At 37.1% G+C, this 60,948-nt stretch overlaps 6 protein-coding genes across 11 annotated transcripts in view; 1 reads left to right on the top strand and 5 right to left on the bottom strand.

Annotated features, from left to right (window-relative positions):
* Positions 1–3,498: 3,498 nt before the first annotated feature.
* Positions 3,499–12,205, bottom strand: LOC103697589 (S-adenosyl-L-methionine-dependent methyltransferases superfamily protein). Of its 4 annotated transcripts, none has more exons than XM_039124950.2 (8): positions 11,659–12,191; positions 9,836–9,985; positions 8,013–8,283; positions 7,791–7,901; positions 6,604–6,775; positions 6,250–6,510; positions 4,267–4,461; positions 3,499–4,179 (listed from the first exon to the last, which is right to left on the bottom strand). In XM_039124950.2, the coding sequence occupies exons 1-8, from the start codon at positions 12,148–12,150 to the stop codon at positions 3,975–3,977; spliced, it is 1,857 nt and encodes a 618-aa protein (XP_038980878.1). In that variant the 5' UTR covers positions 12,151–12,191; the 3' UTR covers positions 3,499–3,974. The 4 variants fall into 4 exon arrangements, with proteins under 4 accessions (XP_038980878.1, XP_008777700.1, XP_088559604.1 ...); XM_008779478.5 differs by having other exon boundaries at positions 11,642–12,176; XM_088703478.2 differs by lacking the exon at positions 3,499–4,179 and having other exon boundaries at positions 4,263–4,461; positions 11,659–12,199.
* A 2,163-nt stretch (positions 12,206–14,368) lies between these two features.
* On the bottom strand, positions 14,369–18,896 carry LOC103697591 (gamma-interferon-responsive lysosomal thiol protein). Its single transcript, XM_008779480.3, has 6 exons — positions 18,797–18,896; positions 18,514–18,678; positions 17,991–18,056; positions 17,183–17,323; positions 16,007–16,099; positions 14,369–14,943 (listed from the first exon to the last, which is right to left on the bottom strand). Exons 2-6 carry the CDS (start codon positions 18,649–18,651, stop codon positions 14,746–14,748), a joined length of 636 nt encoding a protein of 211 aa, XP_008777702.3. The 5' UTR covers positions 18,652–18,678; positions 18,797–18,896; the 3' UTR covers positions 14,369–14,745.
* A 4,306-nt stretch (positions 18,897–23,202) lies between these two features.
* LOC103697588 (histone-lysine N-methyltransferase ATXR3-like protein) lies at positions 23,203–31,617 on the top strand. Its single transcript, XM_008779476.6, has 5 exons — positions 23,203–24,017; positions 27,312–27,518; positions 27,783–28,065; positions 30,166–30,328; positions 31,031–31,617. Exons 1-5 carry the CDS (start codon positions 23,342–23,344, stop codon positions 31,235–31,237), a joined length of 1,536 nt encoding a protein of 511 aa, XP_008777698.4. The 5' UTR covers positions 23,203–23,341; the 3' UTR covers positions 31,238–31,617.
* Positions 31,618–33,544: 1,927 nt separating this feature from the next.
* Positions 33,545–38,905, bottom strand: LOC103722393 (phenylacetaldehyde reductase). Of its 2 annotated transcripts, none has more exons than XM_039124949.3 (6): positions 38,593–38,905; positions 38,240–38,415; positions 37,949–38,134; positions 37,709–37,871; positions 34,139–34,325; positions 33,545–33,983 (listed from the first exon to the last, which is right to left on the bottom strand). In XM_039124949.3, exons 1-6 carry the CDS (start codon positions 38,705–38,707, stop codon positions 33,839–33,841), a joined length of 972 nt encoding a protein of 323 aa, XP_038980877.2. In that variant the 5' UTR covers positions 38,708–38,905; the 3' UTR covers positions 33,545–33,838. The 2 variants fall into 2 exon arrangements, with proteins under 2 accessions (XP_038980877.2, XP_038980875.2); XM_039124947.3 differs by having other exon boundaries at positions 38,240–38,484; positions 38,593–38,886.
* A 3,815-nt stretch (positions 38,906–42,720) lies between these two features.
* LOC103722395 (ferritin-3, chloroplastic-like) lies at positions 42,721–46,140 on the bottom strand. The gene is made up of 8 exons (XM_008812937.6): positions 45,745–46,140; positions 44,927–45,010; positions 44,784–44,844; positions 44,588–44,675; positions 43,786–43,847; positions 43,616–43,681; positions 43,079–43,142; positions 42,721–42,968 (listed from the first exon to the last, which is right to left on the bottom strand). Exons 1-8 carry the CDS (start codon positions 46,050–46,052, stop codon positions 42,916–42,918), a joined length of 786 nt encoding a protein of 261 aa, XP_008811159.1. The 5' UTR covers positions 46,053–46,140; the 3' UTR covers positions 42,721–42,915.
* A 7,013-nt stretch (positions 46,141–53,153) lies between these two features.
* Positions 53,154–60,948, bottom strand: part of POP4 (ribonuclease P family protein) — a 9,905-nt gene continuing 2,110 nt past the window's right edge. The window contains exons 5-9 of one of the 2 annotated variants that reach the window (XM_008812938.6): positions 58,069–58,137; positions 57,831–57,889; positions 57,590–57,691; positions 53,789–53,932; positions 53,154–53,684 (exon numbers count right to left, since the gene is read on the bottom strand). In XM_008812938.6, coding sequence (XP_008811160.3) covers positions 53,805–53,932; positions 57,590–57,691; positions 57,831–57,889; positions 58,069–58,137 — 358 coding nt within the window. In that variant the 3' untranslated portion in view covers positions 53,154–53,684; positions 53,789–53,804. The remainder of the gene's footprint in view (positions 53,685–53,788; positions 53,933–57,589; positions 57,692–57,830; positions 57,890–58,068; positions 58,138–60,948) is intronic. The other variant, XM_088703477.2, reaches the window with a different exon arrangement.

Here is a 60,948-nt window from a genome sequence, read left to right as displayed (position 1 = left end):
ATAGTAGGTGGTCGGTTGGAGAGGTCCCCGAAGGCCGGCCGGTCCGTACAGAAATAGGCGGCATCCTGCCTAACCGGCGGTTCACCGTGGCCCCTCGCACTTGGTTCGATGACAGCAACGTGCCGAGAGCCGACGTCCTTAGCGCGGCAGGAAGCGTAGATTTGGGAAAATCTAGGGGACCCTTTCAGCCATATGATCGTACGGCTGGCAGGGATCAACAGTGAAAAGGTTGGGGGAAATCGTAGGGTTGGGCGAGGAGTACGAGGGTGAGGTCAGGCGGGGCCCGATTCCCCTGACTCGGTGTCGACTCGGTCACCGACAAAGAGATCTATTTTGACATCTTCTCCCCCTTTGGAACGCGGACGCCCGCTTGTACTCGCCAGCAACGCGGAGCACCAACTTCCCCCACCAACAAAAGTGCCCTCCCTGGGCCGTGGAGGGCTATGCCCTGAAGGTAATGCCTTGTTTCTCAAAAAGGAAGTTTGGAACCCAACGGTTGCCAAAAAAAAAAAAAATTTTTTGTTGATAAATTAAATTTGTTAAATTAGTTTGAAATAAATATATTTATAAAAATCAGAAAATAAAATAATTAACAACTTAAAAAAACCATCTATACTGTAAGTCAACTATGATTGACTATATACGTCTCCAAGCTATAAAAAAAAAAGCCTATAAAGTTGTCCTCATTTTTGTAAAATTTTTAAAAATATAAAATAAATAATAAAAACCATCACGACATACTTAGTAGATATGAGTGCTCCACAATTAGAGCATCTAAATGTAATGATTTGTACCATTGTTGGATCTTATCAAAAAGAAATTGCAAAAAGAAAAAGAAATACTCGATTCCCCATTCAAATGTCGTCGGCATTTGGTGATTGGTTGATGCACACTTGCTCTCATCTACTATATCGAAATTTAGCTGCTGCGTGCCATCCAATAATTAGAAATGCGACTCATTTGCCTTTGTATATTGTAGCAATCCAAATTGTCATATAAAACATTAAATCGAGCAGAAATCTAACGTTACCTACTTATATCAGCACAAAAATTTCAGATAGCCATCTAAATGGCAAAATAGAATTGATACTTGTCTTACCCAAAAAAATTGATTCCCTTTATAATACAAACACAATTCTACCATAGCTCCTTGACATGCGGAGAAAAGAGAGCTGGTACTTTACCCCATATCATATATTGCAATTATAAGTCATAGTGCAACTTAAATTGCACCAACCCTTTTAGGGTTCCGATTGTATCTCTCGCACTAAAGCACTCACACTGATCTCAAAGCACTCCGAACTTCGTCTTCTATTAGATTGCATGGATCTTGAAGCGATAATTGTGTAATCCAAGAAAAGGAAGGTGAATCCTTCTTTCACATGAAAAGTACAAGCCCAGCCTACCTTTTTGGACTATGACAGTTGTGACGATGAAATACTTGACACCAACGTTGGCCCTCTAAAGTTATCCTACAACAAATATTCCATACTTGAGATGACACACACATATAGAGAAAGAGTGATAAGTTCTTTTTTTAAATGTGTTTGATACGATCGGAAGGATTTTGCAAAAAGGATATATTTACTTTGTTAATTATTGATTCAACATCGTTTCTCTATTTTTACATGTTCGGTACAACTTTTTGAGTCTGGGCAAAATCGTGCCTGCCAAATTTCATGCTAATTCACCAACCCACAAAGTCAGTCTAGGATATACGGTTCTAAATGAAATAAGCACAAAAGTAGGAATAATTAATTAAAAAAAGTCAGTATAATAGGACACTCGCATCGATTATGTGCCTGTCTGTTATCTTTATACTCTCCTCGTTTATTGTGCTCGAACAAATAGTACGCATAAAAATAAAAAGAAAGGGTGCATTTTGCTACTAGATTAAGAGTTTTGCATTACTGATAATCCTCTTTTTTTGGAGCAACTCTCTCAGTGGCACCAAGATGAGGAAAAAATAAAAATAAAAAAATCTAAATCTAGCGCAAAAGAAAATTGCTTAAATATTTTTGACAATAAAAAACTTTAAAAAAAAAATCCTACATTTCACTTGGAATGCAAACACCAGGACGATTTGTTAATTATAGGTATTCCCCACTTGATTTATTGGTAGCAGTTCCACACTTAAGAGCCTGTACTTCTAGATAAATGGATGATTCAAAGAGGACCATAAATGCAACGCATTCTACGCTAACATGTACAAATGTTGAAACTCTAGAGTCGTTGTACAAGCCTACCTTGATAGCGTAGGTACAAGCCCACCACCCACCCATAAAAAGCCACGGCATCAACTGCTCTTCTTGCCAGAATTGCCAAACATAGGATTAGTCCTTACGCCTTGTCATCTGCACGTGATTGGTACGTTACGCTGATTTCTTGCGTCGCCATAATCATAATTAATGATCCTCGGCACCAGGAATCCGATGCCGTTGTCTTTTGGATCACCCGTACATAGAGCTATGATGTCGAACTCAGGACTCCAAGACACACGGGATCCTTGATGGCCTTTTTTTTGTAAATTTCGTTTTAAAATTAACAAAACGATTTAAAAGAAGACATGGTATCCAAGATACACAGAAGCCATGACGGCTTTTTTATTATTATTATTATTATTAAATTTCATCAACCAAATAGTGGCTGGCTAGCCAACTCAACAGCATTAGGCCTCCCTTTATTTATTAATTTTTATTTTTAAAATAAAATAAAAATATACTTAATGATATTATTATTATTATTATAAAAACTATTATCTGTAATTTAGATAATAATAATAATAATACTACATTATTTTATTTTAATATTTTAAAAATAACTTTTTTTATTCACCACCAGCAACTATCTTTTCCACCATCGCCAAAATTATTGCCAGTAGCATTGCTAGACTACCTCACACTATTGGTGCTCTACCATCACCACCATCGTCATGCCACTGTCTCCCATACTCTTATTACTGTTGTCGCCATCTCTACCATACCACCGCCAATACTATTGTTGCCTCTACTGCTTTTGCTGCTACTATCATTTTCTCCATCGCAATCGATACGTCTATTTTCAAAAATAATAAATCATACCAAAAATATTTATTCTTGAAGTCCAAAAAATAGAAACATTTTTTTTTCTTTCTAAAAAATAGAAAAAAATGAAGGTAATACCACACAGCACCTTAGTTAATCAAATCAGATCAGCTGGCAAACACATTGGTAACATAGCTCATCCAATATAGGGTAGACTTTTAATAGCATATAATATAGACAACCACCATACGTCAACTCAAATGGCAAACACATGGTAACATAGCTCATCCAATATAGGGTAGCCTTTTAATAGCATATAGTATAGACAACCACCACAGGTCAACTCAAATGATTTAGATGGATAAGCTAAATTCTTAATTTCAAATATAACCTTCCCTTGGCAGAACAATCTTAGAACTAAAATTCAAAGCACAAAGAAAAATACCATCCAAAAAAAATAAATGCACCAAGACAATAAGAGAATAAAATACTGAAACTCGTGTCTAACCTTGAAATTTGCAGATACAAGAGCCAACTATCAGTGGCATTGCATCCGAGCAAATACTTCACATTCAAAAAATAAGAAAAAAAAAATTAAGAACTCACTAGCCTATCTTTACAAAAAAAAATGGCTGATCAATCTTTGATAAATTGTTGTTGGCACACAAGAACAGCCATGGAGAATAAGAGTGACCAGAACTTCTGTTCCCATAAGACTCTGAAATTAACCATTCCGTAACCGACAAGCTTTCACATTTATTTCGAACCAGCGGACTTCATAGATGCAGCCTACTCGCAATGATATATGGCATCGGAGCCACTGCCTTTTCTATGATGAATTTCAACACCTCCTCCTCAGGAATGGTGGGTAAACTAGCGATAGAACAATAATCTTGTGAAATATGTCTTGCTTTGACCAAAACTTGATTAAGTGTAAGGCAACGCCTAAGATCATAACGTGGATTCTTTATTATCAGGACGCCAAAAATCCTTTTTACCAACAAGAAACTGCTGCTTGTAGAGGGTGGTCTCATAATGGAGTGATTGTAAAATGGGATGCATCTTCCTTATCATTTCTGTGGTGTCTTGGATCACAACCCATTTACCTGGTCTCAGTATTCGGTCCATTTCTGCCACCACTTCTATGATGTTACACCTGGAGGGAAGGGGGAGAAACATCTCACAGTGCAGAACTTCTAAGAATGAGCACAAAGTAGAAGATTCAGAATAAAAGCAATTTTACCTTTGTGTAAGATTCCCGAAAAGAAAACTGGAATGGAGTAGATCATACGTTCGAGGATATGTATTAAAAGCTTCACACCAGTCATGATATATGCCAATGAGCCCTCTATTAAAGATAATGGGTAAAGTATCAGGTCCATGGACAGGTACTACATTCATAACCCAGAGAGGCTGATTGATAAGTGCTGCTGCAAACCTGGTTAGATGATTAAAACCAATATCAAAATTCCAACAGTAATGAAGTGGTTGGTTGATGAGAATCAAACTCAAATACAGCTCAATCTGCATATCATGTTCTGTAACCAAAGTGACTGATCACACACACGAGTGTTCATAATCCTAAATTTTTAAGTTAATAAACAAACTTAATGAAATAATATCAACTTAAACATCAAAAATCACAATAAAAAATTTGGAGCTAGTAATGGGGGGAACATGTGCTTAAAAAGTGAACACGATACAAGTTATTCTAGGCAACTGACGTGAAAGCAATAGTATTATAAGCAGACTATATTTATTAGAATATGTATTCTCCCGCGTTTTCTTCCAAGGTAGTATCTCAATAAAATCGGATTCCCAACAATCAGAAAATATGCAAAAAGGTTTGACATAGATGCATAATGCATGTACTTGAAAATGATTGGTGATGTTTTCTCATTGCATTGTGTTTCCTTTGGTTAAATAATGCAAAGTTTCACATCATTCCCATTCCCATATTATGAAAATTAGTTGAGACCAATGCATTCTTAGGTTTCACAGATCAATTCCTCCAGTCATTTGAGCAACTGGCAACATGCAATCTAGACAACCTTTATGCTTGGTTAACACAGATACGAGTACATTAAGTTATCAGGAATTTGGTCTCTGCCATTTCCATTTAAACTCGAGGTTGATCTTCTACCTAGAGTTTCAAACAGGCGCTAAAATCATGAAACAGGTAAGACTTCATAAAACAAATACACAAGCTGCTTAACAAAAAAAATGTTGGGAAGTGATGAGAGATTCAAAAGGGTAATGATGGCTGATAAAGAGCTATTAATTTAATGGGTTCCGTAACTTCTTTCATTGAATAATTAGAGTTCTCTCCAAGTCAGTAAATGTAATGGTGGCAGATGAAATGGCACCAGTCTCCATAAGTTTCATTCACTAACAAAATGAATAATGACATGATCATGACATGTATTAGGCAAGATACAATTGTTTAGACAACTTGTCTATGAACTACCAGTACTAAATGAAATCCTAGAGTGCAAAATCATCATCACAATGTTCTTCATAAAGTTCTGTTGGATTCTCAAATGAACTAGAATTGAAGGCAGGAGTAATTAATTGAAGGTGAATTTCAGTACAATAACTATACTAGAGAGAAGGCAAACCCTTGAATTAAAAAAAATAGAACTGGTGCTTTAAAAAGTACAGGATCCATGGTCAAAAAGTCTCCATGGAGTTGGTGTTAAAAGCTGCAGAATAGAAGATCCTGAACCAGGTATAAGGACCCAGTTTGATTTTGTAGAGGGCATGATAACGATCGAAAGGATGTTGAAGACCTGTGTAGGCTTGCATACTGATCTCCTGAAAGGTCCTGTTGAACAACACTCTGTAATCATCAATTGGGGGCAGTCATAAACAATTAATTGTTTCACCATAGTCAAGGCCATGATCTAAAGTGCACAGCAACTATGCAAACCTTGTAACATTCAATGAAGCCATAAGGCTCACCTAGACTTTAACTATGGACAAGTGCATCTTTTCCATATTATTAGAGGGAAAAAAAGTAGGGGAAAGAAAATTTTAACAAGGAATTTGACATCAGTAGTGCTAAAGATCTATTATCATGAAAATATACTCTTGGAAAAAATTTATAAGATATATTATTACACTCAAACAATAAAAGTGACCCTGAATTTAGACACAAGTCTTTCTATTATAGAAGTCCACAACATGAACTTAAAATAGATATATTGTCTAAACAAAAGTGCCTTACCCTCCAAAACCAGCATTCATATCCATTACGTTACGAATACTAGACCAGCTGATCCCAAGATCATGCGAGTATGCTTCTGATACAAGTGTTTCCCAGTGCTTCATGTCATCATCATATTTTTCTTCAGCATATATCCTATTCAGTTCCTGAGGCACACTTGATATTCCAGTTCTAAGTCTCTCAGGCCAGGCAATAGGCCACTTGTATTCTTTGCCAGACCTATTTGGGAGTGGCGGAAGACAACTGTCAAGGGGAGCATACCTGCAACAGAAACAATTTGAATAATATGCCTATGAGAAATAACTAATTTTGGAATATTTGTAATGATATGAAATTAGAACTGATGGTTAATACCATGAAATGTTAGGTCCATCCTTCTGAACACACAAAGGTGGATTGTTTACTTTTCTCTGCTCATAGCAGAAATTTGAAACAGGCTTCTGATATATTACAACTCCAATTCCAGTAGCATCTATAGATTTCACCACCATCTTCCAGCAAATGGAGTCTGTCAAAAGTACCATAGCTGCAGAAAGAATCAAAATACAAAAAATCCAGTGAGATGGAAATGACTGTCAAGATACCGCTTTTAGTCAAATTCCTACTATTCATTCAAAGTGAATGCAGCACAAGAGAAGATATTTCAGTTCATAAGTAATAAAAATGTCATACACCTAAACTTATGCTGATAAATATATAAAATATATAGAAGGAAGCATGAAAAATGGAAAATATTTAGTGCTTTCTGTTTTTTGTTTTTGTACACGAAAAATGACATACATAAATCAATAGGAAATACATTTTATCTAAAATCCAAATAATTAGTACAACTATTTATGAAGATTAAAGGGAGATAATGAAATGAAAAGTATATTACCATGCAGAATTTTTTAAAGAAAAAGAAAAAAAAAACTATTCCCTTTGATGGAAAGGCCAAGCTAGCAATGTTTGACACAAGATCATCACCACAGAAGTGCAAAGTCTGCAGATAAATGTCTAAAGTACCACTTCATTAAACAACCAGAAGAAAGGATAACATGTTCAGATATGCCAAAGAATACACATATATGCATGCTTCACGGACACAAAACTCGCATGCACATGGGCGCATGCACGCATAGAGAGAGAGAGAGAGAGAGAGATGCTATGTTCACCCCAAAATGCACCCCAAAAGGGCACAAAGCCAGCTTTTGGTACAAATATACACGGGGTTAGGGTGTTAGTTCGAAGCCAAAGCACCAATGTTGCCATGGTGGTTCCCTGAAAAAAAAGCCATTTTGAAAGCCTTTGCCAACAAAATGAGCCATCCATGGACTTCTAATTTAATAGGCAGACCATAAGTAAAGGCAAGTTAACTATTTTGCCCTAAACATGGTAAGATTTATGGCCCGATATTAGCTGCCAATGACGACCACCTTTTCCACCATTCCTATCAGATTTCTACTCTAAAAACATCTAGCAGCTTCAGACATAACAAGATAGTTAGGCTGAAATTATCAACGAGATGTTCATATTATGAATTTCGACAAACTTAACCTCACCATTCCAGACGGTTTGATCTCTTGTATTATCCCGATAAACTGGTGTTGCAGACCATACAAAAAACCCTCCAGGTCTGAGAATCCTATTAAGCTCCAACAAAGGCTTTCCACCTACAATTGATGAAGGGAACATAAAGAACAATAATTGTGCTACAGTTGGCTAGATAAAGAGGAATGCATGAAAAGTAACCAAAAAAATCACAATTTGGCAATCTAACATACCATTTGCATCCCAGTGGACCCTGCACCTTGCACAGTGAATTAAATCAAATACATTATCAGGAAAAGTAAGCCTTTGGGTTCCAATTACAGAAAGGAAAGCTGGAATTCCACGCTCCAAGGCAAACTGTATTTGAGCTTCATGCTCATCCTTCGGGGCAAACGACATGGTAATGACATTTTTGTCCAGCAAGTATCCACCAAAGCTAGCAACACCACAACCAACATCCAGGATAACTCTTGTGCGCCTCCCCCATTCAATAATTGGCAGAATCTGGTTCCAAAACAGAAACAGGCCTAGTTGAGATAGACACTAATGCTGAATATGAAACTGACAGTATTGAATGATCCAGTTATTTAAACCACCAAAGACATACCAAAAGTTCCAGAAAGTTCCATATCCTTCTAAAGAATCCTCGTATACTTGCTATTAATAAACATTAATTGACACTCTCTTGGCAGGTACTTTGACGCAATAACAACAAGAAGGAAAGAAAAATACGATGAGAAGGATTTACTTTTTTTCATTAGGGCCTGTTTGGATGCTGGTAGATCTTATCAGACTGATGAGATCCTCCCAGCAGGGTATTTAGTATTAAAACTACAGCGTTAGGATGGATGTGGCAGTGGGTCAAAGAGACTGTGGAAGGCGTGGCAATAACTAATCCTTAATCTACATTGATAAGATAAAATCACCTCAATTAAGAGATTAATTATCTCTAAAAATTTAGCTTAGCAGTCCCTGATGCTATTAGATCTCTTTGAAACACCCCACTGTCACCGTACTTCTAAACTAAAGTCTCGGGCCAAAAGATCTTATCAGAGAGAGACAATCTTCAAGGTGTCCAAACAGGCCCTAAGAAACTTCTATCTAGCAATATAATTGATTTAAACCTATCTTACATTGGCTTGAGTGTAGGTATCAAATATCATGGTGTATCTAGGAGATTACAGTCGTCTGGTTCTCAAATCTTGAAATAAAAGGATTTGGCTAGAAAGTTATTAATGTTAGAGTATATATGTATGCATGTGCTGTTTGATATCCTTCTGGTGGTTTTCTCACCATGGTGGGGACAACATCCTCTTTTGCGTATGAGAGCTCTTCTCTTCTATGAAATCTATCATCGTATTAAAGCAAAGTTGCAAGAGTCATAGGTTTATAACCCTCTTCAAGTCAATTATTCATCTAGCTGACACATTTGTCATCTTAAAGTTGTTTCTTGTCTTGATCCATTCCCAGTTGTCACCTAGAGCCATTTTGTCTTGACATATTCCAGATTATCATCTTAGGTTGTTCCTTTCTTAGCTCCTTTATTCCTTCATGTGGTTAGCTCAGGTGAGACAAGACACAGGATGATAAGGATTAATAAGCATTATTGGCCCATTTCCTACTCATTTCTTAATTTGACTTATTTTCTGTAACATATTGTGAAACTAAATAAACAGATAAGGCTTGTCCATTGGTAATTAACATGGATACAAATTCACATAACTTCATGAATCAAGAAAAAACTAGGTGAAGATTAAATAAAGTAAAACAGCAGAAGCTAGCTAGGCACTGTCCATATATAGGTACCGTCGATATGCAAACAAAAGCAGTAGCTAAACCAGGAGACATGTATGCCAGAGTTTTCTTAAGTTAAGGATGTTCGTATCAAGAAAAAAAAAATAGATTACATGTCAACTAACAAGCCTAAGGATTTAATCAGGCAACCAAGCAGTAAGTGGTAAGAGACTGAGGATATCCAGAGATTATGTGCTTGATATGGAATGCTTTCCCTTTGATATTAAAAATATAACATTGATAATATAGAGTTTAGACATACCTGCTCGATGAAGTGAATGTAGCTTGTTACTCCCTGTTTAAATTGAGTTCCGCCTCCAGGGAAAACAAGATAGTCACCAGATCTTTGCACCCAATGTTGGTCCTTCTTATACTCAACCAATTTAGGGTGAGGGACATTGTTATACCAGATCTGTAAATGAAACAAGAAATCAGCTCAACCTAATTTTCTTGATCCATGTTGATCATCTATTTTTAAATTCATAAATCCAACTATGATTGGAAAAGTTTCGAACTAATACTTTTGACCATATAAATAAAGAACGAACATGTTTTACAAGGAATAAAAATTCTACCATCTGATTCAAAGCTAACAGGCATGGACTTTAGTTACCGGTATCAAAGATAGCTCTCTTAAAATTGAGCATTTTCAGAAACTTGAGAAACAAGAAAATATGCACTTCAATTGAGCATAATCAGCTACCAAGTTTTGCTTACAGCTCACTGACACCCTTTGATAAAATTTTTGGACTATATGATGTTGCTAGATGGAATTAGAAAAGAGTGCATATTAGCATGCAATGGAAGTCTAGATGATGAAGATTTACAAAGTTATCAAACCAAAACCAAGAACATCTAGTGCGATTTTTATGGGATTGAAACATGAATGTAGCAATAAGAATTTTTTTATAGAAAAAAGAAAACATTGTCCAAATTGGAATGTTACATGTGAATCTTTTGGATGTCTGGCTCGGCAAACTTGGATGAGATTCCAAGAGTAGTATATACTTGCACCCACCTAATTTCAGTCTCTTTTGAGTTCCGACCAAAACATATAAGAATTTTCACTAAAATGTACTTGTATAAATGTTTTGATTGCGAGTGGATAGCCCCACTTAGATTCTTTCCAAAATATCATATCATTTAGTATTATGCAGATTTTCTTGTTCGAAGAATAGGTATGCCTTTTTTTACATCATTATTACTCAAGGAAACACTGACCACCTTAAATTACAGTATTAATGTAACTATACCATCAAACACATGGCACACTTTATACTAAAATTGACAAAAAAATAATAATATTGTTTTATTAACTTTTCATATATGTCATGTTACTAATGGTTAGAATTATTTTTCTCTCATCTTATTCACTGAAAATGCTCATTAATTTGAAGATGGTAAAGAAATTTTGGGGGGGGGGGGGAATCAGCACATGGCTGGGAGCACGAGAAATCTGAAACAAAAATCATAGGCCATTTTTCGAAATTGCAGATAATACAGTCCTAGTTCCTTTGTGGTATATTACCCTCTAATTGAAGTATAACGAGAGTAGTAACTACCACTGGACAGAATGATTCTAAGCCCGTCCCTGTAGTCCAAATTTTTAGCAGTGAAGACAAATCATGGGTATAAGATCATAATAGCAGAGATTGGTATATGAAGGTAGGTACAATGCAAATTAACCTACAGTTTCAACATCATCACAGAGTCAGAGTTAAAAGTGGAAAAAATTAGAAACAAATCAGAATCAAAATTCAAAAATTATTTACAGAGCATAGATCACATTTATTGAAAAAAGTATAGTAAATTCAAGAACTTCTTAACGGACCAAAATACATTTTGACAGAGGAAAGAAAGCAAATCACAAGAAAAAAAAAAGGAGAATAAAGAAACCTAATCAGACAAGGAAATCGCAAAACAAAACAAGATCTTTAGCAAGAGACCATCATTGGCATCATGTTTCAATAATTCTTAAACTTCTAACTCAGGTCATATCAAACACATCAAGAATAAAGAATCCAGAAGACAAAGAATCTCAGGGACGAAACAAAAAAGGCAGGCTTACCAAAGTAACAATCTCACCATATCTCTGCTCTTGGGCCACGGCAACGGCACCTTGTAACCCGGGGGCAGGGGGACGAGGCATCTTGGGCTCGGCTTGGGGCAATGCCGCTCCCGGTGCTCCATGTGCCGCCTTGACTTGAGCTCCTTGATCGCCCTGATGTTATCAAGGCAAGGCATGAAATCCACCACATTGAACCCCTTCCCTCCTCGACAGATCTCCCATCGGAACTCAAACACCTCGTCGCTTCCATTGTCCTCGACGGATTCGATAGGATTAGGATTTGGATCGGGGAGGGGATCGGGGCTTGGGATGGGAGAGAAGTGGGGAGGAGGAGGTGGGAGGGGGCGAGAGGAGGCTTGGAGATCTTTAAGGGAGGGGAAGTAGGAGGAGAAGAGGCGGCTGGTGGGGTTGGAGAAGAGGAAGAGGAGAAGGATGGAGAGGAGAAAGACGGCGAGGGTCAGGAGGAAAGGGTATTTCCTCTCGGTCAGTAGGTTTCGCATCGACGGCATTTTCTGTTCTTTCTGTTGGAGAAGATGGCGATGGAGGTGGCTTGAGGGCAACTTAAGTGATACACGTGTCGAGAGTTTTTTTTTTTTTTTTTGCTAGAAAAAGGGAGCAGGGGGGAGGAAGGGACAAGCCCAACCCCGCGTAGCAACCCCCACTGGGCCCCCTACCCCGCCAGGAGAATGTTCAATGCGGCAAACCGGGTCGTGTGTTGGGCACGCCGACCTATTTTATTTATACCCTCCCCACCAGTGAGCCGGCACGGTTACCCGATCCGACCCTCCGTGTGAGTACGTCACACCTGGCACCACCCAGGCTATCAGCCGACCAGTAGCACTTCCAGACCCCGTATCCAGGCGTGGAGCATTCGGTCCCCAAATTTAATCGACGCCCGCGCGTTTCGAACCTGGAACCACTTAGTTAGAAGTAAACGCCCCGTTCCAACTGAGCTACCACCTTGGTGGTTCGTGTCGAGAGTTTAACGGTTAAAAAGATGAGGGGATCGGGGATACGATGGAGGAAATACTATCGTAGGGGGGCTTGCACGAATCGCGAGGCGTGCACACGGTTGGCGTGGGGGAGCGCACGGTATGCTAGAAATCTATCCAAGTCCAACACGATCTCAAGGTGCGCTGATGCGGTGCTTTTGTGATTGATCCCCTCTCTTTTTTATTTTTATTTTTTTTACATAAATACCTTTATAAAAATTTAAATTTACATACATTCCTTTTTTAAATTTCATATTTATTTATGTATCCTCATAAAATACTATTTTTTTTACTAATATAAGGCTCTTCTAACACCATTAATAAAAACTATATATATTTTAATTAAAAATAAATAACTTTTTAAAATAACTTTTTTTTTTGTTCTCCATCGTCATCGTCTAATAAATGTTTCTTTTTAGACGTCCACCCATTAAGAATATTTTAGTCATTTTAATTTGAAACAATTAATTTTTTTAAGGCGTTAGATGGCGTGGGTATATATATAAAAACAAGAATTAAAAAAATAAAATAGCAAAATAAGTATTTTACGAGGGTATACATGCAAATATCAATTTTAAAAAGATATTCATGCAAAATTTGATATTTAGGAGGATATTTATGGAAAAAAATTCTTTTGTTATTGTTGTTGGTGCGCATGCCACATGGTCTTTCAAGAATTAGACCAATCCTTTCTCGCCACGTTAGATGATTAATTGATTGTTATTGGAGTATAATCCTATTGGCTGCAGTTGGTTCAGGTATAAAGCGGGCAAGAGACCTGAAATAATTTTTCTATCAAAAAGCACTTCAAAAGACGGCGTAACTAAGAACTATAGTCAAAATTGCCTACGATAGTCATAACTATTCCAAAAAAGTTGTCCTAAACTATTTCTTAGCATTAAAGCATCTTTTATACTTACTTTCTACTTTGATGGTAAAACTTATTAATCAAGAATTATTCAAAGAATAAGATTGAACAAAAAATTTCAAACTCATGATATAATGATTCACATAAGCATCATCATTATTATTTTCATTTATCTTAATCTTGAACCAAGCGTAGTCTTTGAGCACTACCATACAAGTGCGTGGTCATTTAAATGTAGGGTTTAAAGTGCTGATGTGGTTATATACAACCACAAGAGAAGAGAACCAAATTTTTTGCTTGAATGCAGTGCAAAAAGGTAATGCCTCATAACTACAGGCACATACACCAAATGTAGAGTTTCTTGATCTTTATGGGAACTATTAATACAAGATTAACCTTACAAAACCAACTATGTCAAGCAGATTAATTTCCAGCAGTCGGTAGCCTTATATCATTGTCCTCTAGAAATTTGTCCTAGAAGGTCTTGCATATGAAAAGAGTATTTGCTCTCTTAGAAACATGAAACAAGCTCAGGCAGCAAACTTTAATCATTGAAGAGATCGAAATATAGACAAATCGAACTAAGGAAAAATTAAGAATATGAAAATATGCGCAGAGAATGCATCCAACACCCCCCCCCCCCCCCCCCCCTCCTAAATCAACACACACACACACACACAAAGAAAAACAAAGAATGCATATAATGATGTAAGAGTAAAAACAAAATGGTTAAAAATGTAAAATGATAACCCTAGAAGGCAAACACATAACAGCATTTTTAAGAAGTAAACAAGGTTTTCAAACCAATAGCATAATCTAACAAAAGAAAAAGAAACCAATGCACATGCTCTTTGGAATTCTGCTGCATGAAGGTGGAAAGCCCTTTGTTTTATTTTTGAATGAACATGACACCAAGGTGCCCTAATAGCATTCGCTAGAAGGACACAAAGGTGGAAAGTAGTCGTTACATTTTTTTTCTCCCTCCTTTTAAATAAACATTTTGTAGTTGGTGGTTTAACCATACAGAACTGATACTTCCTATACAGAGAACATCTTTTATAAGAAAGAAGGAAAAAATAGTAATGATGTTTTTACCAATGACATGATTGTCGTGTCTGCAAGATGCTTGACTAGATACCTTGGCATGGCTTGCCAGTCCCTAGAAGACAAATAGCTCTTATTTATTAGATTCGTTTCTGCCACCAGAAGAAGACATGGTAGTGGAAGAACATGTCAATCAAATTCTAGATTAACAATTTTTTTTTCTTCATTTCATGCTTCTTTCTAGTTGCAGATGAGCCGGTCATATCATCAACATGGCACACCTGATCACCGTGGTTGGAGTTTGTCTCCTGGGAAATTGTAAGGGCTTGTCCTTCGCAAGCCTTTGGAGGCTGACCATCATAAGCTTGGCAGATGTATTTTTCAAAGTTCCCATAATTCTGAAATGCAAAGAGTGGAAATTCTTTGTTAGTCCGATAGAATGACTGACAATTCATGGCATACATAATCATCCTAAGCAACAGGAGAATCATTTCAAATAAAACTGACACCAGATACCTAATCCTCTTCACAAAAAAGGTATGCTTTCTCTCAGAATCAAATAGATATTTGAGAGTTTCTTTTAAAAAAATTATATATATATATATATATATATATATATATATATATATACACTTAAAAATACTATGCTATATAGGAGTCAGTTGACTGACATACGCTGAGCAATAAGAAGGTTCTTATGGTATTGCAGCCAACCTAAAATTTAATTATTTCTTTAAAAAATACTCTGCTATTTAATTAAGCCCATCATTATTGGAGTGAGAAAATAAGAATCATTTTCTCAAGCAAAAGAGGAAAAGAAAAAAGAGATCAGAATCATTAAGAGTTCATCTTCCTGGATTTCGATCAAAGTAATGTAAGTTATGATGAAACTATATTAGTCATGTGCGTAGATTTATTCTGATAGGTTTGGTATAGATATACCAAAACCAGAAATGCTCTAGAAGATAATGAGAAACTGAGTGGGAGGAACGAGAATAAATCACAACTTGGGGATTGGAACACAAGGGTTTCAAATTACGAGGGTTCTGCTGCATATGTTATGGGAAAATCATTCAATATCAAGACCTTTAAGTTAAAACTACAATAGCATTAGCTGATTTCCATCTAAGAAACTCGTATGCAATCGAAGAATCTGTCATGCTTAAAGCAATGAACCAGTATGCCCAGCATTCTGAATTAGACTTGGAAAGAAAATATTTACTTGTAAATTATAATTGAAGCAGTGCTTTTGTACAAACTTCTAGTGGAAGACAAACTACTTTCGCTCTCCAGAGAGTTGAGGCATGGAAAGTTCTATGTGAACGTTCAACCAATCGAACGACAAGTACTGAAATCTCTAGAGGGAAATGACAACATAAACACAGCTCAAAGGCACTGAAAGGGGGGAAAACATATAGGTATTAAAATGTTAAGAGTATCAAGTTCTTCCAGAGAACTGACATCATAAAGTGGCTTCCCATCAACTACCACCCAAGGGACATATGTATGAGGGGGCTGAAGAGAATCTGTTTGTGCTGCATACTGTAGTTCAAGCTGCAAAAACATTCCACACAAACAATTAAGCATATAATTCATCATCTTCTAAAACAATTAAGAAGCATACCATTCATCATTTTCTAAAACAATTTAAGATAACAAAAATGTGAACTTCAGATATATTAGGTGTGCTGTAGAAACAAGTCGTCATGTTGGTCAATGTGTATATTTGTGAGACATACATTTGACTCAATCCACTTCATGTTTTAGAATGTAAAATAGAGATATAAGCACAGCATGTTGGGCAGTTAATGGAATTAAAGTGAAAATTTACAATTGTTATGATAGCCACAATTTTGTCAAAATATGGAGAAGTGAGATGAAACAGAAGAATAATATGGATGTAGCCAATAAAATGAAACGTAGATATGAGGAAATAGAGGAACTTGATATGCCAATCTAAATCCACATCACCTTAGATGGGTAGATTTAATCTATGAGGAGCCTTATTCCAGCCTTTTGCAGTCAGTACATTATAAGAACCAAAATGGATAAAATACAAGAAAATTGCAGGTTAGCTGCAAATAAGATAAGTTCATCACCTGGTAGAAACAGGCTTTTGGCATATTTTGGATACAAGAGCCCCTCATTCTCCCTCCCTTTTTCCTTTTTCTCCCTTCTCTTTTTTAAAGTTAAAAAGAACATAATGGGAGTGCCTATCAATCTTCATTCATTGAGAAATTGAAGAAGGGGAAGACAAGGGTTGTTAGACCATTTTTTATTCTATTTTGTTTAAGCCGAAACTCATATATTCTGTCAATTGAACTATATGGTCCAACAGAGGAATTCTGATAAGAGTTTCTTACGTGATTATCACCTCATGTTCAAAAGAGCTCCGGGAATGGCCGTTATATTGAAAAATCCTTCCCACAATTTAATAAATAAGAAAATGTCATGTTTCTTTATCAATTTTTATAGTTGTTTAACACTAAGTATGTAAATCAAAGTCATTTTTGATAGTTTGTTGACTGATATAAGATATACCTAGTCCGTATTGAATGATAAACTATCACAATTTTTACAACTCGTTAGTATGGAAAAATAAATGATCTAGTTAACTGTATGAAGTATGTAACCAACCTCTTCCCCATATCCACTATTGTAGCAGTCCAAGACAGATGTTGAATCCAAACCAGTTTGTTGGAAACAAGATTTCCACTCGTCGTATCTATGCTCCATGACAAGGTGCTCAATACAGTGAATGAAATCGAAATGTTCTTGCTGCATTATATACAGGAGAAATTCATACAAAATATTGATGTAACTAAAAGACAAATTTTCATTTTTTGCTAGCCAAATAACAAGCTTATAGATATATGAACCATATGTTAATAATATTCATGTTTGTCATAATTCACCACTGCAAAAGAAGATATTTTCGCAGCAGATCAAGATATATTACATGTTCAACAATTAGCACTCTAGAAAACATAGTTTCTGTAAAGTTATAATTAGAATATGACTAACAGATAAACTGCTACTCTGTTAGTTAAGTGACTAATGACACCTGAATAGTTGATGAAAGCACAGATTTGCAGCATGAATTGTTTAAATTCAATGGCTGCTCCATTGAAATGATTATGTTTGCTCAACATAGAAATGACTCTCTTCATGCATTGCCATCTTGGAAATATCCACAAATAATCATTCCTTTTCAAATATTGTGGATTATAGACAGAATGAATGAAAAAATAGCATCTGTGATAAAAAATAAAAGTAATCTGAAGTCAACATAGCAGATATAACATTTAGAGTTTACGTGGTCACATTCTGCACAATTTATATGCTTCTACTTTTATACAACACAAGAACACAATTAAATTTTTGGGATATATTCACAAATCCAAATCTAGAAGGCATCAAAGTGAAGACAGGTATATTTGCCTACCACATCAGGCCATGCACTGATAGCACATGCTTCAACAGTATTCAGTTGGCATTCGCTCGGGCCATGCTGCAAAGTTAAACAAGAAGGGCTAAGTATATACGAAAAGAACAAAAAATGCACGAAACAACATCATTCTCTTGATCAGTGGCAATCATTTAGATTTTCAGCCATCATCAACTAAAGGTAGGCTATATACAAATTGTTGGCAAGCAATCCTGTTTGAAGACATCCAAGCATTGGGTAGTCATTTCGGTTGCAACCATTTTCACACTGGATGGAGATATAAATGCCCTTATGACAATAATTATCTACACACTGTTAAATTTGTATATACTCCCCTATCTTTTGATAGTAGTCAGTGTTCATATGGGAGATGGACAGCATTCACAAGAAGACTTGTCAGGTAATTTAACAACAACGATCTGTAGTCCATTATATCAATAACATCTCAAAACGCATTATATTTTAAGGATTTATATATCTTAAGCCAATGAGCGAAAAAGAAGAGGAAAATGGAGGCAACCTGGCACGTAATGGAGTTGTTGGATCCAACCCCGGCATTGCCGTAGGGGACGAGATCGAGATCGACGATGGATATCAGCCCGTTGTCGAAGATCTTCGAGAGGTTGTTGGTGATGAAATCGGAGCAGTAAGGGCACATTGTCTCGTAATAGAGTGCCAGCGAGACCTTTCGAGACGAAACAGGGGAGAAAAAGAAGCAGAGAAAGGAGAGAAGGAAGAAGAAGACAACCACAACACGACCTGAAGCCATGGAAACAAGAGAGAGAGAGAGAGAGAGAGAGTACCTTTGATATTTTTAGGGGTTTCTGGTTCCAATATTGCCTCCTCTTCACGCCATTGGTGCTCTCGCCACAGTTGGAGTGCAAGATGGGGAGAGAAGGCGGAGTCCTGCTCCTCGAGACTGGGAAAAGTATCTTTCTTTGGTACGTTAAGCCACGGAACAGAATATCAAACGGCCGCGTTTCACAAATCGGATCTAGACCGTTGAAAGAAAATATGGAAGAGGTTGAAGGACGGGCCAGATTCATTTTATGCTACCTTGGTGGGCGGCTACTGTCAGATTAAAAAGTAGCTGCGGAGAAGCGTATGGCTTTGTGTTGCTTTTTTTTTTTCTCTTTCTTACCCCTTCCCTTCCCCGCTTCTTTCCACTTTTTCTAGGCATTTCACTTTGGGTTCAAAGGGCAGCAGCGGCTTTGCCGTTGTCTCTTAGGGCTCGTTTGGTTCGCGGAAAGTATTTTTTCTCATAGGAATATAATTCCTGGAAATCAGATTCCTAAGAAGAGGATACCTAGGAAAGTATTTTTGGTATGTTTGGTTAACCATGGAAAAGTGACAAATTTCCAAAGTGCTTATGTTTGGTTGACCATCCACTTTCCTAGGAAAATTATGTATAATTCCTATTATGCCCTTAATAAAAATTAGTTCTTTAATGCATCTTTAATGCTTTTTTAATGTTGAAGGGTCTTTTTGGGAAAAAATAAAAAAGGAGTGATTCCCACCTCATTAACTTTCCCATGTTTCTCATGGGAAAGACTTTTCCATGAAATGTGGGAATCATATTCCCATGGGAATACAACTTTTCCATCTCTCTCCTTTGAAAACTCCAACCAAACAAGAGGCATTTCATTACTTTCCCGTTGACCACACTTTCCCCCCTCCTTTTCCTGCGAACCAAACGAGCCCTTAAGGTGAAAACGGTGGTGGGGCTGGACCTCCTTTTCTGGCCTAAAAAGACTTACGTGTGATTTTACTTTTTTTAAAATAACCATCTAGAATCATGTCTTCAGCTATACATCTGCATGGATTCTTTATGACCTTCAGTATAGCTAATGATCAAATCATTGATCAGACCGTAATTAAGATCGTCCTTACCTATTGCACAATGTCAACCAATGATATGGCATGGTCAAGATGAATTAGTTAGTTAATCTTAGCATATTAATTTAGTTCACTTTGTTGATGATTGAGATCGTTTGGTCTATGGCTTACCCTCGCCGGACACTTAGGGAGCGAGCTCACGGAGATAATGGATGGTGATGAGTTCTTGCTAAAACATATTTACGTTAGGTTTTTATGCAACAAGAAAGAATATAAGAAATTTAACATTGTAGATAAAATTTAGTTTGCAAATGCTACATGGGACAAGCATTTGATGTGAATGTCAAAATGTATTATATTGGCAACATTATATTGGTAATGCTAACTCACAAATTATCCAATTGAAATCTAATGTCTTCTTGCATCTTGTATGCTAAAACTAATGTTGTCTTTTTTATGCTTGTCTAAATGCATGACCTTAATGGCATATGACATATTTGAAATCATCTTATGATTATGGAGTTGCTTGTTCATTGTGTGGTTTATTGTTCCCAAAAAGAATTCATGGTTGCCATGCTCCTGACATGACCAGCATTATAGAAGCACATAGTTTCTAAATAAAGGTATTGGTTGGTAACTATGTTAGAGTTTGTGGTCGGTCGAGGTAAAAACCCTTAACACAATTATCTACATGGTTATAAGTGATTTTGTACATGCATATATTATATACTAATAATTAAGATAAATAATTTGATCTCTGTGTAATATCATCTATATGACCATGGATATTTTATATATATTGACATATGTATCATGTGCCGATAATTTGATGTTGCTTGAATTGTGATGTTACTTATTCCAGTTGGAATATATCAATTTATTCTTAATTTTAGTAATCATAGAAAGTTAATTCAAAGATAATGAACTATACTTAATCATAGTTGTGGCATAATTACATTGGATTTTGTATAACTATAAGAGTGGAAAAAATGAGGGCATCTGGATTGGTCGGCCATGTATGAAATGTGGTATATGTGGTGTGTCAACCATAGACTGAGATATGATATTGTTGGTATTGTTTTTATTTTTTTTTTGCTATATATATACACACATACATTAGATCCATTTAATAGTTATTCAATCAATTACCAAATTGTTGATATACAAGCTTATTATTTTTCCAGCATTATAATGTGTGTGCATGGAGAATTTTTACTAGGTTGCAAAGCTTACACCGCTCCTTCACTTTTTTTTTCTCAAAGTTATAGGATGCTTAGTGCTTGGCTACAGTTTGGGATCCTGGTTAGAGGATGAATAGAAGAAGTCAAATAACTGAAATACATAACTAGAGAACTCTTATTACTTATAAATGATGGATTATTTTATCTTCTTATGAAATGAGGTTGATGTTGTCTACTAATAGCAAGGTTATGATAAATTTATAGACCTTGCATATTCTTTTGGATCTCGCTTTAGAAGACGTGTGGCTATATTATATGGCCGATCCAAATGCTGGGTTCAGAGCGTAACATGCTATTTGTTACACAAACATGTAGCTTTCGTTCCTAATTAGGATTATCTAGGTATTAAGATAGTTCCATGTGACTCATCAAATTTTATATGGTTACATCATCAAAACTCTAAGTTAATTGTCAAGATTTGTCCAGAACACTCACTTTGGGAACATGCAAAGTCACTGTTATTTTTGTCAACCTTTCAAATTCTTTTATATATTTTTTCAATGAAAATATATAGAGATTAGATTGGTGTATCCTTGATGAAGAAAAGGGCAACTATATATAATATCTTTATTTAGTTATTTATTTATTTTGGATCCTCTGATTTTATGGTGCCTCACACTCGACAATTATTATAATTTACAATAATTGTAAATTAAACAACCCAACATATGAATATCAAATTATAAGAAAGAATGACATTAAAATGTTATAGCATGAATTCTAATAGAAGGAATTTTAATTGAAAAGGCACCGGAAATTCATGCAATGACAGAAAGTGGTATCCTTTATGCATGTTCTTAAAAGTTTTTTAACATGAATTTGATGTTTTAACCTATCATATTTAAAGAATAAAATCAAACAAATATTGTTATATGAAAATCTAATGCATGCAAGAGCAGGTGTTTAGGAATTAGGAAGTATAAAAGAGCCAAAAATAAATAAAAATTCAAAAGAAATGGAATTAAATGGCACTTCAAATTTAAAGATAGTATCAAAATAGGTGACATGTATATATTTTTATTTCTTATTTTTTGGTGGAGGGTGGGCTTGTTATTTATTGTGAGCATATATGCAAAAGATGTAACTATTCGAGAAAAATGCTCAACACCATTGAACCAGCATTGACAATATTATAAAAACATCCTCATTTATTTGTGTACATTTCAGGATGTGTAACAAATATTATGCTACTAAAATTATAGTGAGTTATGCGATCAATATCCCTCCAGAGCAAGTGTACATGTCATTGATATTGTGATATTATCTTAAAATATGCATGATACATCACACACACTCAAATGGATCTCTATTCAGATCCAATCAGTTCTATATTGAAGAATGAAATTTTCATATTGACAATCTGAATCATTAGATGTAATCTACTATATCCAAATATATCAAAAATTATATAATTTGGATATCCTAGACTATGCATTAAGTAGTCAAAAAATAGACAATCTAAATAAAATTAATCCAAACATATTTTTTTATCACTTAATCCATAGGAAAGGAATCTCCAAAACAAAATTTTTTAGTAAGTAGTTAAAAAATAATAGATCACATAAAAAAGTTAGGACCATTGGACCTTTTATATCTAATGTAGAATTGACTGTATTTAATTGGAGATCCATACAAATATATCCTAGTCCAGCTCTCTCTATCTCCCCATATATACATATAGTTAATAATGCATCTTTTTTTTTTTGACAATAATTAGTAAGTGCAGTATATTTTTCTTTTCATATTCTCCTTTAAGAGAAGGATGAAATCTATTCATACTATCATTATCTAGATCCAAATACTTGCAGTTGCAACAATCAAACTCCCAACTCAAGATTTTTTTTATTTGGCTAGACATATGTATGGTTACTTGGACAAGCCCTATTTCTTTTTTTTCTTTTTTTTCATTTTTTTTTGGTACAGACAAGCCCTATTTCATAATATGATTTCTATTATTACATCGATTTAAAGGAAAACAATTCCATTGCTATCTGCCGACCAAGGAGAGGGCCATCGATCCAACGGCTGAGATGCCGAAACGGCGTACCGTGTCCATGAGGTGGAAATAAGGAGCACCAAATAACGGACTCGACGCCGATACTCTTTTTTCGGTACGATACGCCGATACTCTTTAAACCTTTCCTCATCTTTCTCCTGCTTCGCTCCGTTGTGCCGTCCTATCCATTGTATGCCCATCTCCTTCGAATGCCCTCCTCCCTCCCCGGTCTCCGTTGCCCCGCGCCTCCAAAGAAACCCTAGCCTCTTCCATCCATGGCGTCCATCAACCTCGGCTGGCTTGGCGACTGGTTCCCCCAACCCCCAAAACCCTCGAAACCCTCCAACTTCGCCTTCATCGGCGGCCGAAACCTCTTCTTCCGGAAGCCCAAGAACCCCCAAAACTCTAGCTCCTCAGTATCCTCCTCCGATGCCTCCGAGGAGCCTCCGGGAAAGTACACCCAGATGCTGGCGCAGTTCTTCTGGGAGTGCGAGCACCGCCCCGACTACCGCCACACGCCCGAGGTCGAGCGGATTCTCGCCGATGACCCCTTCTTCGAGAAGAAGGAAAACCCAACGCCCGAGGAGATCGAGGAGAACGAGAGATGGTGGGACGAGTTCAACAAGAATCCCGTGGTCCAGTTCCTGAGGCGCGCCGAGCTCGTCGCCGACAAGATTAATGAGATGGAGCTCAAGGAGAACGAGCACCCCTACCGGCGGGAGGACCGCGAGCTCTGGAAAAAGCTCCCCCATGTGCCGGGGCTTGATGGCCGGCCAATGCCGAGGAAGTCGATCAAGACGAGGAGGGAGTCTGACAACAAGTTCTGGGACTTTGCGAGGCAGTTCTTTTTTGGGCTTTGGGGGTTCAGGCAGCGGCCTTACCCTCCCGGCCGGCCGATTGATGTGGCCCAGGCAATTGGGTATAAGAGGCTGGAGAAGCGTTATTATGACTGTAAGTCAAAATTTACTGCTTTGAATACCATAGCAATCACAATGGTGTTTTTTTTTTTTTTATTACAGTTTGAATTTTAATTCCTTTCTTTGATTAATGAGTACAGATGTAGTTTAAAAACTCTTGCACTTGACGATTAACTAAAAGAAGTGAAAGTTATTATATTAGTTACTGCAGTCTGCTAGCAGTGCTCTGAGTAGTAGTTATTTTTGGGAATGTCGAATTCAGTGGGGTGTGTCTGGAGGGAGTGAGAGTATAAATGACTGCTGAAAGTTGTTTGTTTCAGAGTTTGATACTGTTGGTTTAAAAGTTAGACAATATTTGGTTGGCTTTGAACTCTATTTGAATTAAATTGTCCTATCTGGAAATGGGAAATGTTAGACATCTGTTCCCTGCTATTTTTCCTTGTGTTCATTTGATGTAATTGTGGTGAAAGTGGATCAGAAGATCCCATCAGGATGGCTGGCTTCATGTGTGCTAAGTGTGTAATGCAAGTTTTAACATAAATTCTTTATCTTCATTATATTAATGATTGTTTGATTAACCTTTTCCTAGATTTCTGCAGTGCTGGATTTTGGTTGCAGTGGAGATTGTTATCAACTTGAGTATAAGAGTGGCACATATCATTATAGTTTTTATTATGTTTTTTGAGGATAGTATGTTTTTTTTTACATTTATTTTATTCTCAATTCAGTTTTGAAATTTCTTTAGCAAAGTATATTTGAAAATAGCTAACTTAAACTGGTTTTGGGAGTTGGATTTTGCAAGTTATTGGCAATGCTGCGCAGGCACAGACGTGAGAATTAAGTCAAACACATCTCTAACTGTCTGACTTGTCAAGAGGGGGAAAAAAAGGAGACATATGGCATAGAAAAAATAATTTTAACTAAAATTATGTATGTAAATATTGCATAAAAGAAAATATTTGAAATATATTATTTGTTAAGGCCTTTCAATATGCATGTTTCTCACCCCAAACTTTCTAGTATGCACAAAGTTTAGAAAAACAATATTTTATAAATTTTTTTAGAATATCTACATTTTTGACCAATCTACAAAGCTAATAGAAGCTCACTTTTGATACTGTCGTAGTGGATGAACTTGGAGGAGTTCAAATCTCAGCTAACTTTATATGCTGCAATTACAAAAATGATAAGTATCCAAGTGTCCAATGCGTATCAAACTTAGACACATATTTGACACAAATTCTAGAAGCTGGACATGAATGTCTAGATACCACAAGTTATCAATCACCAGTGGTTTTAAAATACAATGGAAATTGGGAAGCAATGCTTGTTCTAGGCCATAGTTATTAATTCGAAAAGCTTGCACTATGTGCAAACGTCATTTTGTTATGCAAAATATTTATTACTTTCCATTAGTTAATGACTCAAAGCTAGAAGTTGTTCATGTAGATAACTACCCCATTGATCTCAATCTTTGACTATGATTTGGTGGACAAGCTTTTCCATGCTATGGTGTTCAAGACATTTGTGATGTATGCATTGTGATGAATATTTTGGACTTTTTATGATGGGTAGGTAATTTTATCTGAAAGGAAACATGCTATCATTAAAATGCAGCAGTTTAATAGTCATGCTTGTGGTTTGAAGTGATATTAGCAAATAAGCTGGTACAAATTTTCTTTTAGGATGATCATGCTGACAGTTTTTGTTAAACAATTAATTATACAGTTATAAACTTCCATTTTGCTTGATCATTATTCCCAAGCATGATATGAAGAAATGGTTCGAACTTCATAATTACTTCATATTTCAACTACAACTAGAACAACATCCATGATAATAGATAAATATACTAGATGTGCATGTATATTGATATGTATACTGATGTAGGATACCCTAATGGGTTGACTATATGCTGTCCTAGTGTGAAGCTAGCGCAAACAAGAATAAAAACAAGTTTCAAATTTGAAATCCTGCACTAATTACTGTAAAGGAAGTGAGATCATGGGAATTGGTTGATTGTAATGTGAGATGCATTCTAAAATAATGAACAAGAAAGGGATGGTGCATTAGGTTCCATTTTGTCTCTTAAACCAACCCTGACATGCAACAAGTGTGCCATAAGCTGGAACTAGTTAGAAGGTTAAACTAACGACTTCATCTGTAAGCTGTGCAGGTTCTAAGTAAATGCACAGTAGTTCCAAGAAGTTTACCTATCAGGGAGATACCCACTTCTTTTGAGGCTCTTCCAGGCTCTTTGAACATTCATGTCATTCCTCTAGTGTTGCGTAATTTCATGCAAAAAGCTTAGCAACAAGCTCTATGCTGATGTTCCTCTTGCAGTGGAAATGCAAGTCACACGGAAGGGTCTGGGTGGGTGTTATATGTGTTTGCAGCACAACAATGTACAGCAATATAAACTGCAATAAGGTGTCTATTTGATTTTTGCTGTGGGAGTAATAACAAAGCAAAAGAGTAATAACAAAGCAAGATCTGCTTTTAGCAGTGACTGGGCTTTGCAATTTGAGAGATAGAAGGATTAACAAGTTTAGCTATACTCTATGATTGCTTGTTGCTGCTGTTAGGGACAGAGAAGAGGAGTAAAATCAAAAAGTGGTTAACTTGGCTCAGGGAAAGGTTAGTGGGACCTGATGTGACAGCAGGCTGGACTGGCTGGCTATATATGGTAAACACACAGGAGGCAAAATATCAGAGCCTTTATGTCAGGGAAGTTGTAGCTGGCTAAAAGGTTGGGGGGTCTTAATCATTTAAAATAGTAAAAGAAAAATGAATGGTCACTGAATTGTAAACTATTGAAGTTTGCGGGATTTGGTAGCTGATGTTTTTCTTGTTGTAGTAGTTGCATCTACTGCTTAACAGAACCTATGATTAAAAGCATACACTTGGAAATTACTTCGCCTTTTTTAAAATTCGTATGTTAACAGTTCATCTATGGAATTAGTTTGTGCATGTTCTTTTATCGTAAACCTCTTTTCCCTTGTTCATTTCTGAATTTTACTATTTGAATGGGTGGACTATCCTGTTGGCTAAGAACTGATGGCTGTTTGTTTTTCCATTGTTATCCAATATCACATTTGCTAGTGTGGGCTATATATTTTTTGATTCTCTATAATGGGTAGACAGACTCCTAACAAGAGTCCCCGTATTAAGTTTCTTAATTATGCCTTAATTACTATTCTATGAGCATGGCCTATTATAGTTGTTTCTCTTTTAAAAAATGCTGCATAATTAGGACATATATGCTTCTCTTTGAATTCCGTTACATTCATTTTTCTTCTAACAATCACACCTGAAATGAATTGTTTAGTTATCATGAGAAGTGGACCAAGTGGTGGCTGGTACTACAAGGATCGTCTAGGACGTACAAGAGGACCATGTCAGCTAATAACTCTTAAAACTGCCTGGGCTGGTGGGATAATTGATACACATACATTCATTTGGGGTGATGACATGGATGAGTGGGCACCCATTGGAATGATTTATGGCATGGAGAAAGCAATTGCCACTTGGGAAGGTTTGTTATGATTAAGAATTGTATTATTTGCCTTATATTTTACAGTAAGCATTAAGTGCTCACAAACAGGCTCTGCATCTGTTTAACAGTCAATATATTTTGCTGTAACAAGATGTTATGAGCACATATATAGCCTCACATGAAGAGATTGTTTTAAAATGTATTCAAACTTTAAATTCCTATAACAATAAACAGAGATGTTGACCTGGAGATAATATTCTCCCTTGTTATTTATTTATTTATGTGCTTTAATTTGTTGTTCAGTCAGACTAGGAGCTGCTGCAACAGCTTTTCTACACAAACTTCAGAAAGGCATTCCTCCGTGGACTCCTCTCAAGGGATTTGAGAAGAAGACCTATAAGCAATTACAAGAAGAAGCTATTGAGAGCAAGAGACGTGACATGGCTGTACTTGAAGCCAATGGTGGCATATGGCCTGGTGCGAGAATTCCTAGTCATGCTCTATTTCTTTGGGCAAGTGGCTCTGAACTCACTACAATTTTAGAAAGAGATCACATGCCAAACAAATACATCCCCAAAGAGCTAAGGTCTCACCTGCCACTTTTTTTTCTTTGTTTTGTTCCAGTTACTTAAGATGCCAAACTAGTTCTTGGTATATTAATGTACTAAGGAAATGGAGTCTTGTTGATCAAATAGGTATTGCATATAGCCGTGCATCATGCTCTTTTATATATTTTTCTTATTTTTTTCTTTTATGTGTTGTGCTAGGTTTGAGAAACAAGTTTTGCGGTTTCTCTTAACATGTTATAAAAATTGATGCTTATAGACTGGTACTTTTTTTCTTTTATAAACATGACAGTCCCAAAAGAAACATTATCTTTGTTTCCATCCTCTTACTTATACAGGTAAGGTCTTTTACCTGCCACTGCGTTGTTCTTTTGTTTCAGTTTCTTCACATGCCACATTAATTATTTGTCATTATACTACTGTATCATGGGAATGAAGTCTTGTTAATCAAATAGGTACTACACTTCAGCTAATCATCATGCTTTTCAAAGTTATGTTTTTGAACTTTTCTTTTTACATATGTTGTGTTATATTTAAGCCTATCCAGGGATAAGTATCTCTCTCTCTCTCTCTCAGTGTGCTTTTACTGGGAAATTGATGCTTGGAGGCTGTTTGGTGTTTGTGGACATATTTTATTGAAATTGATGGATAAGTCACAAAGAAAAAAATTGAGAGCTTAAACAAAAGACACTAATTCCATCCTTATTTTATTTTCATTTTTTCAGTTCAAATTTTGTAAGAGTATTTTGACCTATCAATTTAGTTTGCAGGGTGGTAGGTTCATAGTGCTTATTTGGAATCATGGATAACAAATTGATACTATTACCAGAAACATTGAAGAAACAGTTTGGGAAAAGTAAAGGGATTTATATGGGCTCTGCTGTGTGGTTCCCCAGAAGCCATTTGGCTCCATATTAACATATTAATAGGATAAAGAAATGGAAAGAAGGTTTATCCATATAGAGGAGAGTAATAAGAGACAAACTAGTCAACCCTCTTTCTTATATGGTAGATTGGGGAAGAGCTGAGAAATGAAGAAGAGAGAAGGGAAGCAGAGAGAAGAGAAGAGAGGGATAATCAATATTTTACCAAACAATAAATTCTCCAACCACCAAAGTTTAGAGCTCTACAGAAATCTATATTCAAGTAAAAAACTCTTAACATCTATAAAAGAGTAAGATCTGTGACATAAATATTTATTTAGACTGGAATTAGTGACTAGGTTTAAACTACTCGTGGATGATCATTGACAGCATCAATTGATTTGGCTGGCTAGTTATTGTTCACTTTTGCTACCTTACTGAGATGATCATGGATCAAGGATCTCTATTTTGTGATCCAGCAGGCTAGTTGTTGTTCACTCTCTATCTCAATGAGGATCCTATGAATTCAGCTTTTCTGCTGTATTCTTGTGCTTAATGATTTTGGTGCCTTCTCTAGGAATTTTTGGTTGCACTGTATCATGGCCTTGACCATGATGAGTACCATTTATAGCTGGTTTCGCCTGTACTTGTTTGCCTCTAGGTAAGTTTTGGTTGCATTGTGAACCTCCTGCTCTCTTAAACTATTGGAAAAAGTGGAAGCTCTAAGCTCTATGCGAACTACTTTTGTAAGATTCAGGATGCTTCCTGCTTAAATCTTAAAATTCGGTTATTTCTTTTTTCACTGTATGCATTCTTCATTACCTCTAAGAGTAACTTCAGTGGTTGGTCTTGCATGATTTTGAACTATATCAATATATTTCCTATATGGCATTGACTTCATATCTTTTCCTTTGATACAGATTAATGCTTTTGCTGAAATTAACATAAAAAGTTTTTCATGTGATGTGAATTTACAGCCTGCCATGCTGAACTAATGTCTTGATGGAAATTGGTATTGCTTTTGTTAAGCATACATTTTGTTGTTTACTAAAATCTTCTGTTTGGGAAGAAGGATGAACTGTGAATATGGATGACTTAGATGTAATTGTAGGACGTGTATTCTTTGGGTTCCATGTGTATAATTAATGTTCAACAATTTGCATAATTTTGAGACAGTGTCATATTTCATGAGATTATGATGACACAAGATTGCATTTATGTCATTTAAGATAACTGCAAAATCCGTTCTGTTGGCAGGTACCGTCTTGCAGAAATTATCCCTGGTTTAAGGCCATGGGAGGTTCTAAGCATAGAACAAGCCATGGATCAAATAACGTATGATGGGGAATGGTACCGTGAACCTCTTGGTTCTTATACAACAGGTCCTCCATATATCAGGCATTGGAACAATGATGTCAAGGTACCTTCATGATTTCTAGAAGTTATCTGGATACTTTGCCTTTTGTATGCTAGTCAACTAACTTTCTTGTTGACTCTGTTCTGTTCTGTAATTCGCACCTAGTCCTTTTAATCTCTCCTACCATGAAGCACAAGCCTAGATCAGATCAGTATAATTTTATTTTCACAAAACTAGAGTAGCATGTGATTTTAGAACCGAGACAACGAGAATCATGAGAAGGTAATCCGATAAGGGAAATATGCAGGAAATCAAGATCCTCAGGGCCTTCATTTCAAAAGAACACTACATTTTTGTCATATCTTATGAACAGATAGTATTTGTACAAACTTGGCAGCTTGGCAAAGTAATATAGGCTATGAGCCCTGAAGATGTTAGAACTGAGATATGAGAATCATATAGGTAAATTTTAAGGGCAGCGTGCAGGAAATCCAGTTCCATAAGGCTCTGACTTCAAAAGAACGGTTTGTTGTATCATATTTATACTACAAGCAGTAATTTATATGAACTTTAAAAAGTTATGGCTTCTTGACTCAAATGATCCATTCCACAAGCCTTGGATTTACAAACTGCAAACCTTTCCTTGCTTGCTGGCATTTCTTAAATTGCTGTCTGCCAGCAGGCGTGAATCTTCCTGGAAAGAATTTGTCTTCATGCTTTTTAATGGTGAAATCTGTTATGATTATATATTTCTTTCGTATGCAGAGGATGTTTAGAATCTTTTACAAGCTGAGCTACAGAGTGTACAACAAGTTACAGCAGACCATTCCTGGATTTGATAAAGTGATGGAGAAAGTGCATGCTGATTCAGATGCAAGGGATGCACGGCGCAGGGAAAACCGGGCTGCACAGCTAAGGGCTGAGGCTGAGGCTGCCATCTATGGCCAGCGTGCGTCATCTGATCCACAGTAAAGTGGTACATGTGCTGTATTACTCTCTCCTATCAATTCCTCCGTACAGTCCTGGGTAATTGGTTATAACTGAAGACTTGTCTGAAGTTTTAGTGATTACATTCTAATCCTAGCATCAACATTATACAGGAATTCACAGGCAAATTTTGTGCATCAGATATGGATTTATTTATCTTGTTCATATTGAAAAATAATATATTTTCTGTGAACTTTTGAAATTTCGTTAGGCATGCTGTAGTGGGATATGTATTTAGCTGAACAACATTTTCTATACTCAAAAACTTGTTCTATTAGCGGCAATCTCTTGTGGTTGTTTTCTTAGGGGGGCTATTGTTATACATTGTCTTTAAATCCCTCCTAGTCAATTTGAGGCTTTTTTAATCATCTTTTCTGATGCTTCTGAGTCCAAGATTTCATTATTTGGGCATTTTGGTTGCATAATGTGGCAGATGAGTAGATCTGATTCACAGTGCCTAGATTCTTGGCTCCCCTGAATCTTCATTACCCCCAGACTTATGCTGGTGATTGCAGAGGGTGTCTTCATATTAATAAATATGGTCCATGGAAGCTGAGAAGAGAGAGGAGAGAAATGAAAAGCATTCAAGCACTAGCTTGCTGTGACTTCACTAAATGAAATTGATAATAGATTAAGTTTGAAGTGTGCACATGGCAAAGAAACAAATGTTGTTTCTTCCCAAAAAGATCATTTTGCCACTTGGAGTGTAAATCAATTCATCACTGTGTGCTTGGTAGCTAACTTTAGGCAGCTACCTTCGTGAGGATTTGAAATGTCAAATTCATATTTAACATTGGTGCAGTATGCTGGGAGAGATACAGACTACAGGTACAACTAATTAGATTTGAATTGAGATCATCAAGATTTTGACTCTGTTCTTATATGGATGTAATCATAGTTGGGAACACCATTTGGCAAAGGTATTAATAAAAACCCTTGCTTGGTGGAATAAGATTGTCCGCATGCATGCTATGATGGGGGAGCCCCCATCAACTGGTGCTATGCTGCTTTTCCTGTTGCGTTTATTTTAGATTCTGTTATGTTTCAAGGAACGATATGTTAGAATGTAGTAGTCCATGTGTTGTAGTATTTCAGTTTCTCACCATAGCAGTGACCACATTCCTTATATGTTTATATTTTATCTTGAGCCACATGGTGATGAATGTTGCACATTCCACATACTTTCTCTTGTTGCTCTTGACTTGAATCAATCATGCTATAACAGAGCCATATTTCTTGGGTGCGCAATCATCTTCAACATTGGCATTGCCGTCCTTGTACTTCACTCCCAATTAAGTAGTGCCTTTGGGATTTGTTGTTGCTCTCCTTTGGTTGCCATTACCAAGGTTCATCTTCATCTTGTCTTGCCTATGTTGGTGCTTATTCACTGTTTTTAGGCCTGGTCTACTTGATCAGACTTCATCCTCTATATGCTACAAATCACCGTCAGTATTGATCACTTTGTAAAAACTCATAGGTACTTTGCTGTTTAAAACTGTCCCTGTAAGAAAATACAACTACTACCCTTCTAGAAAAGATTGTATCATTTGCTCCACCAATATGGATGGTCCAAGAACAAAGTAGATACTGAAGCCAAACTCAGATTGATGAATTAATGAAAAATAATTATAGTAGTGAATTTGGTGCCTGAGGATCTCGGATGGGGCTTATGATGGTGGGCAAAGCACGGAGCAAGGCACCAGTGGTGCCTTGGACTGCAGCAAGGATGGAGGTGTAGCCGTGGCAATCCGTCTGGAAGAGGTGGAGCCACAGCGAGGCTTCATGGAGGCCTTGCAAGTGCTTGGTCTCACCCTTATCATCTCAACGTCAGAAGAAATGTGGTGTATGAGAGATAAGAGAGGGAGTACAGTAATGAGATCGCTGACAGTAGCACGAATGGGGTGTAGCCTCGTTCAAGGAGGAAGTGGATCGCCCATGATCCAGTAAACCCACTGCCATCTGCGACACGAAAGCTCCCTTCGTTCAACAACTCCAGTTTCTCTTGTTCTTCCTCCCTGCTTCATCTTTCCTTGCTTGTGGATCGGAACCAAAGTTATTAGTGTCAAATCACTCAACTCCCTGGAGTTCAGCAGTCACAGGATCGGAGAATTGTGAGCAGCATGTGATGCTCCCTGTGATATTCTGCTCATGGAGGGAGACTGATTCGTTTCGTCTCGAGAATTCAAATGCTGCACGGGATTACTTTATATCCCATTTATAGGCCTGGAGTATCGGAATTGGGAAGTAGAGTAACACTGGAGCCATAAATAAGACCCATACACACAAGCAATATTGAACAAAGAAACCAGTATCCCAAGGAAAGAACAGGATAAAATTTAAACACATCAAAGTTGGTACGAGCATTAGCGTTGCTCGTTCAGCTAAAGCTAGCAACATATTCTGCATGAACTGGTGCACACAGCATATCCTCTTCACTAAGAAAATGTACAGCGGTAGAGATTACAGTCATGTGCCATGAGTCCCATAATTCTGCCACAAGGGACGGTGTTCAAGTCTTGTGTACTCATGGTATCAGACATCCTGCATGGTTTACACGAGATATAGAGGTACAAATGCAGCAATAGTTCAGGAGATGAAATCCTTGCTCTTAAGACTCTCCACTGCGTCCTTGATAATTTGCTCCATGGAGTGGAATTCCATACCCAATTCAATCAGCTTTTTCGATGGATATTGGGCTCTCAGTAGCCCTGGTTGGGTATCCTTTGGAAATCTAGAAGACAGAAACAAAAAAAGAAGTGCATCAGAAAAGTTAATATGCCATAATTCTCGATGCTTAAAAGTTGAACAAAGAATCGTTTAGCTCTGGCCAAGTTACCTAGTTTTGCCTATTAAAGCTTTTCCTTTCTAAGAGAATCAGGCTCATACCTGGGCACTTTGTATTCTGGGTAAAGTTCTGCAACTTTGGATGCAAAGTCGCTCCAATGTGCGATGGACTCAACACATAAGTGCCTTCCAGATGCTGATGTATTTTCATAAACCAGGATATGAGCCAGTGCAACATCTTTGACATGGACCGATCCCATGTAAAAATTTGCATACTCTTCAGAGCAGCCTGCTACCACACCAGCAATCAGTGTCAAGTCTCATCGTATTAATGTTCTTAAAAGGATTGATAGGGTAATTATTGTTTCATAATCTTCAGGTGTTTAAAGATACTATAGCATAACCAGTTGGCCAACATTTTACCTGAACTAGACTAGCCCTACAAGTTTAGAATTCAGGAAATGTAAAGAATAGCTAGGAGCAGGACTTGAAGTTAAAACAGAAAGCAATAAACTTTGAACATTATTCACGTATCTAAAACAATGGGATTGAGTCAAAACGCATCTGATTTCACATATTTTTCATGCTAATAGAAAATTATCATATCTTTTGGTATGAGTAGTCAGCATGCCAACTACACTTGTGTGGAACCATCGCAATTATCCATACAAGTATATGATCAAGCAACCTAACTGAATGCAGAGTTCTGCAGAAATCATACATTTGAAATAGCTAATCTCCTCAATATTCATATTTTGAGGACTTGCACTAAGGATAAATTGATGTTGCTATATGCCAAACCATCCCTAATAAGACAAGTGGAGCTATCTTTAAGAACTCGGATGAAGTTCGAGCCAAATATATGACCAACAAAAAGGGCCCAAATATCTGCACAGCACTATGGTGGGCGGTGTTCACCAACAAAAAGGGCCCAAATATCTGCTCAGCAATATGGTGGGAAGTGGGCACAGAGGAGTTTAAACTTTCTATGAATCTAAAAGAGGTGGGGATGCAACACTGTAGGGCAGATCTATGACATGAAAGCATGTAGTCTCAGTGAACAGAGAACTTCAAACAAAGTCAAGTGAAGATTGGAGAAAGTTTAACTTGTACTGATGCAATGAGGGTTAATTGCACTAACCTCTTTCATATTACCATATGCCTTTGCATTTGATGTCTTGAACAAAAATTGATCCAGTCCAGGCTAGAATCTATAGAATCCTAATGCACATTATTCAAAGCAAGAATATAGGAAGAACAATGAGTGAATCGAACAGTTACAGCCAAAACAAAGGTGTTTTTTATTTTAGTGTTACAATCTCTAAACAGTACTCTGATGAAAATTATTAGTTAGATAATGGCTAAGATCCTCAGAGCAATTAATGAGAACTTTGATGGAAAAAGGAGCTGCTAAAAATGTTGAAAAGGATTGTGAACATATTAGACAATGTAAAGATCGATAGGGAAAGAAAACAAGAAAGGTGTGGTTAGAAAAACCTCTAAACGATTATTGAAAAGCAGGTGGTACATAATGGAAAGTGATGGAAGAGCGTTACTCTTCCCTCTGCTAAACAAGTCTGAGACAACAACGGCCGATGCAGTAATAGATTACTGTTCGGGTGCTTACAAAATCTATGAAAATGTTGATTGTGATGACTCTCATAAAGGAACACAAGCTTTCTTCGCCACTCATTCATCAACAGTGGCTTCAGTATAATTGAATGAAACAACAAGGTATACCACAAACGAGAAGTTGTGGGTTTTGAATTTGAGTGGCATTGCCCTCAGTATTTTCAGCCCCTTATTTACTCCAGATAAAAACTCCTGGTTTTGCAAGCACAGACTCAATCTGCCTGGGTTGCCCATGTTTCGAATGGAAAGGCCGCTTTTTGTCACTTTCTTTTTACCGATTAGCGAAAATGGGTTCTTTTCCCGCCCCCCGACCAAAAACACTTTTTGATCATTCTGCTCAACCAAAGTCTTTGGAATAGACAGGATCGAGGCTCTATATAGATTACCATGGCCGAAAGTTTGGATTTCATGAGGGCTATGCCAGCCAAGGTCAGCCATTGATTTGCCCATCCATTCTTCCGGATCCAAAGTAATTTAGGTGGGGTGGGCGTGGGCGAGGTGACAGGGGCCTCCCCTATCTCTGCCCCCTCATTCCCCACCAAAATAAATAAATAAACAAATAATAAAGAAAAGAAAAGTATACCACAAACAATAAAACATAGAACTGAATGAGGAGAGGAAGGTAGATCTTTAAAGGTAGATCTAAGTAGACTGACGGCTGCTAAGGTTGATAATGATAGTTATAACAAGCTGATGTGGAGGTCAAACATAGTCAATCATAATAGTTCATTTTAGGACTGAGATGCACTTGAAAATAAGCTGATTTATCTGAGCTCTTTGAACAATCTTTTTTTTTTGGGAGATCGGGAGGGTTCTACCGTATACCCACCCCACCTTTGGAGGCTGGCACCAACTAGAATCGAACTCTTGCACATTTGCTCACGTAGCAAGGGGTGACACTATTTGAGAAAGTGCTTAGTAGCTCAAACAATCAAGATTTGAAATCAATGCTTAATTAGTAGAAAGGCGGGATAAAAGAATCATGGTATGGTATCACACTTGACAAGTTTATACCCCTAGGACCACATAACAAAGGCAACTACTTTGTTCAAAGTATCTTTTTTAAATCTTTGGTTATTAATTGGATCTTACCATTTAGAAACTATCAAACATGAAAATTTACTTAAATGCTTTACAATGTTATAAATTGTGAGAATTTTCAAGTACCAGAGTAGATTTTGGGTTCTCTCTCCAGGTCTATATGAGCTCAAATGAGCAAATTTACCCAATGTAGCATACTAGGGTTGTTTCAAAGCACCATTTGAAGCATATATATATATATATATATATATATATATATATATGAGCTAATAACTGTCTGAGATAATGTTAACACTAATTTGAGTTGAGTATGAGTGCTTCTATGTCGTCAATATCTCTCAAACCAAATGGCAAATGAATCAAGTGTACAACCTATTCTACCTGATGGCACAACTTATGTCAGTAAAAAGAGTCAGCTTGGATGTTGCTGACGATGTATGAAATCTCCTTTCGAACTCTTAAAACTTTACCCTTGAACAGAACATGGAAGTTACGCATGATCTGGTAAATCCAAGAATTGAATGCAGATATTCTGAAACATGAAGGCTTTGTTTACTCATGCAAGAAAAAAGGGCAAGGAATAAATACTTGATGTTAAGAAATGAATGGAGAAAAGATAATAGAAACAAGAATTTTCACTTGGTTGATATTTGAGATAGTGTATGAGGTATCCAGATCAACATATTATTTACCCTCACAATCACAACCTAAATTGGTCGCTTGTTTTTCTGCCTCTAGATTTTCCTTTTCATTGCCAAACATTGGGAAAAGTAGATTCTCCATAAACAATTTTTTTCTCTCTCACTTTCTCTGCGGCCAAACAGAACCTTAAACTTTCAGAAATCCACTAGGATCTTTTGCTAAAAATCACCTCAGACAAAACAAAACAGTCTATATACGCAGTTCGGCAGCACATAAGTAATGATAGAACAACAAGTCAGTAATTCGATAACATTATATACCATCATCATCAGTTTAGCAAGAAATAATTGCAAGTACCTTCAAGAAGTCGGAACAGCATGGCCATACTGGCATTGATGCTCGGTGGAATGACTGGACCCATCACCGTGCCGGGATTGACCACCACTACATCCAATCCATTCTCCTTGGCGAATTCCCATGCCGCCTTCTCTGCCAAAGTCTTCGAAGCAGGATACCAAATCTGAAACACCAAATCGTCAGAAAAAAAAAAAAATCTAATGATCCCAATTAATGGGATTCTTTTAATCGAGGACTCACCTCGTTCTGCTTGCAATAGTCGACATCGGTCCAGCAATTCTCGTCCTTGACCACGTCAGCGGGCCAGCTAGGGCTGGGGACGATGGCCGAGATCGATGACGTCACCACCACCCGCTTCACTCCGCTCTCCTTTGCCGCGCGGAGCACGTTCAGAGTCCCTTTCACCGCCGGGTCCAGTAACTCTCTCTGCTCCACCCCGCCAAAATTAAAGAAGGAAAAGAAAAATCGTCAGGCGAGTTTGAAATCGGCGACCGGCAACGGCCGACCGTGGGATCTGGCGAGGAGGTCGACCTCGGGATCGTGAACGCGGTCAACGATGCAGGGAGAGGCGAGGTGGAAGACGCCGACGGCGCCTCGGATCGCGGCGTGGATGGAGGCCGGGTCGAGGAGGTCGATCTGGAAGAGACGGAGCCGCGACGCCTCCGCGCCCTCCATCGCTCGCAGGTGCTTCGTCTCGCCTTCATCCTCTGCCCACAGAACAGCTCGATCACCAAACTCCCTCTCAAGCTCCAGCAAAATAAGTATCCAATTACTCGCTTATATATATATATATATATATTCTCGAGGACATTATGAACAAGTTAGATCTTGGTCGGACAACTAAGAATGGGGTTTTAAATCGGAACAAGAGAAAGGAGGAGTACCGAGATTTTTGACGGTGGCGTGGACTGTGTAGCCGCGGCCGAGGAGGAGGCGTACGAGCCAGGATCCGATGAACCCGCTGCCGCCGGTGACACAGACGCTCTCTTTCTCCGACATCTCTCCGGCCGCCGTCTCCGCCCCTCTATCCTCCTCCGGCTCCACGGCCACTCACGTTTTTATGTTCCGGGGATGCGTCCGGGACGGCGGAAACGAGACGGGGACCTGAACCGTGGTTGGACACTGAAAAAGGTATGTCGCGTGGAAGTGCCGGAAAACCAGCACATCTACGGAGAGCCACTTTTGCCTTATCCATTTAGGGTTTTCTTTTATAAAACCCTATATTTAAAAAAAAAATATACCCACAAGTTAGGAATGACTTATAGTGTTGCTTTATGGGCCTGCTTGGGCTTAAGATATTTTAATTTTTTTTTGTAATAAAAGAGCTAACATGCTTAGATAATTGCTTTCTAAGCTTTATAATAGGGGGCTTAAGCTTAACCATTTTTACATTCTAAGATAAAGAGTTAAATGAGCATAAGCACTTTATGGGCCGATAATAATGGGTTGAACTTACCTCTAACTAGATAGGGGCATCATAGAACTATTAAGCTTTTCTCTTCTTACCTTCCTTTCTTTTTTGCCCTTTTTCTTTTGTTTTTCTGGGAGAGGGGGACATGGGGGTTAAAAAGAAGAGAGAGCTCCCAATTGTTTACAATTTTTCTTTCCCTTTCATATCTAGAAAGCACAGGCTAGCTCCAGAACTAGGATAATTAATGGAGGCTTAACTCAGAGCTAGAATTTGGTATTTGTATTTTGCATGTGGGAGAGGAAATATTAAACAACATGATCTAGTTAAAGATAATACCGGTGGTTCAACATCGGCCCATCATTCTTTAGCATGAAAGAACTTTTATAAACTGCAACATTTTTCACATAGGATGATAGGAAGCTTGAGACGTGTTTTATTTTTGTGGCTGAAAATTTAAAATTTCTAGAAAAAAAATAGACCTTGGCCAAATTAAATTATATAACTGGCATTTCTTTTCTCCTCTTTTTTTTTTAAAATTAATCTGGCCTAACTAATATCTTTTTTGCAATAGAGATTCTTCCTCATTTCCAACTAACCTTTTGTTTTCCTCCGCGCATATATATAGGAATAGGATAGATCCTAGTAATGATTATTTATTCCAAGAATTATGATTTTGTTGGGACTAGAGAAATGATGTAGCACACAAGTAGGGCTGGAAATAGGCTCGGGCTGGGCCAATTTTGGGTCGGGCTATGGGCAAGGCCCGCAAATATTTAGAGCGGATTTAGGCTTAAATAATAGAGCCTATTGATTTTTTACATCAGGCTAGGATATATCATTAGCCTGCCTGGCCTGGGCCTGGGCCGAACCCAAGGCTGAACAAAGTCCGAAACAAAGCTCGAATTTAGGCCCAGACTCGGGCCGGTTTAATTCCAAAATGGGTTCATCCTCCTTAGCGGCTCAGTCTGACATATTAGGCCATTTGGTTGAAATCATGGCCAACCCAATTCCCAAGTCAAAATCATCGGTCATTTGCTAGGGTTCTCAACTTCTTGTCTCTTCGCCTCCACCACCACTCCAGTCCCTCATTGTCGGTCGCCAGTCGTATGTTCAAGCAAAGCGAAGGTGAGCCCCCTATCATCGGTCGACCATGGTTTCATTGAGGTACCATGATCTCATCTCTCTTTCCACTCTCTTTCATCTTCATTCTACGTAGGTCCTCTCGCCATTTTTCTATTGCTCCATCACCATGATGTCTAATGGCCGACTACAGTTCCATCACTGTGATTGGCCCAGCCTGGCTATCTTCCCATTAAGCCATCAGCTGATGGGGCTAAACCCCACCTCCATTGCCAGCCCTGCTGCTGCCACCGTCTTTTTGAGCAACATTGGTGGCTATAAACTTCAACATCGTCTTGCTCGTACCATCATCGGACTTCCTAGTTGCCACTGCTCCGTCTTCATTCCAGTGCCGCTCTGATGTTCGAGCCGGAGCCAGGCCAGCCAATTCTCAAAAGTGGGACTGATGGTGGCGGATGTCAGAGGTTTGGCCGGGGCAAAGAAGGAGAAGGGCTCGGGCGTGGAGTCAAACTTAAGCATGACCATTCAAAGTTTCCTTCGTTCAGCATGCTTATTGATTATTCGTACACAAAAGCCAAATTTGTTTTAGAATATCACATGGAAGCCCTCCATAGTCCGTATGAACAATTTTGATCAAATTCTTCTGTTATTTGGTTGTTTTCCTAAGTTACTGCATTTTGTTTCCAGGTGCGTTGCTCCACTGTATTTACATCCTATTATTAACTTGACGCACTATTTTCTATATGTCTATAGTAAAATTCGAACAACTATTCATTGATTTGCAATGCCATGAGAGAGCAGGAACAAAGACTCCAACCTTCTGCGTGATCCTTTCAATTCTGCAGTACAAAATATGTTTCGCGATATGACTTGCATCTCAGCTCCAGATGGTGAAGTTCAGATTCACCAAGATGACACATATAATTCTTATTGTAAATGTCTACTGCATGTGAAGGCAGGCTTGACCATCCATATGTTGTGAAATTGGAGGGATTGATTACTTCTCAGACGGATGGCTCCATAGTAAGGATTGGCAAGCTTATTTTAATTGAGGACAACCGAAATGTCTAAGTTTAAAGCACCTTGGGTGACAATTATCTATAACCCTTTCTTGAAGAATAATAAAGTAACATCATTTATAGAGAAAATTATGAGTAATGCTAACGAACTCTTGTTATATGCATATAAACAATTCGCTCACTATGTGATGGAAGGGGATTGATGCAACTTATAACTCATTGGATTTATTTTCGAGCACGAGATTGATTGATTATAGAATTGTCAAATCAGAAATGGTGGATCCAATGATTTTTTTTGTGTATGCATAGCGGGTACCTTGAAGCATTTTCTAAAAGTTATAAATCCAATTATTACAAGATAAAGAGTAATTAAGACAATATTACCAATTTACTATTTCACACTTCAAGAAAATGAAGTTCATGTGGCCTTCTTTATATTATCCATTTGTATACCAGAAGCAAATAATAGCCTGGCGAAGTTGCCGTGAGGCAAGAAACATACTATAAGCTTTGCCTTCTCCAATGACACACCCTTTTTTAAATTCAGTTTCTTCTTACCAAATCTTTCTGCAGGTTCTGATCCTTGCAATTATATGCATTGCGCACGGTGAGAAAAACTTTATTTCTTGATGTAATTTAAGCCATCCTTCAAAAAATTCTTCTATTTACATATCACATTTGATAGCCAATATCAGATATTTGTTCTATTTCAATCAATCAATACATGACAAATAATTTGCTTAAATCCAATGGCAAAAATTACCTAAACCGTCAGTCGCATTTTTTTTTTCTTTGGAGCGTTTTACGTGCTATAGATATGCTTAATGCAAGTTTAAATAGTATGCTTTAACAATTATTCAGAAATATAAAATAAAAAAGAAATTATTCTCAATTTGTTTGTGCCAAGAGTCCTTGGGATTAGGGTTTTTTTTACTCCTAATTATATATTCTGATCATCCAAAATCCTACTGCTGTCCTGGGAAAAGCTGTGGCCATAATTTGGAGATGGAAAACTATTTTCAAGATGTTCTTAGAGTATTTGATTTAGTTTTTTCTGCTGGTTCTCAAGATTTGCAATATCATAGCAAGTCTTTCCGTGGTTTCAAGCTGTTTACCATTTTGACATTAGATGACAATCCTCGTTGCATTCTATGATTCATCCTTTAAAATTGTAACATGCAAAATAACTGTGGTAAAACCTAGGAATGATAAATATTTCAGCATATGGCTTTCAATCCTTGCAGATCTTAGAACTTTCAGCCAATTCTCATTGCCCTACACAGGAAGAAAAAAAAGAGAGGGAGAGAGAAAAGGAAATTATGTTGGAGAGCATAAACATCCAGTGCCAGCCCACAGATTAACAGATCACATCATCATTTTAGCTAGGGGCATGTTTCAACTCAGTTTTATTAAATTTAGAACTTCCCACAAACGTTCCAGTCCAGCATAACATTTAAACATAAGTCCACAGCTTGTGGATTTAACACCCGAAAAGAAATTCCTTGCTGAAAAGTATGATTGATTGCGAATAATATTGTTGGGAAGACTACATAAAGATCTTATTAGACAGCAAACATAGCATCTATGCATCGACAGCAAACATAGAGCCTATAACCTCAAATGTTAATGCAGGGAAAGCCCCCCACCATTACATCAGGCTAGACCTAATAAATAAAACACACTTCATTTCTTGCACCTCATGCAGCAGCATCTTCTTCATGGAGAAGCATCTGATCAAAATGCCAAACGCCTGGCACAAAAGAAAAAAAGAAAGAAGAAAACATACATGTAAGAACCACAAGAAGAATTATAAATCTAGATCTGAAAGCGGAGCAAAGAAATTCATTAATTTTGTGTTACCATGTCCTTTGCCAACCCTTCTCAACTGAGCGACATATTCAGAGATCTTCTTGATGGCTTCTACCTGGATAAAGATGTGAACAAGGAAATTTTGATCATTTACGAGCTCAATGCAATGTAATCAACAAAAACAGATGCAATAAGCAGTTTGTTCTTAATTAGTAAAATCACAAAAAGTTGGATAAGGCACCATCGACATAGATTTCATACATAGAGGACCATGCAATGAGTCCATGAGCTGAGTCAATACCATCCAGAAGTGGATATATGTAGTCTGCTACCAACAACCTATAAGCCATCTACTTTTTAAATGGTCAGGACCATTCAACTAGAGAAGGGCTGTACTGCAGCTATGATAGATTGGCCTTTAAGAATTTCTTCCCCCTTCTTTTGAGAGGAGATTGGCAATAGAGATGGGTAAGAGTGATGGCAGTATTAGAGGAAACTAATTCCACATTGCACTAAACTACCGCATGATTCCAGAATGAGTCGCATTAAGCTAAAAGATAAACAGAAATTAGGGAAGGTAGGCTCCACCTGCTCTCCAAGAAATTCACTCTCAATGTATTCCATCATCTGAGGATCGTTGCATCTTTCTGCCACCTGTTCATCCAATATCATATTTAATTAAAACAAACCAGAATCCATGCTTGTCTTAAATTTTAACTGATGTGATAAAATTGGCAGGAAGAATTAGGGTCACTTACACTATGCACGTTGAGAAGCTTCTCGTTCGTCAGCTTCTCAAGAGACAAAGCCAACTCCATTGCTAAAACAACCCATTAGTGCATTAGAACAGCGTAAAGGACAAAGGTTGATGCAACATGAAAAAGAAAGAAAGCACAAAAGCAAAAATACATAAGCACAATTTGTTGAGTAGTTTTATCCAGAGAAAGGATCAACTACCTAAACCTAATATAACTCTGAGAGATGTCCAATAGCTTGGTTTAGCACTTCCACAAGACTCAAAGATGAAGGAATTAAACGTCATCAACGAGATGTTTAGATCCACCTTACAAGTACAGATATGTGTTTACAAAAAATTACACTTCAATGATAGTTTCAAAAGACATAATCGAACAAAAGCTTTAAAAGCATATCTAATTTATTTAACCATTAAAAAAAAGCCCTGTCCCCCACTATGTGATCTGAGTGGGTTTTAAATATCTTTCTCCGTCATTGATTTCTATCAAAAGCTACATCTTCTAACACTGCCAACTAATTAGGAAAAGAAAACTTTCCCAAACCATCACAACTTTCACACAGGTAATCCTAGGCCTTCCTCTCCTTTATCTCACCACACAAAAATGCTATTGGTACTATTATAATAATGATGATTAAATCCTAACAAATTTTTAGCATCCCTAAATGCTCAGCACACGCAATGATAAATTATTTTATCAGGGACATCAAAAAATGACAACTTTTATTATTGATTCACGCCGTAGATTGATGTCATTTGGAGGTAATAAACACATAAACTGATAAAACCAACAGAGGAAAACTTACCATACAAAGCATCCCCTTTCTCAGGGTGATCAAACTCAGTTAAGGGCATGATAATGGATTGAAGCTTCACTCTTCCTCCACGTTTGTTCTAATTACACCACCATCAGTATTAGCCATCAGAAACACAAAACAAAGCACAGGAACACGCTAGCAATTGTTTAAAAAAGAAGAAAACATCCATAAGACAAACAAATACTTGGTAAATCATCAGTTTCTCTGCATGCTCCCGTTCCTCTTCACTTGATTCTTTGAAAAACCTAATACAAGAAGCACTATTATATATCTTAACATAAAGTAAAGAACAAGATGGGATGTTTGTTGAATTTATCTAGGACTTACTTAGTGAAGCCTTTTAGCGCGACATTATCCCGATCAAAGTAAGCGAATAAGGCATGATAGACATAGGAAACATTGTACTCCACACTGAAATTAAAACGGAAAAATGATTAGAGATAATTTTATAGGTCTTGGACGCTTGCGATCAGAATTACTCATGCTAAACAGCAAAGGTAGATGAGTAAGAGATGTAAAACCATTACTGAACTGAAAATTAATAAAATCACAGAGACAGTTTGCAAGGGAATGTAGCACCGCAAAATAATAAACAAGGCGAGGAATTTTTTAACAAAAACCTCTGTTTCTTCTGAAAAGATCGGAGTAATCCGAGTAAATAACTAGATATGCAGAAGAAAACAGGGGAAAACAAAGCATTCCAACAGACCTTACACCCAAAAGCTCTATACTTTGAAAAGAATCACGGTTACCCAAAAGAAGGGGGTAAAACCCTGAAAACCAAAATAAAAAAGAGTAGTTGGGTACATAATGATAACACCTCAAAACCACAAGGCGTGGATATGTTCAAAAAAAAGAAATCTTGTAAACAAGACTTAAATAATTTCTATTAATCCTAGAAATCTAAAGAAAAAGCCGAGCATCTGCAAAACAACCATAGATGACATCCAAAATCCACATCTTTTCGTAAAGAACCGCCACAAACAAAAGATATTGGAAAAGAAACTGCAAAACAATAAAGATCTCACACTACTTGAAAAAAAGAAAGCAAAAAACGGTGTTTTGAACCCAGATTAATCGAGAACAAGAGGGTAAAAATAGACGAACTGACATAAAAACGTGAGAAAAAAAAAAAGTGAACCCACTTGATCTGCTCGTTGATGGCAGCCTCACACTCATCAGAATACTTCTGGCGACCAATGGACTGGTCAGGAAGGAGAGGCACGAGGAAATGCTCGTGCTTCAGCTCCTCAAAGGGCTCGAATATGACGCCGGTGACGGCCTGGCTGTCGGCCACGGCCACGACGGACCCATCCCTCGCCATCCTCCGAGGAAACCTCAAAACGGAGCTCGGAGGGGCAAAGGATCCGCTGAAGCCGGCCGGAAAAGCATTAGAGACCCCCAAGGAGGGCAAGAGAAGAGAGAGAGCAGAAGAAGAGGCCTTTACAAGCATGGCTTCGGCTTCGGTAAGAGAATAAGAAGAAGAAAACAGAGCAGAGATGGAGATGAGCAAGGGGTGCGGGGAGGAAGAGGGGAGGGGGAGGGTAGATATAGAGAGAAGGAAAGGCCGAAAGAGGCGGCCGAGGGATTGTTGGAGGTCTGGATGGGTGACACGTGGACGGCGTGGATTGATGGGGTTGGATATGCGTGTGGAAGGCTCGTGGTCTCCGCACGGCAGTATCTTTCAGTTGATTAGGTCTTGGCTGAAACGTGGACGGTGTGGATTGATGGGGTTGGATAAGCGTGTGGAGGGCTCGTGGTCTCCTCACGAGTCACGGCTGTATCTTTCAGTTGATTCGGGGGTCTTGGAAAATATGCGCCCTGCCAGCTCCGGTCATCTTTTGAGTTTCCAAAGGCCTTTTCTTAATTCAGCTGATATCGTAGCTGTTTACTTGCACATCGGGCAAGTATTTTGCATTTAGTTTTTTCTGTTGCTATACATAGCTAATATCTGTTTTACATATAATTATTGGTAGATGTGTATAGAAATTGGTATTGAATATAAAATTAAAAAATAATCATGCCAAAAAGTCCTAACTATTTGGAGATTTTTATTTTTTTTCTTAACTTTAATTTAGTGCAATTAGGTCATCGAGCTTTTAAACTCGTTCAATTCAGACCTGTTCATGAATTTCGTCTGGCTATCATGACGGAATTGTCACATGATGTCGTATGAGACATTATCTTCTTTTGCTGTATAAGCTGGTCATGTGACACCATATGATAATTCTGTCTGGGTAGTCGGAAGGAATTGAACGAATTTAAAAATTCGATGATCTGATTGTAGTAAATTAAAGTTCAGAAATAAATTGAAAACGCCAAATAGTTCCGAATCTTTTGCGTGATTTTTTCGAGAGTAATCATAAAATGAATTGAGGAGGAAAAATTGATGCCAAAATAGTGAAAAGGATAAGTTGAATGGTATGGATAAGAAGGGATTACCATGTCGACGGATGAATCTGGTTTGGGTTGTACATGTTTTGTCTCTCAGTGAAAATATTAGACGTAAATGGTTTAGATTGTGAATAGTTGCTCGCACCAATGATCTGATGATTCTCACTAATAGGGATTCTTTTGGTTGTCGTATGCAGCTAGAGGCCTTGATTTGCGCAAAACACATTTGATGTTGTTCATATGACACGTTGCAAGTTTTGTGTGTTGTTGAAATCATAGCTAATTTGTAATGTCTAAGTGATTAAGAGTAATTTATCATCTAGTCTCAATCATGCTAACTACTTGATGACAGGGCGAGAAAATCTTGTGTGAAAATATGTTAAAACTAGTCAACCAGATCATCATTCAATGTGCTTTTTTCTTTTCTCTTAAATAAAATGAATATTATCTTCATATTGAACTATTATATGCAAGAGACCATTGGGCACATTATACTTATCTCTTTGGAATATCCAACTTGACGTGACCAAAACGAAATTCTGTGATGGTTAAGACTTTGAGACCTACCAAACTCTAAAAGATAGGAGAGGAGAGAATTAGCCAAGTGATACGGGGAAAAAGCATGCATATACTCACAGAATCTACCATTAAAGGAAGAAGCTAATATATATCCACCCTATTATATAATATAAAATTTTGTTAAATGTTTATCAAACACTTAATTTGGATACTCAACTATAATATCATGGAATGCATGATACTTTTGATTTCTTTCAGTCCCTTAAAATTACACTTTCTTTTTTTTTAAAAATAATGCAGCCTCTGTCTACGCACTTTCCTTTTTTTTTTTTTTGATAAAACAGGTGGGTCATATCTCCCTTGTATAAATATGTACATTCCTAGGCGTCCGAATATAAAATTTTCCCAAGCTAGAATGGAGTCAAAAACCAATTCGCTTACTGCACATGATTCACCGAAGGCACTATTTTTCTCTCTGAATACATGAGCCATTTCGAAACCTGCAAGATTTGAGCCATTCTCTATACATCCATCCAAAGTGGATGGATGCCTGTAGAGCAATTATGATTTCTCATCTAATTCACAACCCTACTAGAATGCCCCTTTAGAATAATGTAATTGGCCCAAAGGATTATAGTAGCATATTTAATTCCTCACCATGCCCTTCTCAATTCAGTAACATGGACTGTGATATCGTATAGATGACACCCCCCTCCCGGCCACCATGAAGGATGAGATCAGGCCTTTTATCATGAATTCAACTCCACCACTTCAGCCTCGCACACTTCCATCAATGATAACTAAAGAGATACATAAATTAAAATATATAGTGTATTACTCAATTTAATCGTAATCTATCTTGATTGATGGAACCATATCCCTCAAGAAAATGCTCCTTACTAAATAAATCATATGCACAAATATGCGAGCATCTACATGCAAAAGTTAAAGTTTCTGGGAGAGTGAGGGTTTTGGTATTTGGAATCAAAATACGAGCTCCAAAAATAGACTCGCTTGAGTTGTGGGTTAGATTCTATTAGATAAGCTGTGGTGTATCACTTCTTTTGCATATAAGAGGCTGTGGAAGACCACTGAACCTTGACATGCACAATGCATACGATAACAAGCATGGATAGTGGTGAATCATTTTATGGTTATGCCGTGTTGGAAATTTTGAAGTCACAGGAGATGAAGAACAAGCACATAAATTAGACTCTAATCAGATATAAATTATTGCTTTGGTGCAAGTATTTTCACATCTACGTACATTAACCCAGTTTCTCTTCTCAGAGAAGAGAGTGCTGAAGGGATAACCAAATTTGCCTTACACAACGATAATATAAATATAGATAACCAAGAGATTTCCGTGACCATCATATAAGAGAAATACGAAACATAATAATATAACTATCCGTTTAAACAATTTTTTACGCTGATTTCAATACTCGTGCAAGGGAGATTGAGTCGTGCAAAAGTAACAAATCAAGAGCCCTTGTAACATCCCCCCTTTGAACACTTTTTTCTTTTAATAATATACGGGTGGTCCTTCCTCCCTCTTCATCAAAAAAAGAATACATAGACTGAAGTTGGTGAACCATATATGATACGCCAAAGTTTTAAACTAGCATCAGGAAACATAACTTTCCATACTACCGAGATTAAAAAGAGACATCAAAACCAGTAGATGCTGGATAGAGGGAAACAAATCGATTAGCCAATCAATCTTAATCAGGCTAAGAAAAAACATAGAACTTTTTTTATCTCCCTAGTTGTAGAAGAACCCCCAGCGTAGGGGTGCAAATGGGTCGGGTCGGGTCGGATCCTGGGTGACCCCGATCCGACCCGATTTTTTTTTCGGATCCTAATTTTGGACCCAGACCCGATGTCGGGTCGGGTCCGAGTTGGGTCTGGATCGGGTCCGAGTCGGATTGGGTTCGGGTCCGCATCGGATCCAATTTTTTTATATTTTTGGAAATGAATTTGGGCAAATCTAATTTGGTTATATCATAATTATGAGGTGCTGGGTGACCCATGACTTGAAAGACTTGCAATTGATCTCCAGTCAGAACAGATGACCCCGACTTACTGAGTCGGTCTACAAGCCAAATTTCATATCACACTATTTTTTGTCCATATGACTGATTGGACGGAACTTGATGTGTTCGAGCTCCCCTCTCACGAGGACAAAAAAAATCCCAGACCTTCTTCCAAAATCCAATTCCATTGCAGAAAACCGGCACATGACCCATATTCAGATCAGTGTTCCCTCACTTCCTCCTTGTAAAAGTTAAAAAAAACAGAAACCAAAAAATCGAAGAAAAAAAAAAAAAAAGCCAGCTACCGAGACACGACCCAGAGGTATCAACAGTATAATAGACCAAAAAAGAATCCTGACGGACCAATAGTGCCACGACCCACACAAAAAAAAGAAAAAAAAACTCTCTTTTACTTTTTCTTCCTCTCTCTTTCTCTCTTCGGGTCCATTCGGGTCGGGTCAGATCCATTCGGTAAACCCAGACCCGACCCAGAATATGATTCGGATCCAATTTTAAGACCTGATCCGGACCCACGGGTCCTAAAATTCGGGGTCGGATCGGGTCTACGCGAGTCGGGCTGGGTCGGATCCCGGGTCAATCCGACCCATTTGCAGCCTTACTCCTGCGCTCGTTTCCTCATCTGGAAAAAGTTCACAGCGAGCTCAGGAAGGTACAATATTAGTTTCATTAGTGTAAACTACCCTACAACTTAAAAAAGTTGATCACTTCCTAGGATGAGATAATCTTGGCCAAACGGAGGGATCCAGAAAATTTTATTATGACAGCTGTACTACACGGCAAAAGTACGAGTATTTTCCGGCCGGTCCTCCGTCGTCATGGGATTCCTCATGGAAACAAAGAAAGAGACGAGAGGTTGGAAGTCCACCTGGGCGGCCGGGATAGCCCCTCGCAGGATGCGCGTGGAGGGCTCGCGCACGCTGTGGACGAGATTTCTCCCGGCCGAAAAGATGGATATCCCGTCGCCGTCAGCCCGCCAAGCACGTCTCCTACCTTCGCCCGCCACCAGTATTCACTCGTTCCACCTACTCTTTCTGGAATCTTATCTTTTTCGTTTTGGCTTATTGTGCGGGAAAGCTGGGTGGACGAATACAAAGTGAAGGCAAAACGGGGAGGCATCGAGAAAAGAAACAAAGTGAGGTGACTTACGGAAAGTGATGTTGCTGGTCAGGCACTTCATTGGACTTACTGTTTCCTTCCAGGAAAGTATCTACTTCATGTTCACACGAAGCCACCAAGGAACCGGAACGGTGGTGTTTTATCGTCCACAGAAGGAGCTGGTGGGGATAAAGCCATTATAAGATTGACGAGAATTGATAACTAGGTATTTTTATTGAGTGATGGCATGGAGCATTTTAAAAAACACCTTCCTCATCTTGTGAGGAGATTGATGGAGGTCGTGGATGCCATGGATTTGATATAATGAACAAGATCAACTGGTCTTCGGCACCATGGGACTCTGACATGTGTCGTGCAGAGACTGGTTTGCATGCTGCATCGATGTTTCCTCATAAACCAATAAGGCAACAACCTGATCTAGGTAGTAAAACCATATGAAATAATAATGTACGGACATGCTCAAATTCATCTCCCGAAGCTATTAGAAATTGAATCAATTGATCCGATTCCGATAAGTGTGAAATTTTTGTGCATCAACGGCAGTATTCTATTATGGTTCAGAAAGAGCTAATTGATTCTAAAGAGAGTGTATCACAGAAGATCCCGACTCTATGCGGCGCACACTATGTTGGCACGGAGGGTAATTGAGTATGAAATTGCCAGCCAAGAATTAATATATACTATTATGTATTATTAAAAAATATATCATATTATTATATAACAATATTATATTATATTACGATACATTATGATAAAATAAAATCAAATATTATTTATTATTATAAATATTATAACTATTATAATAATATTGTAATAATCTGATAACAATAATATTATATTCCCATAAAGCCGTGACCATGGAGATGGAAAGAAAATAATAAAAAGAAAACAAAAAAAATGGTGGAGAATTTTAGAATTATTCCGAGTCGCCTTCTCAACATAAACTTCGGATTTCTAATATTTTTCTATCACTATCATATAAATTTTAGCAGATCCATTAGTTTTTAATGCATTTTCCCTTCTTATAGCCAGCAACATTCAAAAGAAAACCTCTTTCACTGTACAATTTTTCCTTAAAGAAACATGAGAGATTGCTTGTTGGTCTCATGTGATTTTTCTCAAAAAATATAAAGGAAATAGATAAAAGGAAAAATTAATGAAGTCAAGGGAACAGAATGATTATAAGGTCATTGATTTCTTCATTTTCCTTCTTTATTTCGTAGATATTTTTATTACATCAAGCGTGGAAATAAGATATTAAGAAATTGATTATGTCTTTTTTATAACTAAAATTTTGGAACTTAATATAAAATAATTTTTCATGCATGTCTTACTTCTTGGCGCACATAATTATATCTTCATTTTATAATTTTGTTATCATGCATTATTGATAAATATTTAACTAATATATCTAAAATAATATTCTAAAATAGAATGGAAAATAATATTTTACCCCTTTAAGTTCGTCTCCAACATAATCAATACAAAATTAGATATCAAAAATTTCATCTTCAAACTAGGGGTGCTAACAGATCGGGTGGGATCCAGGCTAAACCCAGACATACTCATTGAGATCTTGGGTCCAATTTTTGTTCCACACCATGAAAGATCAGGTTGGCTATGGGCATCCATCGAGAAACAAATATTACATCCGAAGAGTTAATCAACCTAAACAACCAAATACCAATGCTTTGATAGATTTACAGCATCCGATACATGCTACAAAAAATAAATCATGAATGATAAACACTTGACAGTTAACTATATAATAACAATAGATTTAACATTGAAAATGTATACTTTATTTAAGTCAAGCATAAATTTCCAAACAAGTTCTAACAGGTTATTATTTTTTATTTTCAATGGAAAGAATAAATTCAATCCAGCAACAATCTTTTTTAGAGATAAAACGAACATTTTCTGAGCCCCTCAAAGCAAAATCTACTAAGCCAATTTGAGCAAATCTAAACACCCATATTTGAATGCAAAAATTAAATAATAAAATAAAAGGCTTGAAGAAAGAAGGTCATATAACATAAGTCACTAAATTCATCCATCGTCAATGCAGCTAAAAAGGTCTACCTGACCCCATAGGATCATCCAGAAACCATGTGACTTCAAGTCTGAGATTTCTCTGTTCATCAATTACTTGAGGCCATGGATCAAGACAAAAGACACCTGGGACGAGTAATGAGAACTCATTTTCATAGTGTGATTAAAATCCTCCGTCATACAAGTGAGGAAACCTGCAACAGAACTCTACTTGCCATATGTTGGAAAAATTAGTCCAGAATCAGGTAAGGAAATGCAGCCAACACGACCCTTCAGCAATAACCAAGACATAGCAAACTTATGAATTCAGGAACATAACCATACAGCAGATCTCATATTTCCATGGTGCAGATTTCTCAGTTCGCCAATTACTCAAAACACTGAGGCCATGTATCAAGAGAAAAGATATCTGGGACTAGAGAATGAGAACTCACTTTCATTAGTGTCATAAAAATCTTTTTGTCATACAAGCGAGGAAACCGACAGCAAACTTTCTACTTTGTGGGAAAAACTACTCAAGAACTAGGCAAGAAAATGGTACACCACCATTTTTAAATTCAGGTACACCACCATCCAACAGATATCATATTTCCATGGTGTCCTACCGTACATTTGGACTGGATCAGCCGGATCAACAAAAAAAATGCAGCAACACCAACAGCTCCATGGAAGCCAAATGCCAGAAATCACACTCAAGCAACCAATAAATGAGTCAGATGTTCAAAATTCAAAAGATTCATTGCTAATGTATTTTGCAACCAGTAACTGTATCTAGAAGTGGTCCAAATGCAACATATCCCATTTTTCTCCAAGCCCGAGGGAAGACCTTGATCCACCTCTAAGATAGAAAGGGCAATCTAGAAGTGACCCAAGAGCTGGTTCAGATTGGGGTCTTCTATCAACCACCGGACAGGAAGTAAAGCAGCATGATGAGGCTGTTCCAGTATCTGAAGAAAATGATGCCAAGCTTAATAAAGTTATGCTTACAAAAATTATGCAATATTTATAGCTTTCAGAAAAAGAACAGAAGTTTTATAGCCAAATTGACGACCTTCTATCTCATCTTGTCAAAATGTTTTTCGATGCTTCAGAGATTTATCATCCTCCAAAATTTTTTTAGAAAATTTGTCTCCATACAATGTAATCTTCCAGCAGCCAGCTTGAAATATGAATACAGAACCCACTTTCGGAACAACTGTAAATCCAATAGATATCAACCATCATATACGAATGTCTGCAATTGGTCCAAGAGAGATGATGCAAGAATGCCTAATTGCTCAATGATATCAAACATACACATATGAAAAGAACAATTCATCAGAGACCTCTTTATCTGACCTGAAGTATTTAAGATATAGTTTTTGGATATGCACAAATATATTCTGTAACTACTATGTCAAAAGCCACCAGGCAACATAGAGATATCAATATATAGTAACATAGCAAGTATGGCATAGAGTAACAACATGACATGTCAACAGAAAAGGATAAGGTAAAATAATCAACATATATGCCTTAGTATGAAATATTATCACAAAATTCCAGACAAACTAGATAAGGACCCTGCCATGCCCCACTTGATGTTAGAAAAATAATGTTGTTCGCGTTACTTGCACCTGTAGAAGGAATTATCAATTATTCCTGCTCTGTTTTGTAGACTTGAATATGTAAATCATAGAGGGACCTGTTATGGTATTTCATTTCCCATATAGAAGGAATGGTATTTCACTATATAGAAACACGAAATTTGGCTTTATTATAATGAAAGAACTACATAGGCACCTGATATCAAATTTCAACTTCCATTTTTGATGTAGTGACCACAAAATAGTTAAGTGATCACTATATGGAAACACAAATTTGGGACTTAATATAATCAATGAATAATAGAGAAACCTACATGAAATTTCATTTCCCATGTTCTGTACCATGACCACATAATAGATCTCTTGTAGGTTCCTCTGTTAGTCATTGAACATAAAATGAAATTGTGTGTTTATAAAACCCTATTATAATCAAGGAACTATAGAGGTACAAATCATCAAAATTCATTTTTCATGTTTCATATAGTAATCAATGAGGCATTCTGGGGTCACTATATGGAAATACAGAATTTGGATCTTAATACAATTAATGAATCACAAAGGAACCTACCATCTATTTGTTGATACTATGAAAAGAAGAAATTTGAATTTATAATTGATGAATCGTAGGGAAGCCTATCATTAAATTTCATTCCTATGTCTCATATCGTGACTTTAGAATGGTTTTGAGTTATTATATGGAAATATAAAATTTGGGTCTTACTTAATGGATTACATAGCCAGATGTGTGCGCATACACTTCTACTCATAAAATGAAAAAAATACTGAACATACAATAGTAAATTCATTTAGTACAATGCTTAAAACCACATAAACCTAACACTCTAGGTTTTACCCATCTCTAACTGAAAGAAATAGGCAGTAGAATAGTAAGGAACTGCACTGCACACAGCTATTGAAAAAATTATTTTCACTTCCAATATATAACATGTATCCATTTTGGTTGCAAAAGCTAAAGAAATATCTTCAATCATGATTGCCAAATAAAGGGGTAGATCACCATTTCAAGATCATTTGTTTATTTAGTCAGATGCTGTTAGAAGAGAATAGTAGTAGGGTAATGGGCAAAAGGTATTGAATACTAACAAAATATGCTCAACCATGGAAAGATCAAAGTCGAGTCAGTAAACGACAAGACTTGTTGAATAAATAAGTTCAGCAAAACATGGTGAGGTTTCAACATGCTCCAGAGCATCATGATATTAGCTTTACTGCATGAATAAATCACTGAACCAGAAGTTTCATGTATCTGACCCAACAATATTGTTAATAGCATTCACCACCCAAGAGGACATCCTGTCAGCCCTAGTACACAACTCTGATTCCCGTTTTGAGACTGGAGAGGGGTATATTCATAGGACGAATTCAAATCATATATAAGTTTCTTAACCAGAAAGAAATGACCTGGTCCACCGTTATTGAAATATCATCTGACAGATGCCATACTTCACATTCTCATAATTATGACAGTCACTTCATCATCAGGATGTGGAATGAACCTGGCTATCATAGTCACTTCAAAAATTTTGAGTCAAGAGGCACTAGGGAAGCCTGCGCAGAAGCCAGGCTCCAAAAACTTTCAGAAGCAGGTGTTTTACCCTGCATAGAAACTTTTAGCTGCTAAAGAGATGATCCCCACAACTACACAAATAGCTAGATGTAGAAGTAACGATTGATATGTAGAGTACTCTCATTTGATATGTAGAGTATTCTGAAATCCATATTTACTGATTAGAAGTTGGAAAGAAATAGGATAAACTTCTGCAACACAAACAATTCAGAACTTGTCTAAGGCAATGACAGGCATGAAAATTTTCCATATGAACAAATGGAACATGTAAATCATCTGAACTTAAATATGAGATCTTATGATGGTTTAACTTCAGTGGCTTGTCTAATTTCATGAACAGGTACCCAATATTGAATATGGAAAATGGATCCATGCTTTCCTTATTTCTCCAGGGGTAGGGCATTCGATTACTCATTCGCTTTGTTACGAAAGACGTAGAGAGATGTCAAAGAAAGGTGACTTAGACTTCTCCTTCGACTGAGACAGAGACTGAACGAGCTGCTTCGGAAAGTCCATCTACAATGTGGCACCATTTTCATAACTACTATATATAACCTCAATCGTTTTATGTTAACTAAAACTCATGAGATAGAACCCAGAACAAAATAATTTTCAGGTCTTTAGACATGATGTAAAAACACATTATGAAGCCTTCTTGTTGAGACAGGATTCCCTCCTGAGGTCAGATTTAAGCAGGAGGCCTGCTTGTTTTGAACGTCTTTACATCAGATGAATTCAGCAGTGCATAGGCTGACTAAGGTAAAATAGTGACAGAATGACAAGACACAAAGCAGAAAGTGGGCATCATAGATCTTTCACTCAAGGTGGAACTATGGAAACGATCTGGGAGTTTGTAGTAATAGATGAAAATGACAGATAGAATGTGAAATAACATTAGCAGATGAAAGCAATTAGTAACCATACATAAATGTTAAATTCCACTTTCTTTAAAAAAGATTCCTCATGCTAATAAGCCAAAAAACAACACGGTCTTGCTATGTAAGAGCATTACTGCTGAATTCTCCAAGATATCAAGGCGCAAATAGTAGTATAAGGAGATGGATCAGCATGACCCATGAAAGTGGAGAGATGATGGACATAGTTTTAAGAGTCTGCTGTTTCTTTATGCTGGAAAAGTATTTTTCATGGTTTTATTCCTCATGCTGAAATACTGGTTATTAGAAATTATTAGTTGAATGTGCAATTGACACATACAGCAATAAAATTTGTTTTTACTCAAGGTAAAAATTTGTAGTACTTGACATACTAGAGTTGATCAGTCATTTATTCATGTAACTCATGTTAACAAGGCGAGGCAATCATGAAAGATGAAATACTGGATCAGGAAAATAAATAAGCATTGATATAGATCAGGTTGTAAGGGTTGCATTGCAAGATAGAAGATATTCAGCCACGAAGTAACCCTTAACATTCTTACTACACTTGTCTTTTCCTTCACAATATTACTAAGTTTTCCCGCCAACAACAGGAAAGACGAAGACAGATAAGCCAATGATACTACAGAAGACCATCAACAGTATATCCAAAAGTTGCTATTAGAGAGCAATTGCAAGGCTAACCTCTGAAAGGAATACCTGCTTGCATGAGTACGCATTACATATGCAAAAAGAACATAATAATAAATACTTTCTGACACTCAATATTGTTAAGGAAATACCTCGAAATTTATTATCTTGTGTAATTATCCCAAAGGTCTCTGCAGTCTCACGAATCATGATACCATGTACACCCTTGAAGGCAGTTGTTTTACATTCAACAACTACAAAAACATAGCGACAATACTCTCATGCATGAATAAACTAGAATGAAAAATGTACAGCTAATGGAACATTCAAGCACATGAGAGCAATAGAAAGTTCGAAAAATGGAATTGTAGTATAGAATATACGATGAATTACCTAGAAAAAATGCACCATGTAAGTCTGCCATGAGAAGGCACTCAGCTAACTGCTTTTTCCTAGAATCGATCCAGAATAGCCAAAAAAAATCAGCATCACCCTAGTAATATAGTATTTGATATCCACAAGATAGTATCAAAAATTCAAAATGCTAACAAGACCAATAAACGTGAAGGAATCAAAAGTAAAATAAACTTATGAACCACAAAATCCGCAGAAAATGTAAAAGAAACCACACCCTGTTTCTTTTAGAAGCTCGATGATATAGTATTTCCACATTTCATGCATTGGTTTGAAGAGATCGAAGCTGCAATGAATATCCAATGCGTTAAAAGAAAACAAGAAGAGAATTAAAAGACAATTTAAGCCACAAGACTGACAAGAGTAAAGAATATCTATTTACAGTATAAATTAATAACAGTAGTTCAATGCCAGGGTAACTCATGAATCATATCTCAAAATATGTTTAACATATAATTCTCTAGACTGCCCACAATTATCAGGTGGAGGAATCCAAATCTACTAATTCAGGGTGGAGCAGGGGAAGGGTCTGGGGTGTTGGTTCACTTTCTTCGCACGTACAACCAAAAATTAATTCGAGGCAGCTCTGCAGAAAATGTTGCATTGATTTTCTCACAAAGAGATTGTTATGATCATGATCAGGTCAAACCATGATCGTAAGATCCAACCACTCTTCATAGCTCAGATCAAAGCAAGGATAAGAGACTTTGTTAAAAGCAAGCAATTAAGAGTCTTAATGTACTAAAGTCACTGCTTACAAAACATATGGCAAGAGAAGGAGGGAGCAAAAAGTTTAGATATCTTGTAAAAGTAATCAGCATGCTTCCTTTTACCCGTGATCATTTTTATGTCTGTACTTCATATCATTCATAAGAGGGTGAACCTCGAAGCAGTGAAAAGTTTACTCCACTATGACAAAAGCCTCATGCTTCATAGACCTTGCAGCGGCAGGAGCCTCATGCACTGGGCCGCCTTTTTTTTCCACCACACTATTCATGACCAAATTTCAAGCCATTTAGAAACTTAGAATGTGTGCAATATATCTTCACCGGAGAGAACCCGAGGGTTTTGCTTTGGTTCTTGAATTTGTCTTTTTAGAATAGTAATTGATGCAACATCTACAAAGTAACATCCCCGCTCAAATCAGTTACAATTTATTAATTTTGCCTTGATATTACAGCTAATGTGCATGTGCGTATTATGTGGACAGTTATAAAACCAATTAGCATACAAACAAACAACCGAGGACCTCACCCAAAAAGGCTAGCCGGAAGATATTTTTTGGATTCCTTAGTCATGTATAAGTATCCAAGATCTTCTCGGCAAATAACCAATAAGGGACTAAATACACACCCGCAAGGATCCTCACATAAACAGATATGCAGCAATCATAAACTCTTTATGCACTATCATATTTGCAAATTACATAAAGCAAATCTAGCATATCATAATATACAAAAAAGACCCCATGACAATCTCTTGACTAAAAGGGCACCTAATATGGCAAGACACTATTTTAAAAGGATACTGCCCAGAGATAATATCTTTAAACCTCCATCTGTATTAAATATGGACATAGATTAAATAGCACTATAACTCTCACTTATTGAAAGTGATATTGATAAACCTCATGTTTGCAAGACATTTAAATTGAAAATTAGCTGCTAGATAAGTGGATTTTTTTAAAGGATATATACAATTTATACACAGGACATTTTCAAATAAATATAATGCAACAAGATGCTGGTAAACTAAAGGTGAAGGAGAAAAATAAAATGCTCTCATTATGTTCAGATTATATCATATCGAGGAACATTGTTATAGGATTCCAACGGGGGTAAAATGAAAATATAAGAAAAGCCTTATCATATCAATTTGGAATTGCCTGCATAAACCACCTCATTATTGTTTCTTATTCAACATCTACTCTGATATAGTAAAGAGTTTCATCAAATCATTACTTACCACCTTTTGTTTTCTCCTCTTGTTTCCAGTTTATTTTGGCATTCCCATGTCACTAGACCTTGTATGATTCATCATTTACATGTTCCAATTTTGACTGCTCAAATCTTTTTTATTAATTTTAATTCAGCTATAACTCCTCTCATATTCTCCATAAAACATGCACTTGGTTTACCTCGTTGGTGATTAGACTTATGCTTAAGTTTATCCTTCATGACCTAAAAGGCTTTGATTTTGCACTAAGCTTTTTCATAAAGAAAAGTTCATCATTTACAAAATCATATGCCAAGTAGCCTTATCTTGGATAGCAACAGCTTGTATGCTCCGACAGTGTGAATGACAAAGACTTGCGCTTGAGGAAAGACATGCTACAATTAAAAACTCCATGATTAGTCAAAAACTTGTCCTTAGATGTCTAAAACATTATCAAAATACCAATTTCATATCCTTTTTTCTTGTTGGGTACCAAAGGAATTCTCTTTTAACCACACCTAGCTCTTTCCCAATTAATAAAGCACATATACATCCTTCTCTTCCCCTAATACTTTTCATTTTAATCGGCCAAAGATTCATACCAAAACCCATAAAACCAATTTATTAATCATCCATGCAATGTTATAGGTATTGTCTATTCTTACAACAAAATACTATGTTTTTCCACCATTCTCATGGCATTCTCCTGTTTTTCAGGAAGTCAATCCATGCAACATATTCAATCCATTATTCTTTATACTTCAATTGTCCTCTTTTTCATCCTTGAAAGTCACTTTTGACTTTGTTAACACGATTGGTCAAATCTCCACTACTTTTATCGCCCATACATATAAACACTGTAACTTATGCTCACAAAGCTCTCCTTTTTCAAAATATTTATCATCAAAGTAAGCTTTGCATTTTACCGTAACCCCACTGTTCTTCACATGTAAACTAGCATCGATAACCTTTAATATGATCTAAATTCCTATATGTTCTCCTATTTTTGTTAGTCTATAATTATCTTTCTTACCATCTTTTAAGGTCAAGTTGCTCAGGAAATAATGAGGCATCAGAGACTATTAGATGCTTCTCAGCCTTTGCTTGCATTTTGATATTAATTCTCAGGATGCAGCTTTTTCTCAAGGGCCTGACTTCCTTG

This window comes from Phoenix dactylifera, chromosome 8 (genome assembly GCF_051530095.1).
Source record: "Phoenix dactylifera cultivar Ajwa chromosome 8, Ajwa_hap1_PhDact_Kaust_v1.1, whole genome shotgun sequence".
Taxonomy (NCBI): Eukaryota; Viridiplantae; Streptophyta; class Magnoliopsida; order Arecales; family Arecaceae; genus Phoenix; species Phoenix dactylifera.
This window is presented reverse-complemented; position numbering and strand designations above follow the sequence as displayed.

Coding starts and splice junctions, on each gene's coding strand:
- LOC103697589 (XM_039124950.2), bottom strand. CDS start 12,150: ATGCCGTCGATGCGAAACCTACTGACCGAGAGGAAATACCCTTTCCTC. Junction 7,902..8,012: donor GGTCCACTGGGATGCAAATG/GTATGTTAGATT, acceptor CATCAATTGTAG/GTGGAAAGCCTTTGTTGGAG. Junction 4,462..6,249: donor ATGAATGCTGGTTTTGGAGG/GTAAGGCACTTT, acceptor TCATCTAACCAG/GTTTGCAGCAGCACTTATCA.
- LOC103697591 (XM_008779480.3), bottom strand. CDS start 18,651: ATGTGCCCTTACTGCTCCGATTTCATCACCAACAACCTCTCGAAGATC. Junction 18,057..18,513: donor ACAACTCCATTACGTGCCAG/GTTGCCTCCATT, acceptor TTAACTTTGCAG/CATGGCCCGAGCGAATGCCA. Junction 16,100..17,182: donor ATAGTGGATATGGGGAAGAG/GTTGGTTACATA, acceptor ATGTTTTTGCAG/CTTGAACTACAGTATGCAGC.
- LOC103697588 (XM_008779476.6), top strand. CDS start 23,342: ATGGCGTCCATCAACCTCGGCTGGCTTGGCGACTGGTTCCCCCAACCC. Junction 27,519..27,782: donor AGCAATTGCCACTTGGGAAG/GTTTGTTATGAT, acceptor TTTGTTGTTCAG/TCAGACTAGGAGCTGCTGCA. Junction 28,066..30,165: donor TACATCCCCAAAGAGCTAAG/GTCTCACCTGCC, acceptor TTCTGTTGGCAG/GTACCGTCTTGCAGAAATTA.
- LOC103722393 (XM_039124947.3), bottom strand. CDS start 38,707: ATGTCGGAGAAAGAGAGCGTCTGTGTCACCGGCGGCAGCGGGTTCATC. Junction 38,485..38,592: donor CGCCACCGTCAAAAATCTCG/GTACTCCTCCTT, acceptor TATATATATAAG/CGAGTAATTGGATACTTATT. Junction 38,135..38,239: donor ACCGCGTTCACGATCCCGAG/GTCGACCTCCTC, acceptor GGGGTGGAGCAG/AGAGAGTTACTGGACCCGGC.
- LOC103722395 (XM_008812937.6), bottom strand. CDS start 46,052: ATGCTTGTAAAGGCCTCTTCTTCTGCTCTCTCTCTTCTCTTGCCCTCC. Junction 43,143..43,615: donor GTGAATTTCTTGGAGAGCAG/GTGGAGCCTACC, acceptor ATCTTTATCCAG/GTAGAAGCCATCAAGAAGAT. Junction 42,969..43,078: donor AAGGGTTGGCAAAGGACATG/GTAACACAAAAT, acceptor CTTTTGTGCCAG/GCGTTTGGCATTTTGATCAG.